General features: G+C 33.2%; 1 protein-coding gene across 1 annotated transcript; it reads left to right on the top strand.

The window, feature by feature from the left end:
* Positions 1-17,009: 17,009 nt before the first annotated feature.
* LOC126265242 (uncharacterized) lies at positions 17,010-42,798 on the top strand. Its single transcript, XM_049965889.1, has 2 exons — positions 17,010-17,156; positions 42,181-42,798. The coding sequence occupies exons 1-2, from the start codon at positions 17,010-17,012 to the stop codon at positions 42,796-42,798; spliced, it is 765 nt and encodes a 254-aa protein (XP_049821846.1).
* The last annotated feature ends 29,291 nt before the right edge of the window (positions 42,799-72,089 follow it).

Raw genomic sequence — 72,089 nt, 5'->3', positions numbered from 1 at the left:
AATAATTTTTGAGGGTATTAGAGAGTTTGATGAATAACCCGAAAAGTTTTGACAATGACAGAATATGGAAGGGCGTGACAACTAAGTTGACTTATTAATTATTAGTCAATAATAGTTGATGTTAACAGAGAAATGGAAAGATTAACTATTTCTACACATTATTTCTTCTTCAACAATAACGCATACTTTGAGCTGGAATTTATATGCTAAATTACTGTCCATCCCATCTAAAAATTGTTCTGCAATCAGTGCACCAGAATATTCACCAGTTTTTCTTTTACATTTGCGCAAATTTATTTTAGTTTGAGCCAACTTTTCTAGATAAACTACCGCCTAATCTGTTACACATTTCTAAATTTCAAACATATTACATTAAAATCTTTTATGTAAAGTGTAACTTTCGAAAATAATGTTGATTTATTTTTTTTAAAAAACTAATCACTTTACATTACAATCGTTATGATTATCTACAGTGGAAAACTTACTTAACAACTCCAGCCCAGTTAGTTCAGCAAACAATAAATAATGGCAGATTCTATCAGATGCCTTTTAAAAGTCTGTATAAACAACATCAACCTGTAAATGATTTTCAAGAGCAACAACTGTCGAATTGTTATAAATAAGAAGGTTGGTCGCAGAAGATTTACATTTGCAAAATCCATGTTGACTCTCATTTATAATATTTTGGAACTATTTTGAAAATGAATTTTTTTGGACAATTATGGAATACAAAACATTTTTCATACAGGCCTAAATTTGTTACAAGTAAGCTATCTCCATTCTTTAAAGTAGGTGTAATAAATGATTTTTTCTGTACATTAGGAAATAAAGCACATTTTAAAAACAAGTTAAATTCCATTTTTAGAGGCTTTGTTAATGATAATCCACAATTCATTCAATGCTGTAGAAGGAATATCATAAGGACCTCTATTACTAGATAAATCTGACTTCTGAGTTCATTAAAAACATCAATCTGGAAAAAATTATTATTATTTTTTGAATATAAACCAAAATATTTTCATGACAAAACGATATTGCTTAAATTTGTGTTTGCATTGAAAGCTAAAAAACGAAACAAACAGCTCACGTGTAAAGACTAAATACTTATTTCTTTTGTAGTTTTCGTCTTTTCAACGACGAAATTGTAAGTTACCAAATAATTGTTCAAGTTCAGTTTTGAAATCAAATTACATTTTGTACATATTCAGGTTCCAACAGCAATGAAGGCGATATGTTTATTAATCAAAAGTAAAACATACTTCTGTTGTCTGAAGAATATGCAATGCTTTAATACAATTCAATATACATAAATTTGAACACTAAGGAAATCGGGTACCTCTGGAAACGTCGGCAGACATTTGGTTTTTATTGAGATTTTCACTTAGCTTGTCTCTTTTCCGGACACTACACATAGTTCACACACATAGTTTATTGATTTAGTAACCGAAGTTACCAGCCAAATTAACAACTCTCCTCTTTCGAATATGGTAACTGAATTGGTCTGAATTTAGTTAGTTACTAAATTCAGACAAATAAAAAAATTTGTTTACCTGGTTGGTAACCTTGGTTACCAATCCAAGAAACAACTGAATTAAGTTTAGGTTTTCGTACTATAAACAGTTTAATAACTGAATTAGCGGTCATGAAATGAGTAAACAGCAAGCGTGCCTGCAAGAAGTTTGAGTGCTTCAGAGTCCTATTGGGGCCACACGGCACATCGCCAGTTTCATTTCAGAAGAAGTTCCTATTAAGAGACAAAAACCGTGAAATAAGAAAATGAAAAGGCGGCTCAAATCCAGGTTCGATTGTCAGAAAGACACAGCTAATTATTGTAAAGCCCCAGTTTTGATCGGCTGGATTAGAGTACATTAGAGTACCAATTAATTCTCTGTATCGTGTGGAGCCAGTCAGTTTTTGTTTAAGTGTTACTCTTTTCTTACTTTGGTTAATTTCTATTCCAAAAAAAACCTAGCATTCTTTGATCTTCAATTTCTCAGCTAATTCTCTCTTACTTTCATTACCAGTTCGTTTTTCAGCAGTTCTTTTGTACTTCTTAAATTTTTCAAGAAATTCTCCTTTTGACATGAGAAAATACACCTTGCACCATCCACTATTAGCGTCTATAAATGTTCGAAGATATCTTGATCCACCTCTGGTTCTAACTCGCTTTGGTCCGCAGATGTCTGAATGAACAATATTCAGTAACTGCTTACTTCTTAATTCTCTGGCAGTAAAGGGTGTCCTTGCATATTTACCTCATTGATATATGCCACACCACGTGGGTAATTTATCGTTATCCAATTTTATTTATACTTAATCAAATAGTATAAAATATATAAAATAATTGTTTCAAAAGTGCCATACATCTTTGGAAATCTCGCATCCTTTGATACTCTTGAGGTCCGATGGGCTTATGCATAGGATTATGTCCGCATTTACCTTTTTATCTTATTTACATCCACATTTTAAGCGCTGATTCACTTTTTTTGTCACCCTGACATCTAACTGACTTTGATACTACATTAACGAAATTCCAGGTATCGATTTTGGTAAGTAACGCCTCTACCTGAATCCGCCTCGTGTCGAAATTTTCTTTGGATAGAAGTACAATTCTTGTACCACAGATCGCCATCTCGAGTCCCATGTTTCGATAGTATGGACCTACCTTATAACTCATCCTACATCTGAGAATTAAGCTTGTTTATTCTAATTATAATTTTAGAATAGTGCCGAAGTAATTCTTCCTTAAAATTTAATCTGTACTGTAATCAGTAAATGTGTTTCCTAAAAAATTATGTCGCATATATCTTTTAAGTACTTCTTTCCACTAACTAATTGGAGGTTAAAATTAATTAAATTAACCATAAAACTTAAACAAAGTAGTTTCATTTGGAAAGTTATATTATATTTAAATATTTGGGAACCACATTTATAGTCATTTAGTGTAAGTTGAAATATAAGGATGAAATTGATTCGGAACAGTTCTACCTTTAAAGTTATTATAACTCATCTCGACATTTCTTTGCTCTGTCAATTTGTTGACACTGTGGATTCAAACGAATAGAATTATAACAAAAAATATAACTGAACCACAATTTGATGTAATATTAATACAATATAAGATCAAATCAAATTTACTTGAAAGAAGACAACGTGATTCCAAACCACATATTTCGAATTAGGTTTAATTGAATTAACCATAACTCTTGCCTATAATTGGACAGGCTGACATACATCATAAGGTGACGTAATCTTAGCAACATAAATGTTATTTTCTCTTATTTGACTAACAATCTTCCTTCGTTGCTACTGAATCATGAAAGATTGCAAAATATCACTCAATACAACACTCACTCCAAAATGTTCGTTTAATTTTGTAAGTACTAATTAATTAAAATTTTATTTATGTGTATATACATCAGGCAAGTTACTTGTTTTCAATTTCATCCCCCACGTCTCTTAGTAGCAAAATATATTTCTGCATTTAAGTATAAAGTTAATGAAAACAATTTCTATTCACATGTTAATTATCTGTCAGATTCACAGACAGTATTCCTTTGATGGAAAATAAATGTCGTCGAGACATCTACAACTGATTTGATTTCAGTGACTCGTAATCGGAACCTTCGGACAGTAGGTTCCTATTATTGTAACTGTTTAAATATGTCACCTTTTTAAATCAAAAAATAATTCACGTAGTTGATTCTTTAAGCAAGAATTAGTGAGCGGCAAATTTCAACTAGGTACTGAATTTCTCTCTTTCACGTTTGGTTGGATTATCACCCTCAAACAACACTAAGATACCAATCTTTCTAATTTTGCTAATTTTATGTCAAAATTTATTTAGATTCCTCATGTCTAGATGACAAGTTCAAATAATGACAACACAATTTATAAACAAAATCAAATCACAATTTTCTGTGTAAAAATTTGCAATCTTTGTTGAGTTGAAATTTATAATTAATAGCTCATTTGTAATTTTGATGAAATTTTCATCTACTTTAGTGCATATATATTTTAAGTGTCTCCACGTTTTCTTGAGAGCTCGTAACCGCTACGCACGTTTTGACAACTTGCTGACAAATTAGACTACTTGGGCATGTTGGGGTATTTTCATTCTAATTAGTTGCTAATCTTATAATCGCGATTATAGGAACCTGGGATCATTTTAAGTGGTATTTTTCTAAAAAAACTACTTTACCGTGCAATAAGGTATAACATAACTGAAAAGAAAGATAAACATTCAAGAGGTGACACACAATTTACTTGGTTTATCTATATGCTATATGCAGAATCTTAACATCTACTACATGTCTGATCGGTATTCTAAATAAATGATTTTCCAAGTAAATTGCGTCTCAATTCTTGACTCTGTTATAGCGTAAGCTTTATTTTCAAGAATAAGATATTTTTTCGCATTGTAAATTAAATTATATCAGCAGAATGCTACTCAGTTAACTGTGACAGGAAAATAGCTCCTCGATTATTATTATAGGATCCTGTGTTCAGAATATCTCGACAATTTAGAAGAACAACTTTGTGTACTTGGTAAGGCCATTATAAAATCGTCCAACAAGCAAAATCTCCAACATCAGTTGACAGTTAGTTGTCAAAACACACGTACAGAACCAGAGTTCTCAAAAACTTATTCTCTCGTTTTAAGAAATTGTTAATAAATAATTTAATTATTTACTCCAAATAGTATTATTCAAGTCTTAACCGTTAATTTAAACCACACACATTTTCCATTTAAATTTGATCCACTGATGTTAATCATCAAATTTGACTTTCCTTAGAAATTATGTGTTATTCCTTATGAATTACATCTGAAATAAATTAATGGCGCGTATGTTGTTGTTTTTTGAATGGTGAGACACCTACTGTTCTAAAGTTTCACAGCATCTCTTGAATGTTGAAATTGTTAATATTTTAAATTAAGTTTTGGGAACAGTTGTAAATTACAGATGCTAGGTTACAACATGTGTTCTATTGTTTTTTTAAATTTGGATTCCCTTAGATACAGAATTTATTGCAGTTAATCAAGGCGGAATATTGTAACAATTACATTAATAACGAAATATATATATATTTCAGAGCTCTGATTTCAAATAGTGTTAATTAATCATGAAATTCTCGGAAATCAAGCCACATGAAAATTTCCCGTGGGCTTTTATTTTGCTGTATCAAAATATTACCAATTATATTTAAAGTTCACTTAAATAAAGTTAGGAGATAAGATATATTAACAAAACACCAAAATGTCTTAGAAACTGTAAAAAAAAATCCCGATTTGTATATATATCAAAAGTTAACCAAAGTTATACAATATTACAGAGTACAGAGAGTATTTAGTGTAAAATATCGTGTTATATATACCGCCCCTTTGGTTGACTGAATCAACGCACTACAACGCCGTATAATCAAATTGAGACATCCCTAATTAAAAATCGCTCCGTTATTTTCCTTCTTTCAAAAAAAACTTTGGTCACTGTGTTTTTCATTCTCTTCTACAATATGATTTATTCAATCAATTTTCGAAGATAATTTTTGCAATACCCTCAAAAATGATCGGTATCGCTATTATATGATAACCGAATAAGCAGAACGAAAATACTACAACTTTAGTTCTCGATGATGTTGTCAGTGTTTTGTCAAAACATGCCTACTCCCAAGAAAATATGGAAATACTAAAAATATATATGCACTAAAGTAGATGAAAGTTTTAACAAAACTGCAACAGATAAATCTATTAATTATAAATTTTAACCTTACAAAGATTTCAAATCTTTATTTCCCCAGCAAATTGTGAAATAGAAATCACTATTTCATAATTTGGTTTATAAATTGTGTTAACATTATTTGAACTTGTCATCCAGACATGAAGAATCTAAATAATTTACGACATAAAATTATCAAATATGGAAAGATTGGTACATTAGTGTTGTTTGAGGGTGATAATTAAAGGTGAAGGAGAAAAATTCAGTGCATAGTTGAAATCTGTCGCTCACTTATTCAAGCTGAAAGAATCAACTACGTGAATTTACTGTTGATTTAAAAAGGTGAAATATTTAAACAGTTACAAAAATAGCAACTTACCGTTTGAAGATTTAGATTACGAGCCCTGCAAGTCACTGAAATCAAATCAGTTGCAGATCTCTCGTCGACATTTATTTTCGACAGGTAATTAATATGTGAAACGAAATTGTTTTTGTTAACTTTGTTAATTTTATATTTCCATTAGAATAGATTGCTGCTAAGAGAAGTTTCAACTACTATAAGGTGAGGAATAGAATTGAAAACAAATAAAATTTTAATTAATTTGTAATTAAAAAATAAAACGAGTGTGTGATTGAGTGACATTTTGCAAACAAGTATCAATAGCAACGAATTGTTTGTCAAAAAATAAAATAACATGTCAAATTACGTTTCTTTATGGCATATGTCAGAACTATGTAATTTATAAAAAAGTTGTCTTCTCTCAAGCATTTTTGATTTGATTCTTACATTGTATTAATATAACACCTAATTGTGGTTCAGTTATATCTTTTCTTATAATTCGTTTTAATCCACTGTCTCAGCAAATTGACAGAGCAAAGGAATATCGTGATGATTTTTCAATTTGTTATAATATTTTTGATGGTAGAACTGTTTCGAATCAATCTCATCCTTGTATTTCAACCTACAGTGGATGACCATAAATGAGATTCCCAAATATTTAAATATAACATAACTTTACAAATAAAACTACTTTGTTTAACTTATGTCGATATTTTAATATTAGTTTGGTGTTATAAAATGGTTTCGACACATTGCCGATTTTTTCAACATCCAATTATTCAGTGGAAAAATATACAGATATACACAATATAATTATTTATGAATCACATTTTCCGTCATAAATTACAGATTAAAATATAAGTAAAAACTACTACGGCACAATTCTAATATTATAATTACTATAAACATGCTTAATTCTCAGATGTTATTTGAGTTGAAACGTATGCCCATACTATGGAAAACTTTCCATAAATTGAAAGTACCTTCTTTATACACAGACAGATATGTGGAACTCCAATGGGAACATTCCTGTCCTCAGCCTTTTTGATAGAACTTTTGAAGACGGTTTCTTGGTATTGCTGTTTTCTTCTTTATTGTGACTTTTTCTTGACCTTTTTTCGGATTTCTTGCATATTTTTTCATATTTCATAGCCTCAGAGAAAATAGCATGCCCTCAACCTCCGGAGATCTATCTTTCAACACTCTAATCCGGAGATTGCATGCTTGCATGATATCCAACCCAGTGAATCCGACAGATACAAGAGACCTTGTCTCTTGGCTGTCTAGACCTCTGCGTCTCTTTTGAACATCTTTTCTTTATTATGTAGCGATTGTTACGTACCTTACGTTTCCAGAGGTACCCAATTTCCTTAGTGTTCAAATTTATGTATATTGAATTGTATTAAAGCATTGCATATTCTTCAGACAACAAAAGTATGTTTTACTTTTGATTAATAAACATATCGCCTTCATTGCTGTTGGAACCTGAATATGTACAAAATGTAATTTGATTTCAAAACTGAACTTGAACAATTATTTGGTAACTTACAATTTCGTCGTTGAAAAGACGAAAACTACAAAAGAAATAAGTATTTACTCTTTACACGTGAGCTGTTTGTTTCATTTTTTAGCTTTCAATGCAAACACAAATTTAAACAATATCGTTTTGTCATGAAAATATTTTTGTTTAAATTCAAAAAATAATAATAAATTTTTTCCAGATTGATGTTTTTAATGAACTCAGAAGTCAGATTTATCTAGTAATAGAGGTCCTTATGACATTCCTTCTACAGTATTGAATGAATTGTGGATTATAATTAACAAAGCCTCTAACCATGAAATTTAACTTGTTTTTAAAATGTGCTTTATTTCCTAATGCACAGAAAAATTCATTTATTATACCTACCTTAAAGAATGGAGATAGTTTACTTGTAACAAATTTAGGCCTGTATGAAAAATGTTTTGTATTCTATAATTGTCCAAAAAAATTCATTTCCAAAATAATTATGCCATAGTTCCAAAATATTATAAATGAGAGTCAACACGGATTTTGCAAATGTAAATCTTCTGCGACCAACCTTCTTATTTATAACAATTCGACAGTTATCATTTACAGGTTGATGTTGTTTATACAGACTTTTAAAAGGCATTTGATAGAATCTGCCATGATTTATTGTTTGCTTAACTAACTGGGCTGGAGTTGTCAAGTAAGTTTTCCACTGTAGATAATCATAACGATTGTAATATAAAGTGATTAGTTTTTTAAAAAAAATAAATCAACACTATTTTCGAAAGTTACACTTTAGGTAAAAGGTTTTAATGTAATATGTTTGAAATTTAGAAATGTGTAATAGATTAGGCGGTAGTTTATCTAGAAAAGTTGGTTTGGCTCAAACTAAAATGAATTTGCGTAAATGTAAAAGAAAAGCTGGTGAATATTCTGGTGCTGAAAGAATTCAAACTCAGAGGTTCAAGAATACAGATATTATAAAAAAGCACTGATTGCAGAACAATTTTTAAATGGGATGGACAGTAATTTAGCATATAAATTCCAGCTTAAAGTATGCGTTATTGTTGAAGAAGAAATTATGAGTAGAAATATTTAATCTTTCCATTTCTCTGTTAACATCATCTATTACTGACTAGTAATTAATAAGTCAACTTAGTTGTCACGCCCTTCCAAATTCTGTCAATGTCAAAACTTTTCGGGTAATTCATCAAACTCTCTAATACCCTCAAAAATTATTTCTTTTTACAAATTGCAAATTTAAATAAAGCATCCTAAGAACTCCATTTACAATTCAACGCATATGGAGAGTTACTACCACGATTTTAACACATTTTTAAAGCAAGTATGGAACATATAAGTAAAACAAGTAATCGTGTCTCACTTCTTGAATGTCTATAATAGTGTAAGCGTTCCTTTTAATTATGTTGTCCTTGTTGCACTATAAAGTAGATATTTAGAAAAATACTGGTTAATAGGATCCCAGGCTCTGCGATGCTTTGTCGTATAAAATAACATCTTTTTATAATCGGTATCGCGATTATAAGATCAGCAATTAACCAGAACGAAAATATTCCAACATTAGTTGACTGTCAGAGAGTTGTCAAAACGTGGGTACTCGTTAGGAACACTCAAGAAAACGTGGAGACACTAAAAATATATATGTAACAAACCAACAAAAAATGCTATAAATTATAAATTTCTACTGTAAAAAGATTGCAAGTCTTTACGCAGAAAATTGTAGAATAGAAATCAATATTTCATGATTTGGTTTAAAAGTTGTGTTTACATTATTTGAACTTGTCATCCAAACATGAGGAATCTAAATAATTTTCTTCATAAAATTAGCAAATATGGAAACATTGGTATCTTAGTGTTGTGGGAGAGTGATAACCCAACCAAAAGTGAAAGAGAAAAATTGTCGCTCACTAATTCAAGCTGAAAGAATCAACCACGATAATTTACTGTTGATTTAAGAAAGTGAAATATTTAAACAATTACAATAATGGCAACTTTTTTTTGAAGGTTTCGATTACGAGTCCTGAAAAATCACGGAAATCACGAACTTTCAAGTTTCAGTAGCAACGAAAGAATTTTGTTTATCAAATAAAAGAAAATAACATTTATGTTGCTAAGATTACGTTTCCTTGTGACATATGCCAGACGTTACAATATAAACAAAACATCCAATGTCCAATTAAACCATATTCGAAATATGTAATTTAAAAAAAGTTGCCTTCTTTCAAGTAAATTTGATTTCAGTAAGAAGAAATGCTAGTTGTGCCTATGTTGATGATGGCCTGTTATTCTCAATTGATGAATCAGAAATAAATTAATTTAAAAAAAAACTGAAAAACACATATTGGAATTAAAATAATGGAAACCCCAAGTAATTTTTTGGGAATGCAAATAGAAAGTTTTAGTATTTATGTGGAACAAATTTTAAACAGATTTGAAAAGACTAATGCTAGTCCTAATACTATTCCAGTCGACCCTCACATAACACAGCCTGTTCCGTCAAGTTTTACTTGGCGACCACCGCAAATAATCTGACTTAGAGACAATAAATCTGTTGTCAGTTTAGGAACACATAATACTTTTGGAAAAAGCACCTTTTTGTTTTGACCTTCATCGTCATAATGGTCCAACCTCACTTGTACTGAACATTGCATGTTGTCTGCATGTTTTCAAGCATGTTCTTACGTCTTGTCATGTGTGACGATGCACCGGAAGCCACTTGCCATGGGTCATTTTGGCTGGATGTTGCCTCAAACACAACAGCATATGATGAACTACTTGCTTTTTGTTGAACATTCTTGGTCCTGGATTTGCATTTGAGGACTTTTATGACCTTACTTGTTACAAGTGTAGCACCTTGAATCCTTACTTGGTTGTTGGTTGTTTTCTTGATGACTGACAATACTGTTGAGTCACTTTCAGTTTGTTTAACATCTTGTGATAGTTTTGATTTCACAGAAACTGAAGTTATCTTCATGCCGGAGCTTTCAATAGCAATAATCATTGGTTGATAGGATTCTAGTAGACTGGAGAGTAGCACTGTAAATAGCCATTCATCGTCAACTTCGAAACCAATGTTTCTGAGCTTGTGAGCAGTACACATTATTATGCTCACATATTTCTCTACGTTTTAACATGCAGTAAGTGAAGTATTACAGAGATCATGCAGCAGCCCATCACAGCGTGTCAACCAAGATTTATCCCATACTTATTTTGCAGTACTACTCTCTTGTATGTGCACGTAATTTATTGAGTCAACTAGTAAATTTATCTTAGTTTTTGCCTTTGTGTCTCGTTTTGTGTCCACAATGACACATGTGGGGGGTTTTATGCAGTCCACAACTTCTCTTACTGTAGATGTGTATTTACAGCAAATCGCTAGGTTACGTAATTATCTCGACCGGTTAACTTTTCAATTAATGCCAATTGATTGTTTGCTGACAATTTAAGAACCCTTATTCCAGATGTTACGAGAAATCACCTTTCAAATGTCGTATTGACGTTTTAGGTTAACTTTATTACTTTTCTCAGTAAATAAGCCTTTCTGGGCTAAAAAGAATTTATTATTTCTCAAGAAAAATTTATTTTTAAGAATTTGGTGTTAAAATTACAACTTAACTGTCCACAGGCGCACAATTCAAATTACAATTTTAACTGTTTATGTGTAGTTTTAGTGCACTCCTACCAGCTCATCGCATCAGTTACAATTGGCTTCCCAAGAGGAGATGAAACATTATTTGTTTTAAGTAGTGTCAAAATTTTTCATCCTTTATAATAGTGTAAGCTACATTGCGCTGTAAATTAGATTTTTGTTAGAAGAATGCTTCAAGTAAACTAATTAGGGTTAACAAGACAGCATTAAGTTAACTAAGGAAAGCATATTATTATATTTAGTACGCTGGGTCAGCATCAGTAATATTTATACGATCCACATTCCGCACATTTTGGCAGATTGAAATAACCTCTTTCCGTAATTCGCCAAAGAGCATTATGGGATCGAATACCGAACAAAACAAAATTACACAAAGATCAGTTGTCAAGATTGTCAATGAATTGTCAAAGAATACGAACCGTATTCCATATCAGTTTTCAGAATTTTGCCAAACTAATTTAAGTGTTTCTTTTCTATGAAACCTTTTTTCTAAATGTTAGTGTATTGATCTTTTTGCTTTAATTCAATTCAATATACATAAATTTGAACACTGAACAATTTCTAACATTATCTCAATCATCTAAATCTTATCAATATTAAAATTTGCCCTAATGTATATTATTTATTTCCTTGAAAAATATTACTTTTTACCAGTGTGCGTTTATATTCGGATTCAAACTCAGATAAATTTATAGATTTTATTATGATTAACCATGAGTGACAATAAAGTATGTATCTAAGGACATTTATATAAAATTTAAAAAACAAAAGAAAACTTACTGCATTGTCCCGGATGTGAATCGGGACGGTCTCAGTCGGGGATCGTCGTATCGGTACGGATATTCGAACCGGCACGACTTGGGCGCCGTGTCTGAAGGACAAAACTGGTGGGGTGCATCGTATATATATATATATATATATATATATATATATATATATATATACGATGCATGCATCAGTTACTAAATCAATAAACTATGTGTAGTTTGAGGAGAAGCCAAGTGAAAATCTCAATAAAACCCAAAAGTCTGCCGGCGCTTCAAGAGGCCTTAAGATTAAAATATCGGAACTAGAGGGTGAACTACAACGAATGAAAGTATGTAATGCAGTAAGCTGTCTGCTAAACTACAGACACCTTCGGTAAATCCTGGAAATACTCCTACTTCTAACACCAATCCTTTCTCCCAACTAGCCACCCCTCACCTCCAAAACGCAAGTTTTCCACGAAGTGGGTCACGCCTATAAAGGTGATGTCGAAATCGTCTGATGATGACGCACCCCTGTGCTCACCGAAAGGACATGAAAGTACTGGAAGTCTTTATATCCATTAAGGTCAAAAGCCAAAAGTGAATAATTGGAACAGTTTACCAGCATCTGGTTCTGATTTTTATTCCAATCATTGTGCATCAGTGGATATAATTTTAGTAACTGGAGATTGAAACCTGCCCCGAGTGAATTGGATTAATGATGAGTATAGTGTTTTCATGAGTTCTGAGGTTTACTCATTAAACTATCACTTATCATTAGTTGATTGGGATTTACTTTTTAGCAATATGGATGTTAATGATTGTGAGCACAAATCTTATGAAATTTTATAAAATATGTTCCAACTTGATCTACCTGTAAAAATATTTAAGAACTATGTTTCTTAAGTTGTTCTATAAAGGGCTTATGACATTAACAATTCGCTATTCCTTTGCAGATATTTGAATTTCGTTGTCATAAACAAATTTAAATACTTTTCATAAAATCAAGTAGCACAAAAAGATTTCTTTATTTAGTTACCACCAAACTTTAATCAGTTCATATCGAAACATACCTCTCTTATACATAATTTGTTTTCAGAATAAATTCAATAAATTAAGATTGAAATCTGAAAGTACTATGTAAAAGGCAAATGGTGGAAAGATTCTAGTGTTCCAAGAATTGGATTTAATTGTACGTATAATTTTCATCTGTATTCAAGGTTTTTATAATTAATGATATATTTTATGCTAAAACACACACAATTAAATTATTTAATTTAAATAGAAAACAAATAAACTATTTCGACGATTCGTTGGACATCAGGAATTAGTTACACATTGACAGACTGATTACTATCATATAAATGAAGATGAAATGAGCTATGACAAAGCCACACGATATCGGGAAATATGAAAAAAAAATCCAAGAAATCAAAAAAAGTACAAGAAAAAATCTCAATAAAGAAGAAAACAGCATTACCAAAAGTTCTACCAAAAAGGCTGAGGACTGGAATGTTCCATTTGGAGTTCCACATATCTGTCTGTGTATAAAGCAGGTACTTTCATTTTGAGAATTAAGCATGTTTATAATAATTATAATTTTATAATTGTGGCGAAGAAATTTTTCCTATTGTTATCTGTACTTTATGACGGTAAATGCGTTTCCTAAATAATTATGTTTATATCATAAATAATTATGTTGTATATAGCTGTAAATCTTTCTACTGAATAATTGGAGGTTGAAAAAATCGACAATGTGTCGAAACCATTTTATAACACCAAACTAAATTGTCGACTTAAGTTAAACTAAGTAATTTTATTTGTAAAGTTAAATTATATTTAATTATTTGTGAATCTCATTTATAGTCTTCCAGTGTAGGTTGAAATATAAGGATGAGATTGATTCGAAACAGTTCTACCATCAACAATATTATAACAAATCGAAAAATCATCACGATATTCCTTTGCTCTGTCAATTTGCTGACACTGTGGATTAAAACGAATAGAATTATAAGAAAAGATATAACTGAACCACAATTTGGTGAAATACAATATAAGAATCAAATCAAGTTTTGCTTGGGAGAAGGCAACTTTTTTTCTAAATTAAATACTTCTGACATATGTCATAAGGAAACGTAATCTTAGCAACATAAATGTTATTTTATTTTTTGACAAACAATTGGTTGCTATTGAAACTTGAAATAAATGTAGACGAGGGATCTGCAACTGATTTGATTTCAGTGACTTTCAGGACACGTAATCTAAACCTTCAGACAGTAAGTTGCTATTTTTGTAACTGTTTAAATATTTCACCTTTTTAAATCAACAGTAAATTCACGTAGGTGTGTCTCTCAGCTTGAATAACTGAGCGACATATTTCAACACTGAAATTTTCTTTTTCAACATTGGTTATCACCCTCAAATGATATACTAATCTTTCCATATTTGATAATTTTATATCGCAAATTATTTAGATTCCTCATGTCTGGATGACAAATTCAAATAATATCAACACAACTTATAAACCAAATCATAAAATAGTAATTTCTATTTTACAATTTTCTGCGTAAATATTGATTTGCAATCTTTGTTCGGTTGAAACTTATAATTAATGGCTTTATCATTTGCAGTTCTGCTAAAATTTTCATCTACTTTGGTGCATATATATTTTTGGTGTCTCCATATTTTCTGTGTGTTTTGACAACACACTGACAACATCGAGAACTAAAGATGGAGTATTTTCGTTCTGCTTATTCGCGATACTGATCATAGAATGAAGGTATTTTATACTACCAAACATCGCGGACCCTTGTATCCTATTAAGCAGTATTCTTCTAAAATATCTGTAATAATAATAATAATAATATCATAATTGAAAAGAAAGTTTATGCTCCTATAGACATTCAAGAAGTGAGACACAATTTACTTGCTTTACCTATATGCTCCATACTTGCTATAAAAATATGTTAAAATCGTGGTAGTAACTCTCCATATGCGTTGGGATGTAGATGGAGTTCTTAGGATGCTTTATTTAAATTTGCCATCTGTAAACTGAAATAATTTTTGAGGGTATTGCAAAAATTATCTTCAAAAATTGATTGAATAAATCATATTGTGGAAGAGACTGAAAAACACATTAACCAAAGGTTTTTTTGAAAGAAGGAAAATAACGGAGTGATTTTTAATTAAGGATGACTCAATTTGATTATACGGCGTTGTAGTGCATTGATTCAGTCAACCAAAGGAGCGGTATATATAACACGATATTGTACACTAAATACTCTCTGTACTATGTAATATTGTATAACTTTGATTAACCTTTGATATATATACAAATCGGAATTCTTTTTTACAGTTTCTAAGACATCTTGGTGTTTTGATAATATATCATATGCCTAACTTTACTTAAATGAATTTTAATATGATTGGTAATATTTTGATTCAGCAAAATTAACTAACTAACACTATTTGAAATCAGAGCTCTAAAATAGATATATTTTGTTATTAGTGTAACTGTTCCAATATGATTGATTAACTGCAATAAATTATGTACCTAAGGGAATTCAAATTTAAAAAACAATACTACACTTATTGTAAATTAGTAACTGTTATTTACAATTGTTCCTACAACTTAATTTGATATATTAACAATTTCAACATTCAAGAGATGCAGTGAAGCTTGAGAACACTAGGTATCTCATCATTCAAAAACTCAACAACTACATACACGCCATCAATTTATTTCAGATGTAATTCATAACACATAATTTCTTAAAAGAGTCAAATTTGATGATTAACATCAATGGATTGATTTTAAATGGAAAATGTGTAGGGTTTAACATAATGGTTAAGGCTTGACTAATACCATATGGAATAAATAATGAAATTATTTACTAACAATTTCTTAAAACAGGAGAATAAGTTTTTGAGAGACTCTGAAGCCGATGTCGTTTGTCTGCAGGAGACATTCCTAAAACCGGACATGGGATTCTTTATCCCAGGATACTCTATCCTCCGGGCTGATCGTTTTTCTGGAGCAGGTGGAGGGGTTGGCATTCTGATCCGGAACTCCATCAGGCACCAGAGGATCGATACGTCCCTCTTTCTGGGCGAGTCGATTGGAGTCGAACTCGCCCTAGAAAGTGGTCCGCTTAGGATTGTCTCGGCTTATGTTCGACCGACTGAGAGAGTTTCCTGACTCAATCTCCCGTCCATCCTGCATCCCAATGTCGTACAGTCATTGCTGGGGACTTCAACAGTAAGCACATAGCGTGGGGTTGTGTAAAATCTAACACCAACGGCGGTTTCCTGCTGCGGGCGTCACTGGACAACCGGTTCTCGGTGGAAACCACCGAGACGCCAAACCACTTCCCTGATAGTCCCTCATGCCGACCTGATATCCTTTCCATTTTCCTCTGCAAAAACATCACAGAGGTGCCGGAGGTCATTAACCACCAGGTGTTGTCTTCGGACCACAACCCGATCTCCCTGGCACTTAATGAGAATTGTTGCCAGTGGGAGCCTCGTAAGAGGAAAACCAACTGAAAGGGATATAGACGGTGAAGTGGATAGGCTGTCAAATGACATCCTGACAGCCTTAGAACGGTCGACGCATGCTTGCCCTAACATCTGCAAGCAGCATAGTCTTCCTGGCGAGGTTGTCACCCTCATCAGGAAGAAAAACCGTAGCAGGAAACTTTGGCAGCGTACTCGGGACCCCTTCATCAAGGCCCGGTACAACGCCCTGAGCCGTGAGGTCCGGGCCTGCCTGCTTGAACTCCGGAGCTCCTCGTTCCAGGAGTTCATAGCAGAGGCCGAACTCCATCCTCGTCGGACCTGGAAAGTCATAAGGTCTATCCGAGGGAGGCGTATGCGCTATCCGCACCTTGTTCATGATGGCATCAAAGTCGTCCTGGACAAGGATAAAGCGGAGGTGTTTGCAGACTCCCTTGAGCGGCAATGCTCTCCAAACGCCAGTCTTCCTGGGTTTGTTGTAGAGCACAACTCTATCAGCCGTCAGGTGGACTCTATGACTTTCCCAAAACCTGATAGTGACATTCTTCCTACTTCTCCCAGCGAAGTCAGAGGTATCCTTAAAGCCCTCAATAACCGGAAAAGTCCCGGCCCAGACACCATCCCCAACGTGGCCCTTAAGAAGCTTGCTACCATTCAGGTGGTAATGCTTACTAACTTTATAAATGCGATGCTCCGTCTCCACTACTTCCCGTCGGCATGGAAGGTGGCGACGGTAGTGTCCATTTTAAAACCCAACAAACCTGCCCACCTTGCTAGCAGTTATCGTCCCATTAGCCTCCTTTCTTCGCTAAGCAAGGTGACGGAGCAGGTTATTCGGACTCGGCTTGAGGAATTTATGGCTGACCAGCACATCCTGCCGAACGCTCAGTTTGGATTTCGTCGAGGCCATGGTACCGGTCATCAGATTTTGCGAGTGACCGAGGATATGGCTGGAAGGCGTAACAAGGGGCAGCATGGTACCATGTTGCTCCTTGATGTCAAGCAGGCATTTGACAGGGTTTGGCACGCTGGTCTAATACACAAACTGGCTTCGTTAAATTTTCCTTCTTATCTAATCGGCACTATCCGCTCTTTCCTTTCCAACCGCTCCTTTCGTTCCGGGGTTGGAAGCGAGTTCTCTTCTTCGAGAACTATTACCGCTGGCGTCCCGCAAGGCTCCAAACTATCTCCTACTCTCTTCAATCTCTATTGTAGCGACATACCATCTTATCCTAGAGTTACTATAGCAATGTATGCCGATGACGTTGCCTTAATTAGCTCCCACAGATGTATATTTTATGCGGAGATCCATATTAGGAACTTCCTGCCTAAACTGCTCTGTTGGTACTCTCGATGGAGATTGGAGATCAATCGTTCTAAATCCGAAGCTATCTTCTTCTCAAATCGACCAAGGTTGCCACCTAAATTCCTTATCAATGATCACCAAGTTGAGTGGAGTCCCAGCGCCAAGTACCTGGGTGTCATACTTGACAAGAAACTCAGTTTCTCTCGCCAGGTCGCTTTGGTAAAGTGGAAAGCTCTAGCAGCCTTTGTTGCTTTGAAATCTTTCTTCCTTTCTAAACGTCTTTCCTCTTTAGTTAAGCTGCGTGTTTTTAACGCGACAGTCCACTCTCTTTTCACTTATGCTTTTCCTATATGGGGCACCGCCGCCCCTTGGCTCATTAGGTCCCTGCAAGGGACCTACATGTGGCTAGTGAGGTCGGCCCTTGGTGTCCCATACTATATTCGTAACAGACAAGTCTGTTTCGAATACAACATTTCCTCTCTTTTGGAGCTGCGGCGCAAACATGCCCTCAATCTCCGGAGATCTATCTTTCAACACTCTAATCCGGAGATTGCATGCTTGCATGACATCCAACCCTGTGAATCTGACAGATGCAAGAGACCTTGTCTCTTGGCTGTCTAGACCTCTACGTCTCTTTGGGACATCTTTTCTTTAGTATGTGGCGGTTAGCTGTAAACCTCTTTAATTTTTTCCTTCTCTCTATTTTCCTAAACCTATATGGTTATACTCTTAGGCCATGATCTTCGGATCGATGCCCGGAGAGGGGTTTTTAGTCGGTTAGTCCGACACTGCCTTCGACATCCAACAGAATGCGTCTTGTATATTTTCCCCTCTTTGACCCAATAAAAAAAAAGAGAACTCTGGACCTGTACGTTTGTTTTGACAACTGACTGACAACTGATATTTCAGTTATTTCATTTTGCTTGTTGGTCGATTTTATATTGGCGATACCAAATATAGAAAGATGATATTCTAAATTGTCGAGATATTCTGAACACAGGATTCTATAATAATAATGGAGGAGCTATCCTCCTGTGACAGTTAACAGAGAAACATTCTTCTGATACAATTTAATTTACAATGCGAAAAAACATCTTATAATTGAAAATAAAGTTTACGCTATAACAGAGTCAAGAATTGAGACACAATTTTCTTAGAAAAGCATTTATTTGGAATACCGATCAGACATGTGTTAGATGATGATATTCTTCCAGGTAAATAGAAAGGAAGAATGTATGAATATTGAATGTGTTTCTTTTGTTTGATAAACAAACTGCCTTCGTTGCTAATGAACCCAGATTATGTACAAAACTATTCTTTGGTAAATTTACCTTCTAAACTTGTTCATTTAGTTATTGCGAAGAGCACAAAAAACTTGAGCAACTTTTATTTATCTTCTAAAGGGTTCTTATCCCATCAAATAACATTCGCAAAGTTCAATTTATATTGTGCATCACAATCTTCAAGTTTTGATTCACCACCACGATTTGAACTTTATTTTAAAGCAAGTATGGAGCATGTAGGTAAAGTAAATTGTGTTTCACCTCTTGAATGTTTATAAAGATTTTTTAGAAAAATACTACTTAATAGGATCCCAGGTTCCTATAATCGCGATTATAAATCAGCAACTAAGGCCAAGTTGTCCAATTTGTCAGCTCTCAAGAAAACGTGGAGACACTTAAAATATATATGCACAAACGTAGATGAAAATTTCAACAAAATTACAAATGATACAGCTATTAATTATAAATTTCATCTGAACAAAGATTGCAAATCAGAAAATTGTAAAGTGGAAATCACTTTTTCATGATTTTGTAAATAAAATGTGTTGACATTATTTGAAGTTGTCATCTAGAGATGAGGAATCTAATTAAATTTTGACATAAAATTAGCAAATTTGGAAAGATTGGTATCTTAGTGTTATTTGAGGGTAATAATCCAACCAAATGTGATAGAAAAAATTCAGTACCTAGCTGAAATTTGCCGCTCACTAATTCTTGCTTAAAGAATCAACTACGTGAATTAACTTTTGATTTAAAAAGGTGAAATAATTAAACATTTACAATAATAGCAACCTACTCTCTGAAGGTTTCGATTACGAGACACTGAAATCAAATCAGTTGCAGATCTCTCGTCGACATTTATTTTGAATCAAAGAAATACAGTCTGTGATTCTGCAGATAATTAACATGTGAATAGAAATTGCTTTTGTTAACATTGTTAACTTTATACTTAAATGCCGATATATACTTTGTTGCTAAGAGAGGTGAGGGATGTCGTCTTTCAAGTAAATTTGATTTGATCTTGCATTGTATTAATATTACATCAAGTTGTGGTTCAGTTATATTTTTTGGTATAATTCTATTCGTTTGAATCCACAGTGTCAACAAATTGACAGAGCAAAGAAATATCGAGATGAGATGAGTTATACTAAATGGTAGAACTGTTCCGAATCAAATTCATCCTTATATTTCAACCTACACTAAATGACCATAAATGTGATTCCCAAATATTTATATATAATATAACTTTCCAAATAAAACTACTTTGTGTACCTTTAAGTTCTGTGGTTAATTTAATATAAGTTTGGTTGTTAATAAATGGTTTCGACCCATTGTCGATTTTTTTAACCTTCAACTATTCAGTGGAGGTACTTAAAAGTTATATGCAACATATTTTTTTAGGAAACACATTTAGTGATTACAGTACAGATTAAAATTTAAGGAAAAATTACTTCGGCACTAATCTAAAATTATAATTGCTATAAACAAGCTTCATTCTCAGATGATAGATGAGTTGAAACCTAGATCCACACTATGGATACATTTCCATAAAATGAAAGTACTTGCTATATACAGAGATAGAAATGTGGAACTCAAACGGGAACATTCCAGTCCTCAGCCTTTTTGGTAGAACTTTTGAATACGGTTTCTTGATAATGATGTTTTCTTCTTTATTGTGATTTTTTCTTGTACTTTTTTCGGATTTCTTGGATTTTTTTTCATATTTCATAGCCTCAGAGAAAATATTTGCCGATGTCGTCAGGTTGTGCCGTGGCTCATTTCATCTTCATTTATATGATGGTAATCAGCCTTTCCATGTGAACGTAACTCCTCGTGCCCAACGAATCGTCGAAATACTTTAAAAAAGATATATAAAATTAATATTAAATATTAATTTTATTATATATACCAATTTTATTTGTTTTTCATTTAATTTAAATAATTTAATTGTGTGTTTAAACATAAAATATGTCATTAATTATAAAAATCTTGAATACAGATGAAAATTATACTTACATTTAAATCCAATTCTTGGGCCACTAGAATCTCTACACCATTTGCCTTTTGCATCGTACTTTAAGATTTTAATCTTAATTTATTCTGAAAACAAATTAATTAGGTATTAATGTGTTGTTTTAAGGAGCATCATATACATGAAAGTACTTATTCTTTGTTTAGTTGGGAATTCCTGTAAGTAAATTAATGAATTTACACAAAAATATTTCCTAAAAATAACAATTTGATACGATCTGTTTCATTTCTAGCATTATTATACACAAGTATTTCTTCCGATTATCATTTCCAATGAGGCAGGGACTCATTAATAATAGCGAGAGTATTTACCTAATAATTTTGAATTGAAGCGTAGGAGCAACTTCAGAGAGATGTGGTTCGTATGAAACAAAAGTTTGAACTGATTAAAGTTTGGTGGTAAACAAGTAAAGAAAACTTTTTGGTCTACCTGATTTTATGAACAAAATTGAAATTAGTTTATGACAACGAAATTCAAATGTCTACAAATGAAAACGAATAGTTAATGTTATAAGCTCTTTAGAGAACAACTTAGGAAACTTAGTTTTTAATTTTTTTACATGTAGATAAAGTAGGAACATATTGTATAGAATTTCATAAGACACAATCAACCAATGATAATTGATAGTTTAAAGTGTAAACCTCAGTACTCATGCAAACACTATACTTACTCATCATTGGTCCAATTCACTCGAGGCAAGTTATGTTAGAATATCTAGACATCGTGTATAACGGTTGTGATGACAACGGAGAATAAAAACAACAGAAGAGCGTAGTTATAGAAACAGAGTTAAGTTGTAAGAGCAGAGTTAGTTGTATACAGCTCACCAATGTTGTAAAATAGTCAATAAGCGTTTTACTGAGTACCTTGCATTATCATTCCACGTCGCCTTGTAAGCAGGCATATTCTAACTATTAACTTTTGTATTTTGACCTTAATGGAAACAAATACTTCCAGTGCTTCCGTGTCCTTTCGGTGAGCACAGGAGTGCGTCGTCAGGATTTCGAGAACACCTCCATAGGCAGACAGCTTACTGCATTACTTCTGCGTTTTGGAGGTGTGGGGTGGCTGGTCGGGAGGAAGGATTGGTGTTAGGGTTAGAAGAAGGAGTACTTCCAGGATTTACCGATGGTATCTGTAGCTTAGCAGACAGCTTAATGCATTACTTACTTTCATTCGTTGTAATTCACCCTCTAGTTCCGAGATTTTAATCTTAACGTCTAGTTTTCAGGTACCTCTTGGCTTATCTTTTTCGCGGACTCTACACATGGTTTATTGGTTTAGTAACCGAGGTTACCAGCCAAATTAACAACTCTTCTCTTTTGTCTGAATATGGCAACTCTTATAACTAAATTCAAACAGAAGGACGAACGTTATCTCTAACTCCATTTGGGGGTCTGATGTCGGTGTGGCGCTTTGCCGAATTTTGCTGTTGTTACTTACTTTAGATAGTTAACTCTTTCGGAACTTCGAACGGAGTCGTGCTCAGGGTTTACCGGGCGGTTGACCTTTCTTTCTGCCAATAGAACCTGGATTTGAACCGCCTTTTCCTTTCCTTCATTCACGGTTTTTGTCTCTTGGTATGAACTTCTTGTGGAACGGAACTGGCGATGTGCCGTCCGGTTCCAATAGGATTCGGAACCACTCGACCGTTTGCAGGCACACTTGCTGTTTTCGCATTTCATTATCGCTAATTCGATTATTAAACTGTTTATAGTACGAAAACAAAAATTTAATTCAGTTGTTTCTTGGATTGGTAAAAATGGTTACCAGACAAGTAAACAAATTTTTTCATTTGTCTGAATTTGGTAACTAACAAAATTCAGACAAAAGAGGGACACTAAATAGAAACAAAAATATCACTACAAACACTTTTGAAAACTGAGGTGTGAGTGTGATGAGAATAATAGTCGATGTTACAAGAAAACTAATCGTTTATTATATTATTACAAAGTGTGCACTCGGCTAGAAACGTCAAAGACTAAAAACTAAGAACTAAAAACCCTTCGTAGCATGACGCTTGCGTTAGGGCATCTATACAGAGGGGTTCCAAGTATCAATGTGCAATTTCATTCCTTAACAAACACTTTTCCGAAGTTGCTACTCAAATTTGGATAAATGACGATTGTTACCGCTGCCATTGGTAACGACAGAAAGGTCTCTTATTGTTAGCGACTTTTGTCAATTGTTCAAAGTGCACCAGGAAATATTGTTGATAGTAACAATTTTTGTTTGAGTTGTTCGTCCTTTCTCTGCCTGCATTTATTTATAATAGTTACCATAATCGAAAGAGAAGAGTTGTTAACGCTAATCCCAAATCTTTATCCCAACCAGCCACCCCCACTCCTGCAAAGTCTTCCAGCTCCAAAACGCAGGAACTCGGTCACCCCCAAGGAGGTGATGTCGAAATTGTCTAACTACGATGCACTAGTTATGGTTCAGTATTCAAATTTATGTATATTGAATTGTATTAAAGTATTTTAGACCAAGTACACTAAGAATTAGAAGAGACTTCTCATAGAGAAGAAAATTTTAAATTGGTTTGGGAAAAAACAGCGCTCATGATTAGCCGTCTCAGATCTCAGTTTCGGTTAATATTTTTTGACAGCTCATTGACAATCTTGGCAACTGATCTTTGTGTAATTTCGTTTCGTTTGGTGTCCAATAATATAATGCTCTAAAAGCGAATTACTGAGAGAGGTTATTTCAATTTGCCAAAATATGCGGAAAGTGGGAAGGTCCTAATTATGTGATGTGAATTTATAAGTTTAACAGAATTGAAAAAAAGCAGCTAAAAAAGATGTTTAAGTTTTATTATTATCTTATCAAAGAAAATATATAAAATTTTGATATTTGTTAGGAATAGCAATGTCTAATTAACAATTCACACACTTTTGTCGATGCATATTCTTCAGACAACAAAAGTATGTTTTACTTTTGATTAATAAACATATCGCCTTCATTGCTGTTGAAACCTGAATATGTACAAAATATCATTTGATTTCAAAACTGATCTTGAACAATTATTTGGTAACTTCTTAAAATTTCGTCATTGAAAAGACAAAAACAACAAAAGAAATAAGTATTTACACTTCGTTAGCTGTTTGTTTCACTTTTTTGCCTTCAATGCAGACACAAATCTAATATGTTTGTTTATATTCAAAACGTAATTATAATTTTGTCCAGATTGATGTTTTCAATGAACTCAGAAGTCTTTATTTATCTAGTAATAGAGGTCCTTATGATATTCTTTCTACAGTATTGAATGAATTGTGGATTTTCATTAACATAGCCTCTAACAATGAAACTTAATATGTTTTTAAATTCTACTTTATGTCCTAACGTACGTAAAAAATCATTTGTTATACCTATCTTAAAGGATGGAGATAGTTTACTTGTTGTTTTCCAAGATTGTCCAAAAAAATCATTTCCAAAATAATTATGCCATAGTTCCAAAATATTATCAATGAGAGTCTATATGAATTTTGCAAATATAAATCTTCTGCGACCAACCTTTTTATTTATAAACTCTCGACAGTTGGTGCTCTTGAAAATCATTTACAGGTTGATGCTGTTTATACAGACATTTAAAAGGCATTTGATAGAATCTGCCATGATTTATTGTTTGCTAAACTAAATGGGCTGGATTTGACAAGTAATTTTTCCACTGTAAATAATCATAACGATTGTAATGTAAAGTGATTAGTTTTTATAAAAAAATTAATCAACACCATATTCGCAAGTTATACTTTAGATAAAAGATATTAATGTAATGTGTTTGAAATTTAAAAATGAGTAATAGATTGGGCGGTAGTTTTTCTAGAAAAGTTGGTTCGGCTCAAGCTAAACTGAATTTGGGTAAATGTAAAAGAAAAGCTGGAGAATATCTTGATGCGTTTGCCCACACATTAAAGTAGCTTTTTACACAAATACTGCTGTAGGACCCCAGGTTTTGCGATGTTTTGTCGTATAAAATAACCTCTTTCCATAATCGGTATCGCGATTATAAGTACAGTAATTAAGCAGAACGAAATACTCTCACATTAGCTGTCAAAATTGCCAGAGTTGTCAAAACGTGCGGACTCCTTAGGAACTCGTTAGGAATATTTAAACAATTACAATAATGGCAACTTGATGCCATTATTGTGGAGATGTCGATAACTGTTCCTGAAAGTCACGGAAATCAAATTAGTCGCAGATCTATCGTCGACATACAAAAACTGTCTGTGATTCTGATAGATAATTAACATGTGAAAAGAAATTGTTTTTGTTAACTTTGTTAACTTTATATTTCCATTAGAATAGATTGCTGCTAAGAGAAGTTCCAACTATTATAATTTAGTTTGAATATGTGATACGGACAACGTGAGGGATGAAATTGAAAACAGGATAACTAGATGTATATACACATAAATAAAATTTTAATTAATTAGTAATTACAAAACTAAACGAACATTTGGGAGTGGGTGTTGGGCTGAGTGACATTTTACGAACTTTCAAGTTTCAATAGCAACGAAGGAATTTTGTGTATCAAATAAAAGAAAATAATATTTATGTTGCTAAGATTACGATTCCTTGTGACATATGCCAGACGTTAAAATATAAACAAAACATCCAATGTCCAATTGAACCTTATTCGAAATATGTAATTTAGAAAAAAGTTGTCTTCTTTCAAGTAAATTTGATTTGTTTCTTCCATTTTTTCTTTTATTGATGATCCTTGGCCCTGGATTTGCATTTGAGGACTTTTATGACCTTACTTATTACAAGTGTATCACCCTTACTTACTTTGTTTCTTGTGGTTGGTATTGTTGACTGAGAATACTGTTGAGTCACTTTCAGGTTGTTTAACATCTTGTGATAGTTTTGATTTCACAGAAATTGAAGTTATCTTCATGCCGGAGCTGTCAATAGCAATAATCATTGGTTGATAGGAGGACTCTGGTAGACCGGAGAGTAGCAATGTAACTATCCATTCATCGTCAACTGCGAAACCGATGTTTCTGAGCTTGTGAGCAGTACATATAATTTTGCTCACACATTTCTCTACGTTTTGACATACAGTAAGTGAAGTATTATAGAGATCACGCAGCAGCCCATCACAGCGTGTCAACCAAGAGTCATCAAATACTTATGAAAACGTATCCCATACTTCTTTTGCAGTACTACTCTCTTGTATGTGCACGTAATTTATTTAGTCAACTAGTAAATTTATCTTAGTTTTTGCCTTTGTGTCTCGTTTTGTGTCCACACTGACACATGTGGTGGGGTCTATGCAGTTTCACAACTCCTCTTGCTGTAGGTATGATTTTAGAGCAAATCGCCACGTTACGTAATTATCTCGGCCGGTTAACTTTTCAATTAATGCCAATTGATTGTTTGCTGACAATTTAAGAACCCTTATTCCAGATGTTATGAGAAAACACTTTTCAATTGTCGTATTGACGTTTTAGGTTAACTTCATTACTTTTCTCAGTAAGTAAACCATTCTCGGCTTCCCTGGGCTTTTCTGGCTCCATAACCTGTTAATTTTTCTTAAAAGAATTTTTTATTTCAGGAGAAAAACTTATATTTAAGAATTTAGTGTTAAAATTACAACTTAACTGTCTACAGACGCACAATTCAAATTACAATTTTATCAGTTTATGTGTAGTTTCTACAGGTCATCGCATCAGTTACAATTGGATTCCCAAGAGGAGATGAAACATTATTTGTTTTAAGTTGTGTTATAATTTTCCTTTCTATGTAATAGCGTAAGCTACATTGCGCTGTAAATTAGATTTTTTTGAGAAGAATGCTTCAGGTAAACTACTTTGGGTTAAAAAGACAGCATTAAATTAACTGAGGAATGCATATTATCGGAATTTGTAAGCTGGGTCATCTCCTTGATTAGTATTTATATGATCCCAATTTTCGCACTGAAATATCCTCTTTCTGTAATTCGCCAAAGAGCATTATAGGATCGGACACCAAACAAAACAAAATTACACAAAGATCAGTTGTCAAGATTGTCAGTGAGTTGTCAAAAAATACGAGCCGAAACTGAGACTGAGACGGCTAGCCATAAGCGCTACCAAATAATTTCATTCAAATAGAAACGTTAAATAATTACTTTAATAACAAGGTTATATAAATGTTTGTGATTTAAAGTACTGTAACCTGTATTCCATTTCTATCTACACAGTTCTGCCATACTAATTTAAGAGTTTATTTTCTATGAGAAGGCTCTTCTAATTCTTAGGGTACTTGGTCTAAAATACTTAAATACAATTCAATATACATAAATTTCAACACTGAACCATAAATGGTTCACAATTTCGACATCACCTCCTTGGGAGTGACCGAGTTCCAAGAAGTCTTCTGAGTTTTGGAGCTGGGAGACTTTGCAGGGGATGCAAGGGTGGCTAGTTGGGATAATGATTTTGGATTAGCGTTAGGAGTAGGGGTACTATCAGAGTTTACCGATAGTATCCCTAGTATAGACGACAAAGCTGTGTAAGCACTCTTTCACTCTCTGTATCTCACATTCTAGTTCCAAAATTTTATTCCTAAGGAAATCGGGTACCTCTGGAAACGTCAGCAGACTTTTGGGTTTTATTGAGTTTTTCACTTAGCTTTTCTTTTTTCCGGACCCTACACATGGTTTATTGGTTTAGTAACCGAGGTTACAAGCCAAATTAACAGCTCTTCTCTTTCGATTATGGTAACTATTATAACTAAATTCAGACAAAAGAAGGACGAACAACTCAAAAAAATTGTAATTTTCAACAATATTCCCTGGTTGCTACCCACACTTTGAACAATTGACAAAAGTCGCTAACAATAAGAGACTTTTCTGTCGTTATCAATGGCAGAGGTAACGATCGTCATTTAACCAAGTTTCGGTAGCAACTACGGAAAAGTGTTGGTAGTGATATTTTCGTTTTTATTTAGTGACCCTATTAAAGTTCCTATTAAAAGACAAGAATCGTGAAATAAGAAAAGGAAAAGGAGGCTCAAATCCAGGTTCTATTGGCAGAAAGGAAGGCGGTACCACATCCAACGACACAACTAGTTATTGTAAAGCCCCAGTTTTGATCGGTTACATTAGAGTACATTAGAGTACCAATTAATTCTCTGTATCGTGCGGGGTCTTTGAATGGTTTTAAATCTCTGTTAAATTTTGAGTGGCAGTCATACGGTGTTTTAATTGGATTGCAATCTACCATTCTGAATTTCTCTAAAATATATTTTTTTTGTTTTAGTGTTACTCCTTTCTTACTTTGATTAATTTCTATTCTAAAGAAAAACCTTGCAATCTATGATCTTCAATTTCTCAGCTAATTCTCTCTTAATTTCATTACCAGTTCATTTTCGACAGTTCTTTTGTACTCCTTAAATTTTTCAAAAACTTCTCTCTTTGACTTAAGGAAAAAACCTGGCACCACCTATTATATTCGTCTATTAATGTAAGAAGATATCTTGATCCACCGCTGAATTTGACTCGCATTGGTCCGCAGATATCTGAATGGACAATATTCAGTAACTGCTTACTTCTTCCTTCTCTGTCAGTAAAGGGTTTCCTTGCTTGCTCACCTCGTTGACATTGTCACACCACATGGGTAATTTATCATTATCCAATTTATTACCGTGTACCAGTCGCTTTCTGTACAAATCCTGTACACCTTTATAATGTAGGTACTCTAGTTGTTTATGCCACAGGACCATTTTGTTTGAATTTCTATGCATTATTCACTTGTAGACATTTGAATTTCGTTGTATATAAACATATTACAATATTTTTCATAAAATCAAGTAGCCCAAAAAGTTTTCTTTATTTGTTTACCACAAACCTCTTATCAGTTCAGACTTTTATTTCATAAGAAACACATCTTTCTGAAGTTGCTCCTACGCTTCAATTCAAAATTAATAGTTAAATATTCTCTCTTTATTAATGAGGTTCTTCCTCATTGAGAATTGTAATTAGCAGAAATACTTATGTACAGTAGTGCTAGAAATGAAACCGATCGTACCAAACTGTTATTTTTAGGGAATTGTTTTGGCTAAATTCATTATTTATATTTACAGGAATTCCCAACTAAACACAAAATAAGGCTTCATAAAATAACACATTGATTTGTTTTCAGAATAAATTATGATTATTTTTTTATTGGAGCAAAGAGGGGCAAATCTACAAGACGTAGTGCCGGACTTTACCGACTAAAAACCCCTCTCGGGGCAATGATTCGAAGATCATGACCTAAGAGTAGTTAACCATAAAGGTTTAGGAAAATAGAAGGGAAAACTAAAGAGGTACGTAACAATCGCTACATAGTAAAGAAAAGATGTTCAAAAGAGACGCAGAGGTCTAGACAGCCAAGAGACAAGGTCTCTTGTATCTGTCGGATTCACAGGGTTGGATATCATGCAAGCATGCAATCTCCGAAACCATTTTATAACACCAAACTAATATTAAAATATCGACATAAGTTAAACAAAGTAGTTATGTTATATTTAAATATTTAGGAATCTCATTTATGGTCATCCACTGTAGGTTGAAATACAAGGATGAGATTGATTCGAAACAGTTCTACCATCAAAAATATTATAACAAATTGAAAAATCATCACGATATTCCTTTGCTCTGTCAATTTGCTGAGACAGTGGATTAAAACGAATTATAAGAAAAGATATAACTGAACCACAATTGGGTGTTATATTAATACAATGTAAGAATCAAATCAAATATGCTTGAGAGAAGACAACTTTTTTATAAATTACTACATAGTTCTGACATATGCCATAAAGAAACGTAATTTGACATGTTATTTTATTTTTTGACAAACAATTCGTTGCTATTGATACTTGTTTGCAAAATGTCACTCAATCACACACTCACTCGTTTTATTTTTTAATTACAAATTAATTAAAATTTTATTTGTTTTCAATTCTATTCCTCACCTTATAGTAGTTGAAACTTCTCTTAGCAGCAATCTATTCTAATGGAAATATAAAATTAACAAAGTTAACAAAAACAATTTCGTTTCACATATTAATTACCTGTCGAAAATAAATGTCGACGAGAGATCTGCAACTGATTTGATTTCAGTGACTTGCAGGGCTCGTAATCTAAACCTTCAGACGGTAAGTTGCTATTTTTGTAACTGTTTAAATATTTCACCTTTTTAAATCAACAGTAAATTCACGTAGTAGATTCTTTCAGCTTGAATAAGTGAGCGACAGATTTCAACTATGCACTGAATTTTTCTCCTTCACCTTTAATTATCACCCTCAAACAACACTAATATACCAATCTTTCCATATTTGATAATTTTATGTCGTAAATTATTTAGATTCTTCATGTCTGGATGACAAGTTCAAATAATATTAACACAATTTATAAACCAAATCATGAAATAGTGATTTCTATTTCACAATTTTCTGGGGAAATAAAGATTTGAAATCTTTGTTGGGTTGAAATTTATAATTAATAGATTTATCTGTTGCAGTTTTGTTAAAACTTTCATCTACTTTAGTGCATATATATTTTTAGTGTTTCCATATTTTCTTGGGAGTAGGCATGTTTTGACAAAACACTGACAACATCATCGAGAACTAAAGTTGTAGTGTTTTCGTTCTGCTTATTCGGTTATCATATAATCGCGATACCGATCATGGAAAGAAGTAATTATGTACAATCAAACATCGCGGAGCCTTGTATCCTATTAAGCAGTATTCTTCTAAAATATCTGTAATAAGGTATATCATAATTGAAATGAAAGTTTATGCTCTTATACACATTCAAGAAGTGAGACACAATTTACTTGCTTTACCTGTATGCTCCATACTTGCCTCAAAAATATGTTAAAATCGTGGTAGTAACTCTCCATATGCGTTGGGATGTAGATGGAGTTCTTAGATACTTTATTTAAATTTACATTCTGTAAAAAGAAAAAATTTTTGAGGGTATTGCAAAAATTATCTTCAAAAATTGATTGAATAAATCATATTGTAGAAGAGAATGAAAAACACAGTGACCAAAGATTTTTTTGAAAGAAGGAAAATAACGGAGCGATTTTTAATTAGGGATGTCTCAATTTGATTATACGGCGTTGTAGTGCGTTGATTCAGTCAACCAAAGGGGCGGTATATATAACACGATATTTTACACTAAATACTCTCTGTACTCTGTAATATTGTATAACTTTGGTTAACTTTTGATATATATACAAATCGGGATTTTTTTTACAGTTTCTAAGACATTTTGGTGTTTTGTTAATATATCTTATCTCCTAACTTTATTTAAGTGAACTTAATTATTATAATTGGTAATATTTTGATACAGCAAAATAAAAGCCCACGGGAAATTTTCATGTGGCTTGATTTCCGAGAATTTCATGATTAATTAACACTATTTGAAATCAGAGCTCTGAAATAGATATATTTCGTTATTAATGTAATTGTTACAATATTCCGCCTTGATTAACTGCAATAAATTCTGTATCTAAGGGAATCCAAATTTAAAAAAACAATAGAACACTTGTTGTAACCTAGCATCTGTAATTTACAACTGTTCCCAAAACTTAATTTAAAATATTAACAATTTCAACATTCAAGAGATGCTGTGAAACTTTAGAACAGTAGGTGTCTCACCATTCAAAAAATCAACAACAACATACGCGCCATTAATTTATTTCAGATGTAATTCATAAGGAATAACACATAATTTCTAAGGAAAGTCAAATTTGATGATTAACATCAGTGGATCAAATTTAAATGGAACATGTGTGTGGTTTAAATTAACGGTTAAGACTTGAATAATACTATTTGGAGTAAATAATTAAATTATTTATTAACAATTTCTTAAAACGAGAGAAGTTTTTGAGAACTCTGGTTCTGTACGTGTGTTTTGACAACTAACTGTCAACTGATGTTGGAGATTTTGCTTGTTGGACGATTTTATAATGGCCTTACCAAGTACACAAAGTTGTTCTTCTAAATTGTCGAGATATTCTGAACACAGGATCCTATAATAATAATCGAGGAGCTATTTTCCTGTCACAGTTAACTGTGTAGCATTCTGCTGATATAATTTAATTTACAATGCGAAAAAATATCTTATTCTTGAAAATAAAGCTTACGCTATAACAGAGTCAAGAATTGAGACGCAATTTACTTGGAAAATCATTTATTTAGAATACCGATCAGACATGTAGTAGATGTTAAGATTCTGCATATAGCATATAGATAAACCAAGTAAATTGTGTGTCACCTCTTGAATGTTTATCTTTCTTTTCAGTTATGTTATACCTTATAGCACGGTAAAGTAGTTTTTTTAGAAACTAACTACTTAAAATGATCCCAGGTTCCTATAATCGCGATTATAAGATTAGCAACTAATTAGAATGAAAATACCCCAACATGCCCAAGTAGTCTAATTTGTCAGCAAGTTGTCAAAACGTGCGTAGGGGTTACGAGCTCTCAAGAAAACGTGGAGACACTTAAAATATATATGCACTAAAGTAGATGAAAATTTCATCAAAATTACAAATGAGCTATTAATTATAAATTTCAACTCAACAAAGATTGCAAATTTTTACACAGAAAATTGTGATTTGATTTTGTTTATAAATTGTGTTGTCATTATTTGAACTTGTCATCAAGACATGAGGAATCTAAATAAATTTTGACATAAAATTAGCAAAATTAGAAAGATTGGTATCTTAGTGTTGTTTGAGGGTAATAATCCAACCAAACGTGAAAGAGAGAAATTCAGTACCTAGTTGAAATTTGCCGCTCACTAATTCTTGCTTAAAGAATCAACTACGTGAATTATTTTTTGATTTAAAAAGGTGACATATTTAAACAGTTACAATAATCGGCACCTACTGTCCGAAGGTTCCGATTACGAGTCACTGAAATCAAATCAGTTGTAGATGTCTCGACGACATTTATTTTCCATCAAAGGAATACTGTCTGTGAATCTGACAGATAATTAACATGTGAATAGAAATTGTTTTCATTAACTTTATACTTAAATGCAGAAATATATTTTGCTACTAAGAGACGTGGGGGATGAAATTGAAAACAAGTAACTTGCCTGATGTATATACACATAAATAAAATTTTAATTAATTAGTACTTACAAAATTAAACGAACATTTTGGAGTGAGTGTTGTATTGAGTGATATTTTGCAATCTTTCATGTTTCAGTAGCAACGAAGGAAGATTGTTAGTCAAATAAGAGAAAATAACATTTATGTTGCTAAGATTACTTCACCTTATGATGTATGCCAGCCTGTCCAATTATAGGCAAGAGTTATGGTTAATTCAATTAAACCTAATTCGAAATATGTGGTTTGGAATCACGTTGTCTTCTTTCAAGTAAATTTGATTTGATCTTATATTGTATTAATATTACATCAAATTGTGGTTCAGTTATATTTTTTGTTATAATTCTATTCGTTTGAATCCACAGTGTCAACAAATTGACAGAGCAAAGAAATGTCGAGATGAGTTATAATAACTTTAATGGTAGAACTGTTCTGAATCAATTTCATCCTTATATTTCAACTTACACTAAATGACTATAAATGTGGTTCCCAAATATTTAAATATAATATAACTTTCCAAATGAAACTACTTTGTTTAAGTTTTGTGGTTAATTTAATTAATATTAACCTCCAATTAGTTAGTGGAAAGAAGTACTTAAAAGATATATGCGACATAATTTTTTAGGAAACACATTTACTGATTACAGTACAGATTAAATTTTAAGGAAGAATTACTTCGGCACTATTCTAAAATTATAATTAGAATAAACAAGCTTAATTCTCAGATGTAGGATGAGTTATAAGGTAGGTCCATACTATCGAAACATGGAACTCGAGATGGCGATCTGTGGTACAAGAATTGAACTTCTATCCAAAGAAAATTTCGACACGAGGCGGATTCAGGTAGAGGCGTTACTTACCAAAATCGATACCTGGAATTTCGTTAATGAAGTATCAAAGTCAGTTAGATGTCAGGGTGACAAAAAAAGTGAATCAGCCCTTAAAACGTGGATGTAAATAAGATAAAAAGGTAAATGCGGACATAATCCTATGCATAAGCCCATCGGACCTCAAGAGTATCAAAGGATTCGAGATTTCCAAAGATGTATGGCACTTTTGAAACAATTATTTTATATATTTTATATATTTTATATTATTTGATTAAGTATAAATAAAATTGGATAACGATAAATTACCCACGTGGTGTGGCATATATCAATGAGGTAAATATGCAAGGACACCCTTTACTGCCAGAGAATTAAGAAGTAAGCAGTTACTGAATATTGTTCATTCAGACATCTGCGGACCAAAGCGAGTTAGAACCAGAGGTGGATCAAGATATCTTCGAACATTTATAGACGATAATAGTGGATGGTGCAAGGTGTATTTTCTCATGTCAAAAGGAGAATTTCTTGAAAAATTTAAGGAGTACAAAAGAACTGCTGAAAAACGAACTGGTAATGAAAGTAAGAGAGAATTAGCTGAGAAATTGAAGATCAAAGAATGCTAGGTTTTTTTTGGAATAGAAATTAACCAAAGTAAGAAAAGAGTAACACTTAAACAAAAAAAATATATTTTAAAAAGTTAACAGAGATTTAAAAATGTTCAAAGACTCCACACGATACAGAGAATTAATTGGTACTCAAATGTACTCTAATCCATCGATCAAAACTGGGGCTTTACAATAATTAGCTGTGTCTTTCTGACAATCGAACCTGGATTTGAGCCGCCTTTTCATTTTCTTATTTCACGGTTTTTGTCTCTTAATAGGAACTTCTTCTGAAATGAAACTGGCGATGTGCCGTGTGGCCCCAATAGGACTTTGAAGCACTCAAACTTCTTGCAGGCACGCTTGCTGTTTACTCATTTCATGACCGCTAATTCAGTTATTAAACTGTTTATAGTACGAAAACCTAAACTTAATTCAGTTGTTTCTTGGATTGGTAACCAAGGTTACCTACCAGGTAAACAAATTTTTTTATTTGTCTGAATTTAGTAACTAACTAAATTCAGACCAATTCAGTTACCATATTCGAAAGAGGAGAGTTGTTAATTTGGCTGGTAACTTCGGTTACTAAATCAATAAACTATGTGTGTGAACTATGTGTAGTGTCCGGAAAAGAGACAAGCTAAGTGAAAATCTCAATAAAAACCAAATGTCTGCCGACGTTTTCAGAGGTACCCGATTTCCTTAGTGTTCAAATTTATGTATATTGAATTGTATTAAAGCATTGCATATTCTTCAGACAACAGAAGTATGTTTTACTTTTGATTAATAAACATATCGCCTTCATTGCTGTTGGAACCTGAATATGTACAAAATGTAATTTGATTTCAAAACTGAACTTGAACAATTATTTGGTAACTTACAATTTCGTCGTTGAAAAGACGAAAACTACAAAAGAAATAAGTATTTAGTCTTTACACGTGAGCTGTTTGTTTCGTTTTTTAGCTTTCAATGCAAACACAAATTTAAGCAATATCGTTTTGTCATGAAAATATTTTGGTTTATATTCAAAAAATAATAATAATTTTTTCCAGATTGATGTTTTTAATGAACTCAGAAGTCAGATTATCTAGTAATAGAGGTCCTTATGATATTCCTTCTACAGCATTGAATGAATTGTGGATTATCATTAACAAAGCCTCTAAAAATGGAATTTAACTTGTTTTTAAAATGTGCTTTATTTCCTAATGTACAGAAAAAATCATTTATTACACCTACCTTAAAGAATGGAGATAGCTTACTTGTAACAAATTTAGGCCTGTATGAAAAATGTTTTGTATTCCATAATTGTCCAAAAAAATTCATTTTCAAAATAGTTCCAAAATATTATAAATGAGAGTCAACATGGATTTTGCAAATGTAAATCTTCTGCGACCAACCTTCTTATTTATAACAATTCGACAGTTGTTGCTCTTGAAAATCATTTACAGGTTGATGTTGTTTATACAGACTTTTACAAGGCATCTGATGGAATCTGCCATGATTTATTGTTTGCTGAACTAACTGGGCTGGAGTTGTCAAGTAAGTTTTCCACTGTAGATAATCATAACGATTGTAATGTAAAGTGATTAGTTTTTTTAAAAAAATAAATCAACATTATTTTCGAAAGTTACACTTTACATAAAAGATTTTAATGTAATATGTTTGAAATTTAGAAATGTGTAACAGATTAGGCGGTAGTTTATCTAGAAAAATTGGTTTGGCTCAAACTAAAATAAATTTGCGTAAATGTAAAAGAAAAACTGGTGAATATTCTGGTGCACTGATTGCAGAACAATTTTTAGATGGGATGGACAGTAATTTAGCATATAAATTCCAGCTTAAAGTATGCGTTATTGTTGAAGAAGAAATAATGTGTAGAAATAGTTAATCTTTCCATTTCTCTGTTAACGTTATCTATTATTGACTAGTAATTAATAAGTCAACTTAGTTGTCACGCCCTTCCATATTCTGTCATTGTCAAAACTTTTCGGGTTATTCATCAAACTCTCTAATACCCTCAAAAATTATTTCTTATTACAAATTGCAAATTTAAATAAAGCATCCTAAGAACTCCATTTACAACTCAACGCATATGGAGAGTTACTACCACGATTTTAATATATTTTTAAAGCAAGTATGGAACATATAAGTAAAACAAGTAATCGTGTCTCACTTCTTGAATGTCTATAATAGTGTAAGCGTTCCTTTTAATTATGTTGCCCTTGTTGCACTATAAAGTAGATATTTAGAAAAATACTGGTTAATAGGATAACAGGCTCTGCGATGCTTTGTCATATAAAATAACCTCTTTTTATAATCGGTATCGCGATTATAAGATCAGCAATTAACCAGAACGGAAATACTTCAACATTAGTTGACTAAGTTGTCAGAAAGTTCTCAAAACGTGCGTACTCGATAGCAACTCTCAAGAAAACGTGGAGACACTAAAAATATATATGTAATAAATCAACAAAAGAATGCTATTACTTATAAATTTCTACTGTAAAAAGATTGCAAATCTTTACGCAGAAAATTGTAGAATAGAAATCAATATTTCATGATTTGGTTTAAAAGTTGTGTTGACATTATTTGAACTTGTCATCCAGACATGAGGAATCTAAATAATTTTCCTCATAAAATTAGCAAATATGGAAACATTGGTATCTTAGTGTTGTGGGAGAGTGATAACCCAACCAAAAGTGAAAGAGAAAAATTCAGTGCATAGTTGAAAATTGTCGCTCACTAATTCAAGCTGAAAGAATCAACCACGTTAATTTACTGTTGATTTAAAAGAGTGAAATATTTAAACAATTACAATAATGGCAACTTTTTGTTTGAGGATTTCGATTACGAGTGCTAAAAAATCACGGAAATCACGAACTTTCAAGTTTCAGTAGCAACGAAGGAATTTTGTTTATCAAATAAAAGAAAATAACATTTATGTTGCTAAGATTACGTTTCCTTGTGACATGTGCCACACGTTACAATATAAACAAAACGTCCAATGACCAATTAAACCATATTCTAAATATGTAATTTAGAAAAAAGTTGTCATCTTTCAAGTAATTTTGATTTGTTTCTTTCATTGTATTAAAATTACATCAAATTGTGGTTATATTTTTATTATATTTCTATTTGTTTTAATTGACAGTGTCATCAAATTGACAGAGAAAAGAAATATCGAGATGATTTTTCGATTTGTTATAATAACTTTAATGACAGTGATTCATTTATTTAATGACCACGTTACAAATCACATCTGTGTGTGAAATGATATGGACAAATTGCACGTGTTGATTACCAGGAAACTTTTGCACAAACAATCAGTTCAATACGATCGTTACTATCTGTGGCTGTACAAAATAATCACAAAATCAAGTAACTAGACGTAAAGACAGCATTTTTATATGGAGAACTTGAAGACACCTATTTATGACTTAACAAGAAGGGTTGGATCATGACGAAAACATGGTATGTAAATTGAACAAGTCACCATATGGGTTAAAAGAATTCCCTTGCTGCTGGCATGCCAAATTCGACTCTACACCGAAAAGAGTTTTAGTATTTATATGGAACAAATATTAAGCAGAATTGAAATGACTAATGCTGATCCTAATACTGTTCCAGTCGACCCTAACATAAAGCTACAGTAGGAAGATACTACCTCACTTCTGCTCTTCATAATAACACAGCTCGTTCCGTCAAATTTTATTTGGCTACCATCGCAAATAATCTGACTTAGAGACAATAGATTTGTTGCCAATTTAGGAACACATAATAACACAGCTCGTTCCGTCAAATTTTATTTGGCTACCATCGCAAATAATCTGACTTAGAGACAATAGATTTGTTGCCAATTTAGGAACACATAATACTTTTGTAAAAAGCACCTTTTTGTTTTGACCTTCATCGTCATAATGGTCCAACCTCACTTGTTCTGAGCATTGCACAGATTATACTTTGTTGTTTGCGACTCTGATTTTATGTATGACAGGAGCCGTCATATTTTCAAGCATGTTCTTACGTCTTGTCATGTGTGACGATGCATCGGAAGCCACTTACCATGGGTCATTTTGGCTGGATGTTGCCTCAAACGCAGCAGCATATGATGAACTACTTGCTTTTTGTTGAACATTCTTGGTTCTGGATTTGCATTTGAGGACTTTTATGACCTTACTTGTTACAAGTGTAGCACCTTGGACCCTTACTTTGTTTCTGTGGTTGTTTTTAATTTTCTTGATGACTGACAATACTGTTGAGTCACTTTCAGGTTGTTTAACATCTTGTGATAGTTTTGATTTCACAGAAACAGAAGGTATCTTCATGCGGGAGCTTTCAATAGCAATAATCATTGGTTGATAGGATTCTGGTAGACCGGAGAGTAGCACTGTAAATAGCCATTCATCGTCAACTTCGAAACCAATGTTTCTGAGCTTGTGAGCGGTACACATTATTTTACTCATATATTTCTCTACGTTTTAACATGCAGTAAGTGAAGTATTACAGAGATCATGCAGCAGCCCATCACAGCGTGTCAACCAAGATTTATCCCATACTTATTTTGCAGTACTACTCTCTTGTATGTGCACGTAATTTATTGAGTAAACTAGTAAATTTATCTTAGTGTTTGCCTTTGTGTCTCGTTTTGTGTCCACAATGACACATGTGGGGGGTTTTATGCAGTCCACAACTTCTCTTGCTGTAGATGTGTTTCTATAGCAAATAACCAGGTTACGTAATTATCTCGGCCGGTTAACTTTTCAATTAATGCCAATTGATTGTTTGCTGACAATTTAAGAACCCTTATTCCAAATGTTACGAGAAATCACCTTTCAATTGTCGTATTGACGTTTTAGGTTAACTTTATTACTTTTCTCAGTAAATAAGTCTTTCTGGGCTTAAAAGAATTTATTATTTCTCAAGAAAAAATTATATTTAAGAATTTAGTGTTAAAATTACAACTTAACTGTCCACAGGCGCACAATTCAAATTACAATTTTAACAGTTTATGTGTAGTTTCAGTGCACTCCTACCTGGTCATCGCATCAGTTACAATTGGCATCCCAAGAGGAGATGAAACATTATTTGTTTTAAGTTGTGTCAAAATTGTTCATTCTTTATAGTAGTGTAAGCTACATTGCGCTGTAAATTAGATTTTTTTTAGAAGAATCCTTCAAGTAAACTAATTAGGGTTAACAAGACAGCATTAAGTTAACTAAGCAAAGCATATTATCAAATTTAGTATGCTGGGTCAGCTCCTGGAGTAATATTTATACGATACACATTCTCCACATTTTGGCAGATTGAAATAACCTCTTTCCGTAATTCGCCAAAGAGCATTATAGGATACCGAACAAAATAAAATTACACAAAGATCAGTTGTCAAGATTGTCAAGGAGTTGTCAAAGAATACGAACCGTATTCCATATCAGTCTTCACAATATTGCCAAACTAATTTAAGTATTTCTTTTCTATGAAAACTTTTTTCTAAATGTTAGTGTATTGACCTTTTTGCTTTAATTCAATTCAAAATACATAAATTTGAACACTGAACAATTTCTAACATTATCTCAGTCATCTAAATCTTATCAATATTAAAATTTGCCCTAATATATATATTATTCTTTTCCTTGAAAAATATTACATTTTACCAGTGTGCGTTTATATTCGGATTCAAACTCAGATAAATAAACTATATGTATTTTGAGGAGAAAAGACAAGCCAAGTGAAAATCTCAATAAAACCCAAAAGTCTGCCGGCGCTTCAAGAGGCCTTAAGATTAAAATATCGGAACTAGAGGGTGAACTACAAAGAATGAAAGTAAGTAATGCAGTAAGCTGTCTGCTAAACTACAGACACCTTCGGTAAATCCTGGAAATACTCCTACTTCTAACACCAATCCTTTCTCCCAACTAGCCACCCCACACCTCCGAAACGCAAAAGTTTTCCACGAAGTGGGTCATGCCTCTAAAAGTGATGTCGAAATCGTCTGATGATGACGCACCCCTGTGCTCACCGAAAAGACATGAAAGGACTGGAAGTCTTTATATCCATTATGGTCAAAAGCCAAAAGTGAATAATTGGAACAGTTTACCAGCATCTGGTTCTGATTTTTATTCCAATCATTGTGCATCAGTGGATATATTTTTAGTAACTGGAGATTGAAACCTGCCCCGAGTGAATTGGACTAATGATGAGTTTAGTGTTTTCATGAGTTCTGAGGTTTACTCATTAAACTATCACTTGTCATTAGTTGATTGGGATTTACTTTTAAGCAATATGGATGTTAATGATTGAGAGCACAAATCTTATGAAATTTTATACAATATGTTCCAACTTGATCTACCTATAAAAATAATTAAGAACTATGTTTCTTAAGTTATTCTATAAAGAGCTTATGACATTAACAATTCATTATTCATTTGCAGATATTTGAATTTCGTTGTCATAAGCAAAATTAAATATTTTTCATAAAATCAAGTAGCCCAAAAAGATTTCTTTATTTGGTTACCACAAAACTTTAATCAGTTCATATCGAAACCTACCTCTCTTATACATAATTTGTTTTCAGAATAAATTCAATAAATTAAGATTGAAATCTGAAAGTACGATGTAAAAGGCAAATGCTGGAAAGATTCTAGTGGCCCAAGAATTGGATTTAAATGTACGTATAATTTTCATCTGTATTCAAGATTTTTATAATTAATGATATATTTTATGCTAAAACACACACAATTAAATTATTTAATTTAAATAAAAAACAAATAAGCCATTTCGACGATTCGTTGAACATCAGGAATTGACACATTGACAGACTGATTACTATCATATAAATAAAGATGAAATGTGCTATGACAAAGCCACACATCGGGAAATATGAAAAAAAAAAAATCCAAGAAATCAAAAATAGTACAAGCAAAAATCCCAATAAAGAAGAAAACAGCATTACCAAAAGTTCTACCAAAAAGGCTGAGGACTGGAATGTTCGCGTTGGAGTTCCACATATCTGTCTGCGTATAAAGCAGGTACTTTCATTTTGAGAATTAAGCATGTGTATAATATATAATAATTTTATAATTGTGGCGAAGAAATTTTTCCTATTGTAATCTGTACTCTATGACGGTAAATGCGTTTCCTAAATAATTATGTTGTATATATTATAAATAATTATGTTATATATAGCTGTAAATCTTTCTACTGAAAAATTGGTGGTTGAAAAAATCGACAATGTGTCGAAACCATTTTATAACACCAAACTAAATTTTCGACTTAAGTTAAACTAAGTAATTTTATTTGTAAAGTTAAGTTATATTTAATTATTTGTGAATCTCATTTATAGTCTTCCAGTGTAGGTTGAAATATAAGGATGAGATTGATTCGAAACTATTCTACCATCAACAATATTATAACAAATCGAAAAATCATCACGATATTCCTTTGCTCTGTCAATTTGCTGACACTGTGGATTAAAACGAATAGAATTATAAGAAAAGATATAACTGAACCACAATTTGGTGAAATACAATATAAGAATCAAATCAAGTTTTGCTTGTCAAAATTAGATGCCAGGAGCACGGAAGACAGTTCGACTTCTCACGAAAGGCCATCGCCGCGCTCCCGTCCACACCCGTCGCCGCGACGCCATCAACAAAACCGGAGCCATCCCTTCCAGGGGCCGAGTACGCGTCTATCGTTCCATGAACCAGGCCGCCGCAGAGACAAGAGGACGACTGACGATGTTGAACCAAGGCGACTATCCGGGTCGGATCTCAAACGTTGTTTTAACTGCCAGGAAGTAGGTTACATAAGTCGCAACTGCCCACGATCCAGAACTAATGATGTCTGTCGCCTTTGCAAGGAACGGGGACATTACGCGAAGAGGTGTCCTAAGAGGAGAGATGTTAAACCGCGATTCGATTTACAGCGAATCAACGTCCTCCAAATGTCTGTGCCTGGCTATCGCAAATGGGGCGTTACACCAGAAGGGAACGGGTTATCCGTGTACTTGGACACTGGTAGCGAGTGTAACGTAATCTCGCCAGAATGCGTGAAGAGAATCGGACTTCAAACTCAACCTGTACAAGCGACACTGTCCGGTTTCGGGGGCGGCAGGACAGACGCCAACAGGCAGACCCAGCTAGTAGTAACTGTCGACCGATGACAGTTGACGGTGGATGCAGTTATTGCGTCCATACATCTTCCGAACGTAGATTTGCTGATCGGTCAACCGGTGCTGAACGATGGGCATACCCATATGGAGGTAAAAGGCCAAGAAGTAACCTTGTCCTGTCCCACGGACCAGGAAGCGCAGGCAGAAATGGACGTCCAACTGGAGCGGGAACTTCACCTTGGACCAGGTGCCACCCGGATGGCATTGGTTCGCTTGCTTGGACGCCATCAAGGAGAGACCACGATTCCTGCCAGGATCTTGGATGATTACCGACAACCACTGGCCATGTCCAACGTTAGATTCCACTCGGACAGCGACCAGGCAACGGTGCGTTTGACTAACCTGTCACAGAGTGAGGTCACCATCCGCGAAGGAACCAGTCTGACTAAGGTACACCGGAGAGAGGCGCCGAAAACAACGAAGTTGAGGTGAGACTGTTTTGCAGAAGGTACCAGTGACGTTGGAGCCACTCCATTAGCAACCATGGAGATAACACTTACTACAAACAAGCCGGTCGTAAGAAGACCGTACCGCCTAGCACACTCTGAACGAGAAAAGGTTAAGGAAAAGATCAGTGAGCTGTTAAAGGATGGGATCATTCGGGAGAGTGAATCAGATTATGCCAGTCCTATCATAATAGTACCTAAGAAGGACGGAGACATCAGACTTTGTGTCGACTACAGAGAGCTGAATAAAATTACGGTGAAGGACCGCTACCCATTGCCACTTATTGAGGATCAGCTAGACAGACTGGCTGGAAGTAAATATTATACGACACTCGACTTAGTTGCAGGATTTCATCAGATTAAGATAGATGATGGTTCGATTCATAAAACTGCATTTGTGACACCTGACGGACACTATGAGTATCTAAGGATGCCTTTCGGATTAGCCAACAGCCCAGCTGTTTTCCAGAGGGCAGTCAACAAGATGTTACGAGAGTTGACGTCGGAAGGAGTCCTAGCCTACATGGATGACATACTAATCCCCGCAAAGACTGCAGGAGAAGGTATTGAAATGCTTAGACGAGTCCTTGAGAAGGTCAGGAATGCCAATTTTAAATTAAACACCACCAAATGCTTATTTTTGAAGACACACCTAAATTTCTTAGGTCATGAGATAGCGGCCGAAGGTCTGAAATCAGGAGAGAGGAAAATACGAGCAGTGGAGCAATTTCCTGCGCCGACACAAGTACACCAGGTACGACAATTTATTGGGTTGGCTAGTTATTTTAGGAAATTCGTCAGAGACTTCGCTACAATTGCCAGACCGCTAACTGAACTGACAAAGAAAGACGTAGAATAGCAGTGGGGCACCAAACAACAGGAGGCTTTCGAACAACTGAAACAAGCGTTGTGCTGCAGACCAGTATTGGCTATCTACAAACACGGATTAGAGACAGAGGTGCACACGGATGCGAGCAAATCGGGACTAGGAGGAATATTAATGCAGACTCAGGACGATGGGACTAAAAAACCTGTGATGTACTACAGCCGAGTCACAACTCCTGCCGAACAGGTTTATCACAGTTACGACTTGGAGACACTAGCAGCTGTGGAGACGATCAAAAGGTTCCGAATATACCTAGTCGGAGTGCCATTCAAGTTGGTTACCGATTGTGTCGCTCTGAGAGCTACTTTTGAGAAAAAAGACATGGTACCCAGAGTCGCAAGATGGTGGCTGAGTATCCAAGATCTAGATTTCAAAGTCGAATACAGGCGAGGAATTAGCATGCGACACGTAGATGCATTAAGCCGGAATCCAGTGTCAGTAGGCGCCATTATTGGAGAAGAGGATTGTTTTTTGACTGTACAATTACAAGATGAGAATGTTCAACACATTTACAGATTGCTGGAGAACGGACATGCTGATAAACAGATGAAGACCGACTTCAAAACGAAAAATGGACGGCTTTACCGGAAAACGTCAGACGGCGACCGACTTTATGTGCCCAAAATGTCGAGGTTCAGCTTACTGAGGAAGTGTCATGACGAAGTTGGCCACCCAGGTATGGAGCGGACTATGTCTTTGGTGAGAGAGAATTACTGGTTTCCGCAGACGAGGAGATTCATTAAAAAATACGTTGAGGCTTGTATACCATGCGCGTTCAGTAAAGGCACATACGGTAAACAACCTGGACGCCTGCACCCGATCGAGAAGATTGACAAACCGTATGATACTGTACACATCGATCACCTAGGCCCGTTTGTACGTAGCGTAAAAGGAAATGCATATCTGTTAGTTGTTGTAGATGCTTTCACCAAATTTGTTGTCTTACATCCAGTTAAAACAGTCGGATCAGCAGAAACCATCCGGAAGCTTAAGGAAACCTTCGGAGTATTTGGCTGTCCGCGGAGGATAATCAGTGACAGGGGTAAAGCGTTCATAAGCAAGGTGTTCACTGAATTCGTGAAAGAGCAAGGAATACGACATGTATTGAATGCCATCGCCACACCCAGAGCGAATGGACAAGTTGAACGTTATAATCAGACCATAACAGAAGCTATTGTTGCCAGCATACAAGATGAAGCCTCATGGGACGAAGTAGTTCCTCAAGTTGCGTGGGGCATCAATAATACCGTCAACGCGACGACCAAGGAGCTGCCAGCGAAATTGATGTTCGCTTTCACTGGAGGAGCCGTCTACGGAGACTTATCAGCGCGGCTTGACGAATTGGATCACACTCGGGAGGACACGGACGGTGGAGATCTGGCGAATGACCAAAACGTTGAAATCCAGACATCACGTGGTACAGAGGAAGCGGTTAGCAAACCACCAGTAGAATCGCCACCACCAGAGTCTACCAAATGTCGAATGATGCTGCACGGCGAAAGGCGCTTACAAGGGGAGAGAGACAATAGGCGGCGCACCTATACAAGGGCGGCGGACCCAAAGGATTACCCGGCGGGGTACGGTCAGGCGGACAATGATCATGATACTGTGCGGCTCAGGAGGAGCGCACGCATTGGACAGCGGCAGGTGTCTCATCGCAATGGTGTGTCAAAGAACGAAGTGGCGGAAGCTATGCATAGACGGCAGGAGGCCAAAATCCGATTAGACAGACAGCGAGAAAAAATGAGAGAGAGGTATAATCGAAAACATCGAGATGTCGACAGGTTCGTTAAGGGCAATTTAGTCCTCTGGAGAGAAGGAGTCACACACACCATTGCACGAGGCGTTAACAGCAAGCTTGCACGGAGATATCAAGGGCCCTACAAAATAGTAAAAGTATTGCAAAACGATCGTTATGAGATAACTGGCCTTCAAGGAGCCAGAGGTTACAGAAACCGGAGATTTGTGGCGGCGGCCGACTCTTTGAGGAGGTATAGTAGCTCGGTACCAGTGGACGCACTGTGTTCGACTACTCGAGGTGGCAATCATAGTAGATTAGACATGTTGCATGATTTCAGTAGGAGTAGAAGCGAGAGCGACTAATTGTTGGAGTAAAGGAAGGCGTTAGAGAGTAGAAGATCGTGGTAAGCTCGAATTAATGAGGACATTAATGTTTCAGGATGGCCGAATGTTACGAAATCTTGACGGATCGGCGGTCCGTTACTAATATGCGCCATCTCGACGCCGGAGGGGTTGATCAGGGAGACCGCACAGAATCCGTGAGGGAGCCGGAGGGTGGAACGGACAGTACCGTACGCGTAATCCGAGAGAGGGCGGAGGTACCACCCACACAAGAGGGCGCGTTGGCGTGGGACGCGGACCGGGAGGGATGCGCCACTTTTACCCTGACCGTTGCTTTGTTCGATTGACACCCTGTTCACAAATAAACCCTTGTTGACTTGTAACATTTTATCATTTCAACAAACCCTCGTTTTAACAATATATACAAATCGGATTTCTTTTTTACAGTTTTTAAGACATCTTGGTGTTTTGATAATATATCATATGCCTAACTTTACTTAAATGAATTTTAATATGATTGGTAATATTTTGATTCAGCAAAATTAAAGCCCACGGGAATTTTTCATGTGACTTGATTTTCGAGAATTTCATGACGAATTAACACTATTTGAAATCAGAGCTCTAAAATAGATATATTTTGTTATTAGTGTAACTGTTCCAATATGATTGAATAAATGCAACAAATTATGTAGCTAAGGGAAACCAAATTTAAAAAACAATACAACACTTATTGTAAATTAGCAACTGTTATTTACAATTGTTCCTACAACTTAATTTGAAATATTAACAATTTCAACATTCAAGAGATGCTGTGAAACTTGAGAACACTAGGTATCTCATCATTCAAAAACTCAACAACTACAAACACGCCATCAATTTATTTCAGATGTAATTCATAACACATAATTTCTTAAAAGAGTCAAATTTGATGATTAACATCAATGGATTGAATTTAAATGGAAAATATGTAGGGTTTAACATAATGGTTAAGGCTTGAGTAATACCATATGGAATAAATAATGAAATTATTTACTAACAATTTCTTAAAACAGGAGAATAAGTTTTTGAGAACTCTGGTCCTGTACGTTTGTTTTGAAAACTAACTGACAACTGATATTTCAGTTATTTCATTTTGCTTGTTGGTCGATTTTATATTGGCGATACCATATATGGAAAGATGATATTCTAAATTGTCGAGGTATTCTGAACACAGGATTCTATAATAATAATGGAGGAGCTATCCTTCTGTGACAGTTAACAGTGAAACATTCTTCTGATACAATTTAATTTACAATGCGAAAAAACATCTTATTATTGAAAATAACGCTTACGCTATAACAGAGTCAAGAATTGAGACACAATTTTCTTAGAAAAGCATTTATTTGGAATACCGATCAGACATGTGTCAGATGATGATATTCTTCCAGGTAAATAGAAAGGAAGAAGAACTGCCTTCGTTGCTATTGAACCCAGATTATGTACAAAACTATTTTTTGGTAAATTTACCTTCTAAACTTGTTCATTTAGTTATTGCGAAGAGCACAAAAAACTTTTATTTATCTTCTAAAGGGTTCTTATCCCATCAAATAACATTCGCAAAGTTCAATTTATATTGTGCATCACAATCTTCAAGTTTTGATTCACCACCACGATTTGAACTTTATTTTAAAGCAAGTATGGAGCATGTAGGTAAAGTAAATTGTGTTTCACCTCTTGAATGTTTATAAAGATTTTTTAGAAAATTACTAATGAATAGGATCCCAGGTTCCTAGAATCGCGATTATAAATCAGCAACTAAGGCCAAGTTGTCCAATTTGTCAGCTCACAAGAAAACGTGGAGACACTTAAAATATATATGCACAAACGTAGATGAAAATTTCAACAAAATTACAAATGATAGAGCTATTAATTATAAATTTCATCTGAACAAAGATTGCAAATCAGCAAATTGTAAAGTAGAAATCACTTTTTCATGATTTTGTTAATAAAATGTGCTGACATTATTTGAAGTTGTCATCTAGAGATGAGGAATCTAATTAAATTTTGACATAAAATTAGCAAATTTGGAAAGATTGGTATCTTAGTGTTATTTGAGGGTAATAATCCAACCAAACGTGATAGAAAAATTTCAGTACCTAGTTGAAATTTGCCGCTCACAAATTCTTGCTTAAAGAATCAACTAGGTGAATTATCTTTTGATTTAAAAAGGCGAAATATTTAAACATTTCCAATAATAGCAACCTACTGTCTGAAGGTTTCGATTACGAGTCACTGAAATCAAATCAGTTGCAGATCTCTCGTCGACATTTATTTTGAATCAAAGAAATACTGTCTGTGATTCTGCAGATAATTAACATGTGAATAGAAATTGTTTTTGTTAACATTGTTAACTTTATACTTAAATGCCGATATATATATTGTTGCTAAGAGAGGTGAGGGATGTCGTCTTTCAAGTAAATTTGATTTGATCTTACATTGTATTAATATTACATCAAGTTGTGCTTCAGTTATATTTTTTGGTATAATTCTATTCGTTTGAATCCACAGTGTCAACAAATTGACAGAGCTAAGAAATATCGAAATGAGATGAGTTATACTAAATGGTAGAACTGTTCCGAATCAAATTCATCCTTATATTTCAACCCACACTAAATGACTATAAATGTGATTCCCAAATATTTATATATAATATAACTTTCCAAATAAAACTACTTTGTGTACCTTTAAGTTATGTGGTTAATTTAATATAAGTTTGGTTGTTAATAAATGGTTTCGACCCATTGTCGATTTTTTTAACCTTCAGCTATTCAGTGGAGGTACTGAGTTATATGGAACATATTTTTTTAGGAAACACATTTAGTGATTACAGTACAGATTAAAATTTAAGGAGAAATTACTTCGGCACTAATCTAAAATTATAATTGCTATAAACAAGCTTCATTCTCAGATGATAGATGAGTTAAAACCTAGATCCACACTATGGAAACATTTCCATTAATTATAAAAATCTTGAATACAGATGAAAATTATACTTACATTTAAATCCAATTCTTGGGCCACTAGAATCTTTACACCATTTGCTTTTTGCATCGTACTTTAAGATTTCAATCTTAATTTATTCTGAAAACAAATTAATTAGGTATTAATGTGTTGTTTTAAGGAGCGTCATATACATGAAAGTTCTTATTCTTTGTTTAGTTGGGATTCCTGTAAGTAAATTAATGAATTTAGACAAAAATATTACCTAAAAATAACAGTTTGATACGATCTGTTTCATTTCTAGCATTACTATACACAAGTATTTCTTCCGATTATCATTTCCAATGAGGCAGGGACTCATTAATAAAAGCGAGAATATTTAACTAATAATTTTGAATTGAAGCGTCGGAGTAACTTCAGAGAAATGTGGTTCGTATGAAATGTTTGAACTGATTAAAGTTTGGAGGTAAACAAATAAAGAAAACTTTTTGGTCTACCTGATTTTATGAACAAAATTGAAATTAGTTTATGACAACGAATTTCAAATGTCTACAAATGAATAACGAATTAATAAATAAAACATTGAAATTTGTTTATGGGAACGGAATTCAAATGTCTACAAATGAATAACGAATAGTTAATTTTATAAGCTCTTTAGAGAACAACTTAGGAAACTTAGTTCTTAATTTTTATACATGTAGATAAAATAGGAACATATTGTATAAAATTTCATAAGACACAATCAACCAATGATAATTGATAGTTTAAAGTGTAAACCTCAGTACTCATGCAAACACTATACTTACTCATCATTGGTCAAATTCACTCGAGGCAAGTTATATTAGAATATCTAGACATCGTGTATAACGGTTGTGATGACAACGGAGAATAAAAACAATAGAAGAGCGTAGTTATAGAAACAGAGTTAAGTTGTAAGAGCAGAGTTAGTTGTATACAGCCCACCAATGTTGTAAGATAGTCAATAAGCGTTTTACTGAGTACCTTGCATTATCACTCCACGTTGCCTTGTAAGCAGGCATGTTCTAACTATTAACTTTTGTGTTTTGACCTTAATGGAAACAAATACTTTCAGTGCTTCCGTGTCCTTTCGGTGAGCACAGGGGTGCGTCGTCAGGATTTCGAGAACACCTCCATAGGCAGACAGCTTACTGCATTACTTACTTTCATTCGTTGTAATTCACCCTCTAGTTCCGAGATTTTAATCTTAACGTCTAGTTTTCGGGTACCTCTTGGCTTATCTTTTTCGTGGACTCTGCACATGGTTTATTGGTTTAGTAACCGAGGTTACCAGCCAAATTAACAACTCTTCTCTTTTGTCTGAATATGGCAACTCTTATAACTAAATTCAAACAGAAGTACGAACGTTATGTCTAACTCCATTTGGGGGTCTGATGTCGGCGTGGCGCTTTGCCGAATTTTGCTGTTGTTACTTACTTTAGATAGTTAACTCTTTCGGAACTTGGAACGGAGTCGTGCTCAGGGTTTACCGGGCGGTTGACCTTTCTTTCTGCCAATAGAACCTGGATTTGAACCGCCTTTTCCTTTCCATCTTTCAAGGTTTTTGTCTCTTAGTAGGAACTTCTTGTAGAACGGAACTGGCGATGTGCCGTCCGGTTTCAATAGGATTCGGAACCACTCGACTTTTGCAGGCACACTTGCTGTTTTCCCATTTCATTATCGCTAATTCGGTTATTAAACTGTTTATAGTACGAAAACAAAAATTTAATTCAGTTGTTTCTTGAATTGGTAACCAAGGTTACCAGACAAGTAAACAAATTTTTCATTTGTCTGAATTTGGTAACTAACTAAATTCAGACAAAAAGGGACACTAAATAAAAACAAAAATATCACTACAAACACTTTTGAAAACTGAGGTGTGAGTGTGATGAGATTAAAAGTCGATGTTACAAGAACACTAAACGTTTATTATATTATTACAAAGTGTGCACTCGGCTAGAAACGTCAAAGACTAAAAACTAAGAACTAAAAACCCTGCGTAGCATGACCCTTGCGTTAGGGCATCTATACAGAGGGGTTCCAAGTATCAATGTGCAATTTCATTCCTTAACAAACTCTTTTCCGTAGTTGCCACTCAAATTTGGATAAATGACGATTGTTACCGCTGCCATTGATAACGACAGAAAAGTCTCTTATTGTTGGCGACTTTTGTCAATTGTTCAAAGTGTGGGTAGCAACCAGGGAATATTGTTGAAAATTACAATTTTTTTTGAGTTGTTCGTCCTTCTTTTGTCTGAATTTATTTATAATAGTTACCATAATCGAAAGAGAAGAGCTGTTAATTTGGCTTGTAACCTCGGTTACTAAACCAATAAACTATGTGTAGGGTCCGGAAAAAAGAAAAGCTAAGTGAAAAACTCAATAAAACCCAAAAGTCTGCTGACGTTTCCAGAGGTACCCGATTTCCTTAGGAATAAAATTTTGGAACTAGAATGTGAGATACAGAGAGTGAAAGAGTGCTTACACAGCTTTGTCGTCTAAACTAGGGATACTATCGGTAAACTCTGATAGTACCCCTACTCCTAACGCTAATCCAAAATCCAGCTCCAAAACTCAGAAGACTTCTTGGAACTCGGTCACTCCCAAGGAGGTGATGTCGAAATTGTGAACCATTTATGGTTCAGTGTTGAAATTTATGTATATTGAATTGTATTAAAGTATTTTAGACCAAGTACCCTAAGAATTAGAAGAGCCTACTCATAGAAAATAAACTCTTAAATTAGTATGGCAGAACTGTGTAGATAGAAATGGAATACAGGTTACAGTACTTTAAATCACAAACACATTAACATTATATAACCTTGTTATTAAAGTAATTATTTAACGTTTCTAATTGAATGAAATTATTTGGTAGCGCTTATGGCTAGTCGTATCAGTCTCAGTTTCGGCTCGTATTTTTTGACAACTCACTGACAATCTTGACAACTGATCTTTGTGTAATTTTGTTTTGTTTGGTGTCCGATACTATAATGCTCTTTGGCGAATTACAGAAAGAGGATATTTCAGTCTGCCAAAATGTGCGAAAAATGGTATCATATAAATATTAATCAAGGAGATGACCCAGCTTACAAATTCCGATAATATGCATTCCTCAGTTAATTTAATGCTGTCTTGTTAACCCAAAGTAGTTTACCTGAAACATTCTTCTCAATTTACAGCGCAATGTAGCTTAGGCTATTATAAAGAATGAAAAATTATAACACAACTTAAAACAAATAATGTTTCATTTTCTCTTGGGAATCCAATTGTGACTGATGCGATGACCTGTAGGAGTGTACTGAAACTACACATAAACTGTTAAAATTGTAATTTGAATTGTGCGCCTGTAGACAGTTAAGTTGTAATTTTAACACTAAATTCTTAAATATAAGTTTTTCTCCTGAAATTATAAATTGTTTTAAGAAAAATTAACAGGTTATGGAGCCAGAAAAGCCCAGGGAAGCCCAGAATGGCTTACTTACTGAGAAAAGTAATGAAGTTAACCTAAAACGTCAATACGACAATTGAAAAGTGTTTTCTCGTAACATCTGGAATAAGGGTTCTTAAATTGTCAGCAAACAATCAATTGGCATTAATTGAAAAGTTAACCGGCCGAGATAATTACGTAACATGGCGATTTGCTCTAAAAACATAACTACAGCAAGAGGCGTTGTGGAACTGCATAGACCCCACCACATGTGTCATTGTGGACACAAAACGAGACACAAAGGCAAAAACTAAGATAAATTTACTAGTTGTCTAAATAAATTAAGTGCACATGCAAGAGAGTAGTACTGCAAAAGAAGTATGGGATACGTTTTCATAAGTATTTGATGACTCTTTGTTGACACGCTGTGATGGGCTGCTGCGTGATCTCTATAATACTTCACTTACTGTATGTCAAAACGTAGAGAAATGTGTGAGCAAAATTATATGTACTGCTCACAAGCTCAGAAACATCGGTTTCGCAGTTGACGATGAATGGCTATTTACAGTGCTACTCTCCGGTCTACCAGAGTCCTCCTATCAACCTATGATTATTGCTATTGAAAGCTCCGGCATGAAGTTAACTTCAATTTCTGTGAAATCAAAACTATCACAAGATGTTAAACAACCTGAAAGTGACTCAACAGTATTCTCAGTCAACAATACCAACCACAAGAAACAAAGTAAGTAAGGGTGCTACACTTGTAATAAGTAAGGTCATAAAAGTCCTCAAATGCAAATCCAGGAGCAAGGATCATCAATAAAAGAAGAAATGGAAGAAACAAATCGAATTTACTTGAAAGAAGACAACTTATTTCTAAATTACATATTTCGAATAAGGTTCAATTGGACATTGGATGTTTTGTTTATATTTTAACGTCTGGCATATGTCACAAGGAATCGTAACCTTAGCAACATAAATATTATTTTCTTTTATTTGATACACAAAATTCCTTCGTTGCTATTGAAACTTGAAAGTTCGTAAAATGTCACTCAGTCCAACACCCACTCCCAAATGTTCGTTTAGTTTTGTAATTACTAATTAATTAAAATTTTATTTATGTGTATATACATCTAGTTATCCTGTTTTCAATATCATCCCTCACGTCGTCCGTATCACATATTCAAACTAAATTATAATAGTTGGAACTTCTCTTAGCAGCAATCTATTCTAATGAAAATATAAAGTTAACAAAGTTAACAAAAACAATTTCTTTTCACATGTTAATTATCTATCAGAATCACAGACAGTTTTTGTATGTCGACGATAGATTTGCAACTAATTTGATTTCCGTGACTTTCAGGAACAGTAATCGACATATCCACAATAATGGCATCAAGTTGCCATTATTGTAATTGTTTAAATTTTCCTAACGAGTTCCTAAGGAGTCCGCACGTTTTGACAACTCTGGGAATTTTGACAGCTAATGTGAGAGTATTTCGTTCTGCTTAATTGCTGTACTTATAATCGCGATACCAATTATGGAAAGAGGTTATTTTATACGACAAAACATAGCAGAACCTAGGATCCTACAGCAGTATTTGTGTAAAAAGCTACTTTAATGTGTGGGCAAACGCATCAAGATATGCTCTTTCTTTTACATTTACCCAAAGTCATTTTAGCTTGAGCCGAACCAATTTTTCTAGAAAAACTACCGCCCAGTCTATTACTCATTTTTAAATTTCAAACACATTATATTAAAATCTTTTATCTAAAGTATAACTTGCGAATATGGTGTTGATTAATTTTTTTATAAAAACTAATCACTTTACATTACAATCGTTATGATTATTTACAGTGGAAAAATTACTTGTCAAATCCAGCCCATTTAGTTTAGCAAACAATAAATCATGGCAGATTCTATGAAATGCCTTTTAAATGCCTGTATAAACAGCATCAACCTGTAAATGATTATCAAGAGCACCAACTGCCGAGAGGTTATAAATAAGAAGGTTGGTCGCAGAAGATTTACATTTGCAAAATTCATGTTGACTCTCATTTATAATATTTTGGAACTATGGCATAATTATTTTGGAATTGATTTTTTTGGACAATCTTGGTAAACAACAAGTAAACTATCTCCATCCTTTAAGGTAGGTATAACAAATGATTTTTTACGTACGTTAGGAAATAAAGTAGATTTTAAAATCATATTAAATTTCATTGTTAGACGCTTTGTTAATGAGAATCCACAATTCGTTCAATACTGTAGAAGGAATATCATAAGGACCTCTATTACTAGACAAATCAAGACTTCTGAGTTCATTGAAAACATCAATCTGGACAAAATTATAATTACGTTCTGAATATAAACAAAAATATTAGATTTGTGTCTGCATTGAAGGCTAAAAAGTGAAACAAACAGCTAACGAAGTGTAAATACTTATTTCTTTTGTTGTTTTTGTCTTTTCAATGACGAAATTGTAAGAAGTTACCAAATAATTGTTCAAGATCAGTTTTGAAATCAAATGATATTTTGTACATATTCAGGTTTCAACAGCATTGAAGGCTTTTATATATTTTCTTTGATAAGATAATAATAAAACTTAAACATCTTTTTTAGCTGCTTTTTTTCAATATTGTTAAACTTATAAATTCACATCACATAATTAGGACCTTCCTACTTTCCGCATATTTTGGCAAATTGAAATAACCTCTCTCAGTAATTCGCCAAAGAGCATTATATTATTGGACACCAAACGAAACGAAATTACACAAAGATCAGTTGCCAAGATTGTCAATGAGCTGTCAAAAAATATTAACCGAAACTGAGATCTGAGACGGCTAATCATTAGCGCTGTTTTCTCCCAAACCAATTTAAAAGTTTCTTCTCTATGAGAAGTCTCTTCCAATTCTTAGTGTACTTGGTCTAAAATACTTTAATACAATTCCATATTCATAAATTTGAACACTGAACCATAACTGGTGCATTGTAGTTAGACAATTTCGACTTCACCTCCTTGGGGGTGACCGAGTCCCTGAGTTTTGGAGCTGGAAGACTTTGCAGGAGTGGGGGTGGCTGGTTGGGATAAAGATTTGGGATTAGCGTTAACAACTCTTCTCTTTCGATTATGGTATCTATTATAACTAAATTCAGACAGAGGAAGGACGAACAACTCAAACAAAAATTGTTACTATCAACAATATTCCCTGGTTGCACTTTGAACAATTGACAAAAGTCGCTAACAATATAGACGCCTGTATAGATGCCCTAACGCAAGCGTCATGCTACGCAGTGTTTTTAGTTCTTAGTTTTTAGTCTTTGACGTTTCTAGCCGAGTGCACACTTTGTAATAATATAATAAACGTTTAGTGTTCTTGTAACATCGACTTTTAATCTCATCACACTCACACCTCAGTTTTCAAAAGTGTTTGTAGTGATATTTTTGTTTTTATTTAGTGTCCCTTTTTGTCTGAATTTAGTTAGTTACCAAATTCAGACAAATGAAAAATTTGTTTACTTGTCTGGTAACCTTGGTTACCAATTCAAGAAACAACTGAATTAAATTTTTGTTTTCGTACTATAAACAGTTTAATAACCGAATTAGCGATAATGAAATGGGAAAACAGCAAGTGTGCCTGCAAAAGTCGAGTGGTTCCGAATCCTATTGAAACCGGACGGCACATCGCCAGTTCCGTTCTACAAGAAGTTCCTACTAAGAGACAAAAACCTTGAAAGATGGAAAGGAAAAGGCGGTTCAAATCCAGGTTCTATTGGCAGAAAGAAAGGTCAACCGCCCGGTAAACCCTGAGCACGACTCCGTTCCAAGTTCCGAAAGAGTTAACTATCTAAAGTAAGCAACAACAGCAAAATTCGGCAAAGCGCCACGCCGACATCAGACCCCCAAATGGAGTTAGACATAACGTTCGTACTTCTGTTTGAATTTAGTTATAAGAGTTGCCATATTCAGACAAAAGAGAAGAGTTGTTAATTTGGCTGGTAACCTCGGTTACTAAACCAATAAACCATGTGTAGAGTCCACGAAAAAGATAAGCCAAGAGGTACCCGAAAACTAGACGTTAAGATTAAAATCTCGGAACTAGAGGGTGAATTACAACGAATGAAAGTAAGTAATGCAGTAAGCTGTCTGCCTATGGAGGTGTTCTCGAAATCCTGACGACGCACCCCTGTGCTCACCGAAAGGACATGGAAGCACTGGAAGTATTTGTTTCCATTAAGGTCAAAACACAAAAGTTAATAGTTAGAACATGCCTGCTTACAAGGCGACGTGGAATGATAATGCAAGGTACTCAGTAAAACGCTTATTGACTATCGTACAACATTGGTGGGCTGTATACAACTAACTCTGCTCTTACAACTTAACTCTGTTTCTATAACTACGATCTTCTATTGTTTTTATTCTCCGTTGTCATCACAACCGTTATACACGATGTCTAGATATTCTAACATAACTTGCCTCGAGTGAATTTGACCAATGATGAGTAAGTATAGTGTTTGCATGAGTACTGAGGTTTACACTTTAAACTATCAATTATCATTGGTTGATTGTGTCTTATGAAATTTTATACAATATGTTCCTATTTTATCCACATGTAAAAAAATTAAGAACTAAGTTTCCTAAGTTGTTCTCTAAAGAGCTTATAAAATTAACTATTCGTTATTCATTTCTAGACATTTGAATTCCGTTCCCATAAACAAATTTCAATGTTTTATTTATTAATTCGTTATTCATTTGTAGACATTTGAATTTCGTTGTCATAAACTAATTTCAATTTTGTTCATAAAATCAGGTAGACCAAAAAGTTTTCTTTACTTGTTTACCTCCAAACTTTAATCATTTCAAACTTTTATTTCATACGAACCACATTTCTCTGAAGTTGCTCCTACGCTTCAATTCAAAATTATTAGTTAAATATTCTCGCTTTTATTAATAATCGGAAGAAATACTTGTGTATAGTAATGCTAGAAATGAAACAGATCGTATCAAACTGTTATTTTTAGGTAATATTTTTGTCTAAATTCATTAATTTACTTACAGGAATCCCAACTAAACATAGAATAAGAACTTTCATGTATATGACGCTCTTTAAAACAACACATTAATACCTAATTAATTTGTTTTCAGAATAAATTAAGATTGAAATCTTAAAGTACGATGCAAAAAGCAAATGGTGTAAAGATTCTAGTGGCCCAAGAATTGGATTTAAATGTAAGTATAATTTTCATCTGTATTCAAGATTTTTATAATTAATGACATATTTTATGTTAAAACACACAATTAAATTATATAACTTAAATGAAAAACAAATAAAATTGGTATATATAATATAATTAATCTTTAATATTAATTTTATATATCTTTTTTAAAGTATTTCGACGATTCGTTGGGCACGACGAGTTACGTTCACATGGAAAGGCTGATTACCACGACAAAACCTGACGACATCGTCAAATATTTTCTCTGAGGCTATGAAATATGAATAAAAATCCAAGAAATCCGAAAAAAGTACAAAAAAAATCACAATAAAGAAGAAAACATCATTACCAAGAAACCGTATTCAAAAGTTCTACCAAAAAGACTGAGGACTGGAATGTTTCCGTTGGAGTTCCACATATCTATCTCTGTATATAGCAAGTACTTTCATTTTATGGAAATGTTTCCATAGTGTGGATCTAGGTTTCAACTCATCTATCATCTGAGAATGAAGCTTGTTTATAGCAATTATAATTTTAGATTAGTGCCGAAGTAATTTTTCCTTAAATTTTAATCTGTACTGTAATCACTAAATGTGTTTCCTAAAAAAATATGTTCCATATAACTCAGTACCTCCACTGAATAGCTGAAGGTTAAAAAAATCGACAATGGGTCGAAACCATTTATTAACAACCAAACTTATATTAAATTAACCACATAACTTAAAGGTACACAAAGTAGTTTTATTTGGAAAGTTATATTATATATAAATATTTGGAAATTACATTTATAGTCATTTAGTGTGGGTTGAAATATAAGGATGAATTTGATTCGGAACAGTTCTACCATTTAGTATAACTCATCTCATCTCGATATTTCTTAGCTCTGTCAATTTGTTGACACTGTGGATTCAAACGAATGGAATTATACCAAAAAATATAAGTGAACCACAACTTGATATAATATTAATACAATGCAAGATCAAATCAAATTTACTTGAAAGACGACATCCCACACCTCTCTTAGCAACAAAATATATATCGGCATTTAAGTATAAAGTTAACAATGTTAACAAAAACAATTTTTATTCACATGTTAATTATCTGCAGAATCACAGACAGTATTTCTTTGATTCAAAATAAATGTCGACGAGAGATCTGCAACTGATTTGATTTCAGTGACTCGTAATCGAAACCTTCAGACAGTAGGTTGCTATTATTGTAAATGTTTAAATATTTCACCTTTTTAAATCAAAAGATAATTCACCTAGTTGATTCTTTAAGCAAGAATTTGTGAGAGGCAAATTTCAACTAGGTACTGAAATTTTTCTATCACGTTTGGTTGGATTATTACCCTCAAATAACACTAAGATACCAATCTTTCCAAATTTGCTAATTTTATGTCAAAATTTAATTAGATTCCTCATCTCTAGATGACAACTTCAAATAATGTCAGCACATTTTATTAACAAAATCATGAAAACGTGATTTCTACTTTACAATTTGCTGATTTGCAATCTTTGTTCAGATGAAATTTATAATTAATAGCTCTATCATTTGTAATTTTGTTGAAATTTTCATCTACGTTTGTGCATATATATTTTAAGTGTCTCCACGTTTTCTTGAGAGCTGACAAATTGGACAACTTGGCCTAGTTGCTGATTTATAATCGCGATTCTAGGAACTTGGGATCCTATTAATTAGTATTTTTCTAAAAAATCTTTATAAACATTCAAGAGGTGAAACACAATTTACTTTACCTACATGCTCCATACTTGCTTTAAAATAAAGTTCAAATCGTGGTGGTGAATCAAAACTTGAAGATTGTGATGCACAATATAAATTGAACTTTGCGAATGTTATTTGATGGGATAAGAACCCTTTAGAAGATAAATAAAAGTTTTTTGTGCTCTTCACAATAACTAAATGAACAAGTTTAGAAGGTAAATTTACCAAAAAATAGTTTTGTACATAATCTGGGTTCAATAGCAACGAAGGCGTTCTTCTTCCTTTCTATTTACCTGGAAGAATATCATCATCTATCAAATAAATGCTTTTCTAAGAAAATTGTGTCTCAATTCTTGACTCTGTTATAGCGTAAGCTTTATTTTCAATAATAAGATGTTTTTTCGCATTGTAAATTAAATTGTATCAGAAGAATGTTTCACTGTTAACTGTCACAGAAGGATAGCTCCTCCATTATTATTATCGAATCCTGTGTTCAGAATATCTCGACAATTTAGAATATCATCTTTCTATATTTGGTATCGCCAATATAAAATCGACCAACAAGCAAAATGAAATAACTGAAATATCAGTTGTCAGTTAGTTTTCAAAACAAACGTACGGGACCAGAGTTCTCAAAAACTTATTCTCCTGTTTTAAGAAATTGTTAGTAAATAATTTCATTATTTATTCCATATGGTATTACTCAAGCCTTAACCATTATGTTAAACCCTACACATTTTCCATTTAAATTCAATCCATTGATGTTAATCATCAAATTTGACTCTTTTAAGAAATTATGTGTTATGAATTACATCTGAAATAAATTGATGGCGTGTTTGTAGTTGTTGAGTTTTTGAATGATGAGATACCTAGTGTTCTCAAGTTTCACAGCATCTCTTGAATGTTGAAATTGTTAATATTTCAAATTATGTTGTAGGAACAATTGTAAATAACAGTTGCTAATTTACAATAAGTGTTGTATTGTTTTTTAAATTTGATTTCCCTTAGCTACATAATTTGTTGCATTTATTCAATCATATTGGAACAGTTACACTAATAACAAAATATATCTATTTTAGAGCTCTGATTTCAAATAATGTTAATTCGTCATGAAATTCTCGAAAATCAAGTCACATGAAAAATTCCCGTGGGCTTTAATTTTGCTGAATCAAAATATTACCAATCATATTAAAATTCATTTAAGTAAAGTTAGGCATATGATATATTATCAAAACACCAAGATGTCTTAAAAACTGTAAAAAAGAATTCCGATTTGTATATATATCAAAAGTTAATCAAAGTTATACAATATTACATAGTACAGAGAGTATTTAGTGTACAATATCGTGTTATATATACCGCCCCTTTGGTTAACTGAATCAGTGCACTACATCGACGTATAATCAAATTGAGTCATCCCTAATTAAAAATCGCTCCGTTATTTTCCTTCTTTCAAAAAAACCTTTGGTCACTGTGTTTTTCAATCTCTTCTACAATATGATATATTCAATCAATTTTTGAAGATAATTTTTGCAATACTCTCAAAAATTATTTCTTTTTACAGATGGCAAATTTAAATAAAGCATCCTACGAACTCCATGTACATCCCAACGCATATGGAGAGTTACTACCACGATTTTAACATATTTTTAAAGCAAGTATGGAGCATATAGGTAAAGCAAGTAAATTGTGTCTCACTTCTTGAATGTCTATAAGAGCATAAACTTTCATTTCAATTATGATATTATTATTATTATTATTATTATTATTATAGATATTTTAGAAGAATACTGCTTAATAGGATACAAGGGTCCGCGATGTTTGGTAGTATAAAAGACCTTCATTCTATGATCAGTATCGCGAATAAGCAGAACGAAAATACTCCATCTTTAGTTCTCGATGTTGTCAGTGTATTGCCAAAACACGCATACTGTCAAGAAAATATGGAGAGACCAAAAATATATATGCACCAAAGTAGATGAAAATTTTAGCAGAACTGCAAATGATAAAGCCATTAATTATAAGTTTCAACCGAACAAAGATTGCAAATCAATATTTACGCAGAAAATTGTAAAATAGAAATTACTATTTTATGATTTGGTTTATAAGTTGTGTTGATATTATTTGAATTTGTCATCCAGACATGAGGAATCTAAATAATTTGCGATATAAAATTATCAAATATGGAAAGATTAGTATATCATTTGAGGGTGATAACCAATGTTGAAAAAGAAAATTTCAGTGTTGAAATCTGTCGCTCAGTTATTCAAGCTGAGAGAATCACCTACGTGAATTTACTGTTGATTTAAAAAGGTAAAATATTTAAACAGTTACAAAAATAGCAACTTACTGTCTGAAGGTTTAGATTACGTGCCCTGAAAGTCACTGAAATCAAATCAGTTGCAGATCTCTCGTCGACATTTATTTCAAGTTTCAATAGCAACCAATTGTTTGTCAAAAAATAAAATAACATTTATGTTGCTAAGATTACGTTTCCTTATGACATATGTCACAAGTATGTAATTTAGCAAAAAAGTTGTCTTCTCCCAAGCAAAACTTGATTTGATTTTTATATTGTATTTCACCAAATTGTGGTTCAGTTATATCTTTTCTTATAATTCTATTCGTTTTAATCCACAGTGTCAGCAAATTGACAGAGCAAAGGAATATCGTGATGATTTTTCGATTTGTTATAATATTGTTGATGGTAGAACTGTTTCGAATCAATCTCATCCTTATATTTCAACCTACACTGGAAGACTATAAATGAGATTCACAAATAATTAAATATAACTTAACTTTACAAATAAAATTACTTAGTTTAACTTAAGTCGAAAATTTAGTTTGGTGTTATAAAATGGTTTCGACACATTGTCGATTTTTTCAACCACCAATTTTTCAGTGGAAAGATTTACAGCTATATATAACATAATTATTTATAATATATACAACATAATTATTTAGGAAACGCATTTAGCGTCATAGAGTACAGATTACAATAGGAAAAATTTCTTCGCCACAATTATAAAATTATAATTATTATAAACTTAATTCTCAAAATGAAAGTACCTGCTTTATACACAGACAGATATGTGGAACTCCAACGGGAACATTCCAGTCCTCAGCCCTTTTGGTAGAACTTTTGGTAATGCTGTTTTCTTCTTTATTGGGATTTTTGCTTGTACTTTTTTTGATTTCTTGGATTTTTTTTTTCATATTTCCCGATATGTGGCTTTGTCATAGCACATTTCATCTTCATTTATATGATAGTAATCAGTCTGTCAATGTGTCAATTCCTGATGTCCAACGAATCGTCGAAATAGCTTATTTGTTTTTTATTTAAATTAAATAATTTAATTGTGTGTGTTTTAGCATAAAATATATCATTAATTATAAAAATCTTGAATACAGATGAAAATTATACGTACATTTAAATCCAATTCTTGGGCCACTAGAATCTTTCCAGCATTTGCCTTTTACATCGTACTTTCAGATTTCAATCTTAATTTATTGAATTTATTCTGAAAACAAATTATGTATAAGAGAGGTAGGTTTCGATATGAACTGATTAAAGTTTTGTGGTAACCAAATAAAGAAATCTTTTTGGGCTACTTGATTTTATGAAAAATATTTAATTTTGCTTATGACAACGAAATTCAAATATCTGCAAATGAATAATGAATTGTTAATATCATAAGCTCTTTATAGAACAACTTAAGAAACATAGTTCTTAATTATTTTTACAGGTAGATCAAGTTGGAACATATTGTATAAAATTTCATAAGATTTGTGCTCTCAATCATTAACATCCATATTGCTTAAAAGTAAATCCCAATCAACTAATGACAAGTGATAGTTTAATGAGTAAACCTCAGAACTCATGAAAACACTAAACTCATCATTAGTCCAATTCACTCGGGGCAGGTTTCAATCTCCAGTTACTAAAAATATATCCACGGATGCACAATGATTGGAATAAAAATCAGAACCAGATGCTGGTAAACTGTTCCAATTATTCACTTTTGGCTTTTGACCATAATGGATATAAAGACTTCCAGTACTTTCATGTCTTTTCGGTGAGCACAGGAGTGCGTCATCATCAGACGATTTCGACATCACTTTTATAGGCGTGACCCACTTCGTGGAAAACTTTTGCGTTTCGGAGGTGTGGGGTGGCTAGTTGAGAGAAAGGATTGGTGTTAGAAGTAGGAGTATTTCCAGGATTTATCGAAGGTGTCTGTAGTTTAGCAGACAGCTTACTGCATTACTTACTTTCATTCGTTGTAGTTCACCCTCTAGTTCCGATATTTTAATCTTAAGGCCTCTTGAAGCGCCGGCAGACTTTTGGGTTTTATTGAGATTTTCACTTGGCTTGTCTTTTCTCCTCAAACTACATATAGTTTATTTATCTGAGTTTGAATCCGAATATAAACGCACACTGGTAAAATGTAATATTTTTCAAGGAAAAGAATAATATATATTAGGGCAAATTTTAATATTGATAAGATTTAGATGACTGAGATAATGTTAGAAATTGTTCAGTGTTCAAATTTATGTATTTTGAATTGAATTAAAGCAAAAAGGTCAATACACTAACATTTAGAAAAAAGTTTTCATAGAAAAGAAACACTTAAATTAGTTTGGCAATATTGTGAAGACTGATATGGAATACGGTTCGTATTCTTTGACAACTCCTTGACAATCTTGACAACTGATCTTTGTGTAATTTTATTTTGTTCGGTATCCGATCCTATAATGCTCTTTGGCGAATTACGAAAAGAGTTTATTTCAATCTGCCAAAATGTAGAGAATGTGTATCGTATAAATATTACTCCAGGAGCTGACCCAGTGTACTAAATTTGATAATATGCTTTCCTTAGTTAACTTAATGCTGTCTTGTTAACCCTAATTAGTTTACTTGAAGGATTCTTCTAAAAAAATCTAATTTACAGCGCAATGTAGCTTACACTACTATAAAGAATGAACAATTTTGACACAACTTACAACAAATAATGTTTCATCTCCTCTTGGGATGCCAATTGTAACTGATGCGATGACCAGGTAGGAGTGCACTGAAACTACACATAAACTGTTAAAATTGTAATTTGAATTGTGCGCCTGTGGACAGTTAAGTTGTAATTTTAACACTAAATTCTTAAATATAAATTTTTCTTGAGAAATAATAAATTCTTTTAAGCCCAGAAAGATTTATTTACTGAGAAAAGTAATAAAGTTAACCTAAAACGTCAATACGACAATTGAAAGGTGATTTCTCGTAACATTTGGAATAAGGGTTCTTAAATTGTCAGCAAACAATCAATTGGCATTAATTGAAAAGTTAACCGAGATAATTACGTAACCTGGTTATTTGCTATAGAAACACATCTACAGCAAGAGATAAATTTACTAGTTGACTCAATAAATTACGTGCACATACAAGAGAGTAGTACTGCATAATAAGTATGGGATAAATCTTGGTGGACACGCTGTGATGGGCTGCTGCATGATCTCTGTAAAACTTCACATACTGTATGTTAAAACGTAGAGAAATATATGAGTAAAATAATGTGTACCGCTCACAAGCTCAGAAACATTGGTTTCGAAGTTGACGATGAATGGCTATTTACAGTGCTACTCTCCGGTCTACCAGAATCCTATCAACCAATGATTATTGCTATTGAAAGCTCCGGCATGAAGAGACCTTCTGTTTCTGTGAAATCAAAACTATCACAAGATGTTAAATAACCTGAAAGTGACTCAACAGTATTATCAGTCATCAAGAAAATTAAAAACAACCACAGAAACAAAGTAAGGGTCCAAGGTGCTACACTTGTAACAAGTAAGGTCATAAAAGTCCTCAAATGCAAATCCAGAACCAAGAATGTTCAACAAAAAACAAGTAGTTCATCATATGCTGCTGCGTTTGAGGCAACATCCAGCCAAAATGACCCATGGTAAGTGGCTTCCGATGCATCGTCACACATGACAAGACGTAAGAACATGCTTGAAAATATGACGGCTCCTGTCATACATAAAATCAGAGTCGCAAACAACAAAGTATAATCTGTGCAATGCTCAGTACAAGTGAGGTTGGACCATTATGACGATGAAGGTCAAAAAAAAGGTGCTTTTTACAAAAGTATTATGTGTTCCTAAACTGGCAACAAATCTATTGTCTCTAAGTCAGATTATTTGCGATGGTAGCCAAATAAAATTTGACGGAACGAGCTGTGTTATTATGAAGAGCAGAAGTGAGGTAGTTAACTTCCTACTGTAGCTTTATGTTAGGGTCGACTGGAACAGTATTAGGATCAGCATTAGTCATTTCAATTCTGTTTAAAATTTGTTCCATATAAATACTAAAACTCTTTTCGGTGTAGAGTCGAATTTGGCATGCCAGCAGCAAGGGAATTGTTTTAACCCATATGGTGACTTGTTCAATTTACATACCATGTTTTCGTCATGATCCAACCCTTCTTGTTAAGTCATAAATAGGTGTCTTCAAGTTCTCCATATAAAAATGCTGTCTTTACGTCTAGTTACTTGATTTTGTGATTATTTTGTACAGCCACAGATAGTAACGATCGTATTGAACTGATTGTTTGTGCAAAAGTTTCCTGGTAATCAACACGTGCAATTTGTCCATATCATTTCACACACAGATGTGATTTGTAACGTGGTCATTAAATAAATGAATCACTGTCATTAAAATTATTATAACAAATCGAAAAATCATCTCGATATTTCTTTTCTCTGTCAATTTGATGACACTGTCAATTAAAACAAATAGAAATATAATAAAAATATAACCACAATTTGATGTAATTTTAATACAATGAAAGAAACAAATCAAAATTACTTGCAAGATGACAACTTTTTTCTAAATTACATATTTCGAATATGGTTTAATTGGTCATTGGACGTTTTGTTTATATTGTAACGTGTGGCACATGTCACAAGGAAACGTAATCTTAGCAACATAAATGTTATTTTCTTTTATTTGATAAACAAAATTCCTTCGTTGCTACTGAAACTTGAAAGTTCGTGATTTCCGTGATTTTTCAGCACTCGTAATCGAAATCCTCAAACAAAAAGTTGCCATTATTGTAATTGTTTAAATATTTCACTTTTTTAAATCAACAGTAAATTAACGTGGTTGATTCTTTCAGCTTGAATTAGTGAGCGACAATTTTCAACTATGCACTGAATTTTTCTCCCTCACTTTTGGTTGGGTTATCACTCTCCCACAACATTAAGATACCAATGTTTCCATATTTGCTAATTTTATGACGAAAATTATTTAGATTCCTCATGTCTGGATGACAAGTTCAAATAATGTCAACACAACTTTTAAACCAAATCATGAAATATTGATTTCTATTCTACAATTTTCTGCGTAAAGATTTGCAATCTTTTTACAGTAGAAATTTATAAGTAATAGCATTCTTTTGTTGATTTATTACATATATATTTTTAGTGTCTCCACGTTTTCTTGAGAGTTGCTATCGAGTACGCACGTTTTGACAACTTTCTGACAACTTAGTCAACTAATGTTGAAGTATTTCCGTTCTGGTTAATTGCTGATCTTATAATCGCGATACCGATTATAAAAAGAGGTTATTTTATACGACAAAGCATCGCAGAACCTGGAATCCCATTAACCATTATTTTTCTAAAAATCTACTTTATAGTGCAACAAGGGCAACATAATTAAAAGGAACGCTTACGAAATTATGGACATTCAAGAATTGAGACACGATTACTTGTTTTACTTATATGTTCCGTACTTGCTTTAAAAATATATTAAAATCGTGGTAGTAACTCTCCATATGCGTTGAGTTGTAAATGGAGTTCTTAGGATGCTTTATTTAAATTTGCAATTTGTAATAAGAAATAATTTTTGAGGGTATTAGAGAGTTTGATGAATAACCCGAAAAGTTTTGACAATGACAGAATATGGAAGGGCGTGACAACTAAGTTGACTTATTAATTACTAGTCAATAATAGTTGATGTTAACAGAGAAATGCAAAGATTAACTATTTCTACACATTATTTCTTCTTCAACAATAACGCATACTTTAAGCTGGAATTTATATGCTAAATTACTGTCCATCCCATCTAAAAATTGTTCTGCAATCAGTGCACCAGAATATTCACCAGTTTTTCTTTTACATTTACGCAAATTTATTTTAGTTTGAGCCAAACCAACTTTTCTAGATAAACTACCGCCTAATCTGTTACACATTTCTAAATTTCAAACATATTACATTAAAATCTTTTATGTAAAGTGTAACTTTCGAAAATAATGTTGTTTTATTTTTTTTAAAAAACTAATCACTTTACATTACAATCGTTATGATTATCTACAGTGGAAAACTTACTTGACAACTCCAGCCCAGTTAGTTCAGCAAACAATAAATCATGGCGGATTCTATCAGATGCCTTTTAAAAGTCTGTATAAACAACATCAACCTGTAAATGATTTTCAAGAGCAACAACTGTCGAATTGTTATAAATAAGAAGGTTGGTCGCAGAAGATTTACATTTGCAAAATCCATGTTGACTCTCATTTATAATATTTTGGAACTATTTTGAAAATGAATTTTTTTGGACAATTATGGAATACAAAACATTTTTCATACAGGCCTAAATTTGTTACAAGTAAGCTATCTCCATTCTTTAAGGTAGGTGTAATAAATGATTTTTTCTGTACATTAGGAAATAAAGCACATTTTAAAAACAAGTTAAATTCCATTTTTAGAGGCTTTGTTAATGATAATCCACAATTCATTCAATGCTGTAGAAGGAATATCATAAGGACCTCTATTACTAGATAATCTGACTTCTGAGTTCATTAAAAACATCAATCTGGAAAAAATTATTATTATTTTTTGAATATAAACCAAAATATTTTCATGACAAAACGATATTGCTTAAATTTGTGTTTGCATTGAAAGCTAAAAAACGAAACAAACAGCTCACGTGTAAAGACTAAATACTTATTTCTTTTGTAGTTTTCGTCTTTTCAACGACGAAATTGTAAGTTACCAAATAATTGTTCAAGTTCAGTTTTGAAATCAAATTACATTTTGTACATATTCAGGTTCCAACAGCAATGAAGGCGATATGTTTATTAATCAAAAGTAAAACATACTTCTGTTGTCTGAAGAATATGCATTGCTTTAATACAATTCAATATACATAAATTTGAACACTAAGGAAATCGGGTTCCTCTGGAAACGTCGGCAGACATTTGGTTTTTATTGAGATTTTCACTTAGCTTGTCTCTTTTCCGGACACTACACATAGTTCACACACATAGTTTATTGATTTAGTAACCGAAGTTACCAGCAACTCTCCTCTTTCGAATATGGTAACTGAATTGGTCTGAATTTAGTTAGTTACTAAATTCAGACAAATAAAAAAATTTGTTTACCTGGTTGGTTACCTTGGTTACCAATCCAAGAAACAACTGAATTAAGTTTAGGTTTTCGTACTATAAACAGTTTAATAACTGAATTAGTGGTCATGAAATGAGTAAACAGCAAGCGTGCCTGCAAGAAATTTGAGTGCTTCAGAGTCCTATTGGGGCCACACGGCACATCGCCAGTTTCATTTCAGAAGAAGTTCCTATTAAGAGACAAAAACCGTGAAATAAGAAAATGAAAAGGCGGCTCAAATCCAGGTTCGATTGTCAGAAAGACACAGCTAATTATTGTAAAGCCCCAGTTTTGATCGGCTGGATTAGAGTACATTAGAGTACCAATTAATTCTCTGTATCGTGTGGAGTCAGTCAGTTTTTGTTTAAGTGTTACTCTTTTCTTACTTTGGTTAATTTCTATTCCAAAAAAAACCTAGCATTCTTTGATCTTCAATTTCTCAGCTAATTCTCTCTTACTTTCATTACCAGTTCGTTTTTCAGCAGTTCTTTTGTACTCCTTAAATTTTTCAAGAAATTCTTCTTTTGACATGAGAAAATACACCTTGCACCATCCACTATTAGCGTCTATAAATGTTCGAAGATATCTTGATCCACCTCTGGTTCTAACTCGCTTTGGTCCGCAGATGTCTGAATGAACAATATTCAGTAACTGCTTACTTCTTAATTCTCTGGCAGTAAAGGATGTCCTTGCATATTTACCTCATTGATATATGCCACACCACGTGGGTAATTTATCGTTATCCAATTTTATTTATACTTAATCAAATAATATAAAATATATAAAATATATAAAATAATTGTTTCAAAAGTGCCATACATCTTTGGAAATCTCGCATCCTTTGATACTCTTGAGGTCCGATGGGCTTATGCATAGGATTATGTCCGCATTTACCTTTTTATCTTATTTACATCCACGTTTTAAGCGCTGATTCACTTTTTTTGTCACCCTGACATCTAACTGACTGATACTTCATTAACGAAATTCCAGGTATCGATTTTGGTAAGTAACGCCTCTACCTGAATCCGCCTCGTGTCGAAATTTTCTTTGGATAGAAGTTCAATTCTTGTACCACAGATCGCCATCTCGAGTCCCATGTTTCGATAGTATGGACCTACCTTATAACTCATCCTACATCTGAGAATTAAGCTTGTTTATTCTAATTATAATTTTAGAATAGTGCCGAAGTAATTCTTCCTTAAAATTTAATCTGTACTGTAATCAGTAAATGTGTTTCCTAAAAAAATATGTCGCATATATCTTTTAAGTACTTCTTTCCACTAACTAATTGGAGGTTAAAATTAATTAAATTAACCACAAAACTTAAACAAAGTAGTTTCATTTGGAAAGTTATATTATATTTAAATAGTTGGGAACCACATTTATAGTCATTTAGTGTAAGTTGAAATATAAGGATGAAATTGATTCGGAACAGTTCTACCATTAAAGTTATTATAACTCATCTCGACATTTCTTTGCTCTGTCAATTTGTTGACACTGTGGATTCAAACGAATAGAATTATAACAAAAAATATTACTGAACCACAATTTGATGTAATATTATTACAATATAAGATCAAATCAAATTTACTTGAAAGAAGACAACGTGATTCCAAACCACATATTTCGAATTAGGTTTAATTGAATTAACCATAACTCTTGCCTATAATTGGACAGGCTGACATACATCATAAGGTGACGTAATCTTAGCAACATAAATGTTATTTTCTCTTATTTGACTAACAATCTTCCTTCGTTGCTACTGAAACATGAAAGATTGCAAAATATCACTCAATACAACACTCACTCCAAAATGTTCGTTTAATTTTGTAAGTACTAATTAATCAAAATTTTATTTATGTGTATATACATCAGGCAAGTTACTTGTTTTCAATTTCATCCCCCTCGTCTCTTAGTAGCAAAATATATTTCTGCATTTAAGTATAAAGTTAATGAAAACAATTTCTATTCACATGTTAATTATCTGTCAGATTCACAGACAGTATTCCTTTGATGGAAAATAAATGTCGTCGAGACATCTACAACTGATTTGATTTCAGTGACTCGTAATCGGAACCTTCGGACAGTAGGTTCCTATTATTGTAACTGTTTAAATATGTCACCTTTTTAAATCAAAAAATAATTCACGTAGTTGATTCTTTAAGCAAGAATTAGTGAGCGGCAAATTTCAACTAGGTACTGAATTTCTCTCTTTCACGTTTGGTTGGATTATCACCCTCAAACAACACTAAGATACCAATCTTTCTAATTTTGCTAATTTTATGTCAAAATTTATTTAGATTCCTCATGTCTAGATGACAAGTTCAAATAATGACAACACAATTTATAAACAAAATCAAATCACAATTTTCTGTGTAAAAATTTGCAATCTTTGTTGAGTTGAAATTTATAATTAATAGCTCATTTGTAATTTTGATGAAATTTTCATCCACTTTAGTGCATATATATTTTAAGTGTCTCCACGTTTTCATGAGAGCTCGTAACCGCTACGCACGTTTTGACAACTTGCTGACAAATTAGACTACTTGGGCATGTTGGGGTATTTTCATTCTAATTAGTTGCTAATCTTATAATCGCGATTATAGGAACCTGGGATCATTTTAAGTAGTATTTTTCTAAAAAAACTACTTTACCGTGCAATAAGGTATAACATAACTGAAAATAAAGATAAACATTCAAGAGGTGACACACAATTTACTTGGTTTATCTATATGCTATATGCAGAATCTTAACATCTACTACATGTCTGATCGGTATTCTAAATAAATGATTTTCCAAGTAAATTGCGTCTCAATTCTTGACTCTGTTATAGTATAAGCTTTATTTTCAAGAATAAGATATTTTTTCACATTGGAAATTAAATTATATCAGCAGAATGCTACACAGTTAACTGTGACAGGAAAATAGCTCCTCGATTATTATTATAGGATCCTGTGTTCAGAATATCTCGACAATTTAGAAGAACAACTTTGTGTACTTGGTAAGGCCATTATAAATTCGTCCAACAAGCAAAATCTCCATCATCAGTTGACAGTTAAT

Source organism: Aethina tumida, chromosome 1 (genome assembly GCF_024364675.1).
Source record: "Aethina tumida isolate Nest 87 chromosome 1, icAetTumi1.1, whole genome shotgun sequence".
NCBI lineage: Eukaryota > Metazoa > Arthropoda > Insecta > Coleoptera > Nitidulidae > Aethina > Aethina tumida.
The sequence above is the reverse complement of the archived record's forward strand: the minus strand, read 5'-3'. Positions and strand labels throughout refer to the sequence as shown.

Bases quoted from the DNA above. Each gene is read 5' to 3' on its own strand.
- LOC126265242 (XM_049965889.1), top strand. From the start codon at position 17,010: ATGACTTTCCCAAAACCTGATAGTGACATTCTTCCTACTTCTCCCAGC. The intron at 17,157-42,180 runs GTAATGCTTACT...AATCAAATCAAG, and splicing joins AGCTTGCTACCATTCAGGTG to TTTTGCTTGTCAAAATTAGA.